We start from the raw sequence: 72,089 nt of genomic DNA, 5'->3' as shown, positions 1-72,089 counted from the left end.
CAATTTTCTTTCTTATATTGTTTAAAATATAATATATTTAGTATTTTATTTTAAACTAAATCAAACAATAGTATGAAGTTTTGTACATTAAAGTTTACTTGAAACATAAACCATTTATTACCACATCTTTATTCAGTCTCTACCAAATTTACTTTTAGTTACATTATAAGCGTATTTCAAAAAGCGGTATCCACTTAATTTTATTGATCTGTTTTTACCTATTTGGACCCATTCAGATATGGGTCTATTCTGACCCGTTTGGGCCCAGCCATATTTAAAAGTAATAGAGATAAAATAGGCAAGGGTTTTTAACTTTTAATGGTGGTCAATACTTAAAAAGTAGAGGCTAGGATTAAAAATAAATACAGTATAGGGCTATGGGTTTGCTCAATAGGGGGTAAATTCATGTTCTTGCTTAACAATGGAATAGGTAGGTTTTTGTCTTGAACATGGAAAAGTGACTTGAAATAGAAAATTAGGGAAATGATGCAATGGCCAAATAGGGGTGGGAGAATCATAACATCAAGTATAAGAAATTTATGAAATTGTGATGAAAATGGTTTACAGCCTGTTCGAAGATGGGAGCTAAATATTGGGTTGACATAAAATTGTGCTTTGAAAATACCACTGGCCATTATTAAAAAGAAACAAATATTGAATGAAATAACATAAGGAATATTTATCTACTAAAGCTGAAGATGAGATGGTTTAACTACAAGATTGAGTTGCTTTTCACGAAACATTAAATGGAACCATTATTATGCCTGGCCACCATTTAGTGTTATATTTATTTATTTTTTTATTAAATGTGTACTATTTTTTTAACGACCAACAATTATAGAATATCTAGATATTTCTTACGGGATGACCCAATAACTTAAAAAGGAAAATAATTACTCATGTTTGGACACAACATTACTTTGGCATTCTAAAAATTAATCGAATCATTCATTATGGGATGAAAACAGGTGATCATTCCAAATACTTAAAAGTTGTTTTGGGATGCTATAGATGGAATTAACATAGGGTGAACTGAACCACGATAATTTTTTTGCTCCACGCAATAAAATAGTTTTTATTTATATATAAATTTTGTCATGAGTGTGTGTAAGTGACTCCAAAACTTTTTTAAGTCTATCTACAACATGAACCAACAAGTTCATTATATACTTACACAAAATGAGAAATACTTTAACCAAATTAATATGTCATAAACAATAAAATTAATTTAGTCATAAACAAGATAATTAATCTTGTAATAAACTTGAAATTAATTATTGTAATTAGCATGGTTAAATACTTTAATTAGATTTAAGTGGTGAATCAAAACCATCATATTTATTCATGACATGAGTTGAAACAAACTATTTGACCAGGTCCAAACAAATGTTCGCAACAATCCGTTATGCAGGCGCGACACTCATGCGCTCCTACGTGGGACACAATGTCAAAGATAAATCAAATTTTCTCTTCTTTGGTTATTCCAATCATACAACTTCGAGCATTGATATTCATTCATCTAAGCTCTGTTTTGGACACTCAAATCAATATTTATACAACACATATATAAATATATTATTTATGTCCAAAGTTAGTGAAAAACCCATTTTCACTAATAAATTTTCCAACAATCCCCCTCATGAATGGAGATCAATCAAAACACATAAAATTTCCAATGAAAACCTCGACAGTTGAGTATTGCAGGATAGGTAGGTGTTACCCTTTGAACCTTCCTTTGTGAAGCATACTTAGCCTCCTAGCGGTTTGTAGACGCGATATCTTTGAACAGACCCCCATTTGTGTTAACGACAATATGCCTTCACACAATACTCTCCTTAGCTGGGCACATCCCCTCACTGTCGTGTCCGTTATGGTCATGGAACACTAGCCTGGTTCTGTGAAAGCTCTAGGAACTGCGCACCCCACAGTTTCATTCGAAGCGACCCCACTTCTCTTTCACATAGGTGATTTTATCTCAAATCATTAAAAACATTAAGGTTAACACGATTTACACAAACTCATCAACCATACATTATGCTTAACCTCACAACATGTCACCGTTGTTAATAGGAATGGACTACGAAGTAATTAAACTCCTTTTATTATTTTTTGGAGGATATATATATATATATATATATATATATATATATATATATATATAAACATATATATTAGCTTTTATGTAAGCATATACATTAGCGATGCCCCCACAGTGACTACCCTTCGGTTATATGATTAAGTTGTCTTATTGAACTTAGCTCTTGGGATCTTCAGTCTGCTAAGTTAGGTTTCCCTCATACTTCCTTTTCCCACGGGCTTTAGTCCCATTCCACAACTTCATCTCTCGTCAACCCTCGGGTTGTTGGATCCAAGATATTATCTATGACTTTGTCAAGCCATTTGTAGATAATTTCAGTTTGAGATGAGTTGTTATGATGTGTTCTTAACTTGTAAGTTAATTTGCCTATATTCAAGCTTCTATGACTATAACAACAGGTATCACCTTGAACCTTGTTATAATAAGTGTCTTATAAGAACATAAATATAATGTTTTAGGCGAACACGTGTTTGCAATATCTATTTGGATCACCAAATTCTTATTGCCAAACATTAGCAACCAAATATATGACTAATATTCAAATGCAAGTTACTCCCACATTTAAGTGTTGTTGGATAGCATCCAAATGGGGTAATGAAAGGTTCTCCCTTTCTATGTGTTTGAGAATCTTCTCATACAACCAATTTTACATACCCAAAGGGTCGGTTCTTAAATGTCTCATCCCCCCACATTTCTTGCCATTTGAACTACTATTTGTAGCCTTACTTATGACAACAGATGTTTATAACGACATTTAGATACCCGTGATTTGAACAAGAGTTGCCTCATTGTATCAGTGAGTTCATCAATGTTTATTTTGGTACTCAATAGCTTTTGAGTTGACCAACCAACATATGTCATTGTCATAAGTTTGCCATCAAACCACGTTTAATGCCCTTCCTTATAATGAATGAAAGTATCTTTCAACTTTCTCTACACGCTAATTCGTTGTGTGTCCATATATACATTTTGAATATATAAAGTTAATTAGTCTCCGGGGAGTATCATAATTAACTAAGTACTAGTCTAGCATGCTTTAGACTACAATACTTTAGCATGTGAATAGAAGATGCATCATTCTGATCCTTCACAGTCTCAAGGTATAACACCATATACTTTGTTCACATTCACTTAGACACACCACAAACTTCAATGTTTAGAAAAAATTTCTAGATTATTTCATGTTACAAAACATGACTTTATCATTCAGTTCAAGAACACAACTCTTTTTCCCTTGATCTTCAAGGCTTCAACATTTGACTTATGTGGACTTACACTTAAGTCTTAATCCAAGTCAATTTTGGTGAAGACCTTATTTTCTTGAAACCATGTATTAGGATACTCTCCCAAAATGAAGGACACGTCCTCCACATAGTTCAAACAAAATTGATGGTGGTAGAAGCATCTACGAGTCCATCATTAGTAAAACTCTTATAACAAATCTCGAACGATTTATTATAAATGTTAATAATAATAATAACATATATTTTTGCATATGTTGTAATCAAATTAGAATTCACACTTTGTGAAATTCTCATGTTGATACTCTCAACGTTTAATGATATATTTCATTCTTGTGTATATCCTTTCAATATACGTATAGTTTTTATCATGATACTCTCACGATTTAAACGTTTGATATCTTGTCTTTCAACATATCATGAGATACTCTCTCAGTAAATTGTCAAGTATTCATAAAGACAAGTTAGTTGTTTCATCTTGAAACTCCAAACTTGAACAATGACAAATCTAGTCCAAAACAATAAAGTTGTTTACATGACAAACTACTCACAAGTAGTTGAACAATTAATTATGTTCACAACAATAACAAGTTGTTTTAACAAAATAATTTACTCGAGACTAGCTAATATATGGTTCAAGATGTGCTAATTATCTTTCTAGTAACGAACCAATATTAATTGCAAAAGACGAGTTTTATTCGTTCAAGTCATATCTTAAGTTTGCAATTGTTTTAATAATAAACTTTATGAGTTTTATGTTTTGATAACCAATCAAGACCATAAACTCCAAAATATGTTTATTTAATAAAACATTATCTAACCCGCTCGTTAGAAAATTAAAACGATTACAAATCGTTTGTTCACCAAAATATAGTTTTATCACACTAAATCGATTCTAACACACTCGTTAGAAAAATAAACAATTGCACATCGTTGAAGTAGATGGTTTATAATACTAAACGATAAAATGTTGGTTCTTATTAACATAAGCCGTTCCTAACTTCTTGTTAGAAATAACCAATTTTACGTCTTTTTAAAACTTGCGATTCTTATGAACCACTTCTAAGACACTCCTTAGAAAATAAAAAGAATAGACTTGTTTATAAAGCTTATTAATTTATATGATTTAAAGTGGTTCTAGGACGCTCCTTAGAAAACCGTTTTAGAGGTTATGGTTTATAAATACAAAATCGGTTCTAAGACGCTCCTTAGAAATAAACGGTAAACACCGTTATAAAGCTTAGTAGTTTATACGAATAACACCATTTCTAGTACGCTCATTAGAAGGTATAAACCATCAATTCGCCAAAAAATCTTTTTTAACTTGTTCGTACATTGCGAAATACCTACTTCGCCAACAACAAAACCGTACCTCGCATCCCACCTTGGAAGTTTATAAATACATATGGTTTTACTAAACCAACATTTTCTAATACGCTCATTAGAAAATATAAATATTTCAAACCCAATAAGACCAGAATTATTATGCTAAATAATATATATTCTAACGCGCTCGTTAGATGAAGAATGATTATAAAAATCATTTTAAATTAAAAACCCAACGGTTTTTCAAATCATTTCAATATATTGTGATTCTCTTCACGCAAATATATATGCAACAAAATGAACACTTTTGTTCATCTCATCTATCACCCACTTGAAACTTATTTTCCATATTAAGTTTTGTACTAAACAAAATCAACATGGATTTTATGAGTCAAAATAAAACCGCCAATTTATTAATAACATGTTTAGTGTCAAGTTTAATAGCAAACTCCCATATTAATTCATGAGAATAAATTGTCAAAAACTGTTATACGATTTGTAACGGTATTCGGATTTAATATTGTACTCCAATATAAATAAATCCGATATGTTTTGTACTAATCAAGTTATTTCCCCAAATATTTATAAGATTTTATAGAAAAAATCCAATTAACATTTTAAACTTTCGTGAACCAAAAATCCTTATCAATAGGTTTTAAGATTGAACCGTCAATCTTCACGAAATTCTGTTTTAAGATTGTAGGAAAAGTAGTTCACTTTTAGTTAAAATAATAATAAAAAATATAATAACGATACTCTCGTTAATCCTGGGAAATTCACTTAGTACAATACCGTTTACAAAAGTACATAAAAAGAATATAAAATGCAATTTTATATACCGAAATGATTCAATACATATCTTACTAAGAGAGCTTCCATAAGCTTTATTCTAGCATCCATGTCACAAGTCTTCATCACTTGAGTCTCCAAAAAATGTTTCTTCAAAACAACAATTCGTTTATTGAAATTGGGTAACGGTTTTGGTTGAGGATCGTGTTAGACACAGGGCCCTTAAAACAGATTTCGTGCCTACTCTCAAGCGCGTCTGTTTCCCAGGGTACAACAACCGGAACAGTATGTGTACTGCTGGAGATGGCCACGAAACCGATGAAGTCACCGGCTATATTAGTGTTTAACAAGATGTAGGAAAATTTGTTGAAGTTGTTTGACATAATAGAGAGAGTGATCCTCTCTAAATTTTGTCATGAGTGTGTGTAAGTGACTCCAAAACTTTTTTAAGTCTATCTACAACATGAACCAACAAGTTCATTATATACTTACACAAAATGAGAAATACTTTAACCAAATTAATATGTCATAAACAATAAAATTAATTTAGTCATAAACAAGATAATTAATCTTGTAATAAACTTGAAATTAATTATTGTAATTAGCATGGTTAAATACTTTTAATTAGATTTAAGTTGTGAATCAAAACCATCATATTTATTCATGACATGAGTTGAAACAAACTATTTGACCAGGTCCAAACAAATGTTCGCAATAGTCCGTTATGCAGGCGCGACACTCATGCGCTCCTACGTGGGACACAATGTCAAAGATAAATCCAATTTTCTCTTCTTTGGTTATTCCAACCATACAACTTCGAGCATTGATATTCATTCATCTAAGCTCTGTTTTGGACACTCAAATCAATATTTATACAACACATATATAAATATATTATTTATGTCCAAAATTAGTGAAAAACCTATTTTCACTAATAAATTTTCTAACAAATAGTTAATATATTACAGTTGATTATGATGTTGATGTTGTCTATTGGCCACTATTAGATTACATATTTAATAGTCACTATTAGATAACATATTTAATAGTTACTTTTTATCATTAACTGTTTATTATGCTGTAGGCTGTTTGCAGGGTTATAAACTGTTTATTTTACTACTGATAGTTTTCTATGGATGCATTACTTGTTGGTGGCTGTTTAGTAGAGTTTACTGTTTACCATTCCCACGGTTCTGATTAATTTTGTTGAATGTTATACCACAAATATTTGCTTACAGATTTTCGGTTTATTACTTTACTGATAGCTATCTATGGATGCATTACTTCTTGGTGGTTGTTTAGTAATTAAAATGATTTTTGTTTATCTAGGATCATGGAAATCGAGACGTTTGATGTGACACTTTACACTGGAGGGTCTTGGCAACTCAAGTTTCCTGATGGCGACTCTATGGTTGTTGAGTACAGGGGAGACAACATAGTGCAACATGCTTTAACGCTGCCTTTAACTTTAACATGCTCAGTGTTAAAGGATCATGTGAGAACGAAGCTAGGTTTACCGATGGAGGCTGATTTGAAAATCACTTACCCGCTTCCTACGCAAGTTTACGAGGAGCCAGACATTGAGTTTTTACCCGTGAGTTTTTTTACCAACGTGGATGTTGACCAGACCTTTTTGCCGTGGGTGCATCGTTTTTTGGCAGCCAACAATCCTGTTGCATTGTATGTTGACCAACGCTTTCTGTAAGTTGGGTGAAGTATATCGTTCGGTTATTAGACTAATCTACTAGACTACTATGGTTTGTGTTTCTGGATTTGGTTTCCATTTTTAATTGACAGTGATGTTATATCTTCCTAAGTACTTCTTGATATTAATGCTTTTAGTTTAATCTGTTTGCTATCTATTTGTTACATAATAACCATATCAACTAGGTGTAAGACTAAATATATAATTATATATATTTACATATGGTTATTATAATCATTTATATTATAATAGATCAAAATATTAACTATACCTTATTATATATTAGTTTGATAATTGTTGATGGGCCATATACCTATAATTAGCTAATAAAGGGTTTCCCCTTGGGTGTATATACAGAAAGAATAAATTAACATCATAACCTAATCACACACACATAATAATTTTGTGTGTCTCCTCTCTCCTAAACCGGGTTCCTCTCAAGAACCCTAACACTATCCTTAACTATACATCCTAAAGGGGAACTCGATCAACCTGACAACTATGTCGTCTACATTCTTCTCCGATGCGGTTAGTACTCTCCATGCTATAACAGGTACACATATAATTATAGGTTTATCATATTATTCATGTTTTCCATTATCACCATGAGGAATTGATCAACATGTGGTATCAAGAGCGATGTTTAATCGGTTCTTCATGGTTTTCCATTAAATCTGGATTTAAACCGGAAAACTTGAATCTAAAGTCTTGATAAAACCTAATTTTGATTTTTTTATGCTTGTACTCATTGAAATCGATTTATAAATAAACTGTTTACAACTTTTAGAACCCGATTTCACATTAAAAACCTGTTAAAATTTATGGTTTTTCGGTGATGTTCTTCGTGTTCATCATGGGTTTTTTGAAAATAATACATATTTTGGTTAAAATTTAGATTATGATTGTGTTTTTCCTAAAATAATTGAAAAACACATCTCCAAAGATTTTTGAAATCTGAATAATTATTAAAAATATAAATTTCAAAATTAAACAAATCTTGGAGATAAAATTAATCTCTAACAATTTGAACCAAAATATATTACCTTAAAATATTTTTTGGATTTTAATACTTACTAAAATCTCGGTCAAACTGAGATTTCATCAAAACCGAAATCTCATTAAAACCGAGATCCCATTAAAAACCGAAAACTTATTAAAAACCGAAAACCTGATAAAAACCGAGAATTCATTACAAAACCGAAAACTAAAACTTTTCTAATCTAAACAGGTTATTATTAACTAATTAAATGTTTTGTAAATACTTATAACTTAAAAACCTTTTACAAAACATAAAAGCTTAACTTGAGTGAATTTTGATGTATCACTTCTGCCCAAAGGTGATGTGTTACATCTACCCTATCTTTCAAGTCTAATTAAAGCTTTTGTTAGTTTTGCCTAACATAATCAAAATGTCTCACTTCTACCCAAAGGTGATGTGTTACATTTTTATTTAGCAAAACTAGCCCGTGCATAATTAAAATAGTTGTCTCACTTCTGCCCAAAGGTGATGTAATACAATTGTTTTGCACACATACTTAAATAAATTTTAATTCTGCCCAAAGGTGATTTATTTATTTGTTTAAGTAGAACTTTTAACTATAGTCTATTAGTTTGATGTTAATAATAGACATGTCACATCTTCAATAAAACATAATTATCCTCACATTAATGATCCTTCATTAATCTAATGATCATAAATATTAATCTGTATTATTTTAATATTCCATGACATTACTCACTATAATTTTCTTCTATAAATAACTATCTCATTCAAATCATCCACTCTAATATTAAAGCATAATATAAGTTTTACATCACAAAGAGTTTCAATAATATTTAGCTCTTCTCAGTTTTAATTATCCATTAAGACATGATATGACTATCCTACTGCTCTTTCTAATAACAATCATTTTATTGAAAACTAGAGCATAACAAATAGGATGAGTCAATCATAATGTCTCTTATGATAATGATAATCAAGAATTTATTTATATAAATGTTATCGTTAGAGTTATTCTTGATTTAGTTTTTCCTAAGACTAATCAAAATAACTCATAAGATGCATGCATTCCTTCTAAATTCTAACTATAAGGTTAAATGGTATTCCTAAATACATCATAATGTACAATTCCATGACCCATAAAATTAAGGGTTCGCACATGAAAATAAGTACAATTTTATAGTACAGTACATACTAAAATTTTCAATAGTACAGTTTGGTGCATTACGAATCAACTATAACACTCAGAAGTACCAAAGGAAAATGAGTGTGTTGATCAGCAACATATGTACACGAAAATAAATGTCTGGTACTATAAATAAGATGTTATTGAACTCACTACCACTAAAACCTAAAAGAGGATAATTTTAAGGTTCATAGACAAAATACAAGTATTACTTCCAGCTTTAAGTTCTATAAGGATAAGTCTCATTGCAAAAATATGTCATTAGATTAGGCATAAGCAACAAGACTATCCATAATCCAAAAGAACATCTGGCTAAAACAGTAGTCGTATATTAATGATATTTAAGTCTGCTAATCCTAATATTCCAATTAACACGTGATAGGTTGAGTCTAGTTCTATGAGTTTCTTTACTGATATCAACAAATAACTAACATGAGTGTTGGTGACAAAATTTAAATGTTAAGGTTATTTGAACCATGATAAACTGTCTTCTAATTACGCTTTATGATACCTTAAATATTCTGGAGATTAATCAGAATTTAGTATCATACTTAAGCTACAATATGACAGTTATGAGATTTGCATAGCCAACATAAAGTCACTCTTATCTTAAACTCTCATATTATTTGTTATCAATATCTAGATTGAAACATTTATAAAATAGAACTAGATGATATTATATATTTCACAACTTTTGTTATCATGCAAATAAAAATTTAACAAAAGACAAATGAGACCTATAAAATTCATCAATTAAAACCAAATTTCATGAGAAATCATGACACTGTTGATGAGGGTGATTTTTCATAATCTCATTCTTAGTGATTTAAATCACGTGTTAGATGCCCTAAACATTATTTGGCTTAAGAAATAAGTATGGGTCCACCAGAAGTTATATTTCACTTACATTCGTGGAATTTATTCAGATGGAATATTCAGACATAATTCTTTATCATTTAAAAGGCTATTTACTTGTATCCAATCTGTCGTCTATGATCCACGGTTTTAAAGAGATCCATTCTTATATAATTAATACGATTTCTTCTAAATATGTCCCTAAGTTTACTATGACACCTGGACGTTAATGAAATCAAATCAAGTCTAACATATAAATAACAGATTCCCACGTCACGTACATCATTGAAACTTCTAATATTGTATTTTTTGTAGAGATATTAAATATCAGTGGGAGCCTTAAGTGTCTCAATCATAACTTACAAGATTTGCAAGAGGTGGGGGAGTGAAAACTTTATATTATCTCAATTACACCTCTTGTACAAGACACTGCTCCATCACAACACTATTCTAACAAAACTTATCTCTTTAGAATTTACAATCTTTTACAAAAGTTTCATTGTTGCTTAAAGTGGGCAAATTCGGATTTCTTACTAAACTAATCCTCAACAAGAGAAACTCCAATAACTTATATTATTAACTTGTTTCTTTGTTAGAATCTATTGGTCTATAAATATTGACCCTAAGCATACTAATTTCTTAAAGGTTTCTAAGGTCAGTGGGAACAGTAAAAGTCCTTATAATGACTTGGCAAAAGTACAAGAGGCAGGGGAAAAGAGTCATTAAATTTTACTCCAAATTTAACTCTAATTACACCTCTTGTACACCATATTGTATCCACTCTTACACACTTAGAATCCTGAAAATGATAGCAACCTAACTAAGAGCTAATTCATAAAACTGAAACTTCAAATAAACCCAATAATCAACTAAGGAGGTCATTAAGGTTTTAAAACCTACTAACTTTGATGATTATGTAAGCTCCATAACTAAAGTTGAAATGGATGTTGAAAGTTTAATGATCATACTCCTTCTAATTAAATCATTAGCATCAATCAATCTTTTGAATGGAATAAGCTATTATTAGCAAATTAAACTACACTTCATAAGTCTGAATAACGTTTGAGATTTTTTGAAACACCGAAGGGTATTCATAACTAAATTAAATCCTAACACAAACGTTAAGACACAAATAAGCATGATTGATTGTTAAAGGTTACATTCAAGGAGAAATCAATTATCAAAGAATCTTCTTACCTATATCACAAAAGATTTCTTTAAGTATCATTATTGTTCTAGTAGTTTATAATAATTAAGTGCTACATTAGATGAACATTAAAACAACTTTCCCTAACAATCGACTTACATATTTATATGTTCATAACACAACCTAAAAGTTATAAACTGAAGGTTAAAGAACATTTAGTTTATAAGTCAATAAAATTCATATATGGGTTAATGTAAACATCAAAATGTGATGAAATCTTTATACAATTATTTTCATCAAAAACCTAGTGGATTAATATACCTACCTCAAGATGAGTGGGAGCAACTAAAAACAAACTTGTCCTTATATAGATGACATTCTTCTGACAAGTATATGTTACATGAGTCAAAGCGCTTTCACATATACTTTGATATTATAGATCTCAGAGATATTCCTTACACATGTAACAAACAGTATTGCTCTACTTTAGAGGATAATAGGAACACATAGATTATTTCCTTATGCTTCATTAAGTATAAGCCTTATATAAGTTCAAGTCTATACTAGTTTAGATATTACTTAAAATTGCAACACACTAGAGATGTCTAGATTAATGTGAAGCATCTAAAAGAGTACTAAGATATCTTTAAAAGAAACGAAAGACTTAATTTAAAAGAAGAAGTGAGAATTCAAATCGGTAGATTACTCTAAACTTTGTCATATTCAAAGATAAGAAAATGTAATTTTCGGGATATATTCTTATGTCAGTAGACAAATCTATCTCATGGAGGAGTCATAATGAACTGATAACAACAACCTAAGTCATAACGACATAATATGTTGATTAATTACAACGTTGTTGTCAATAAATGTTGTTGAATATTTATTAGTGAACTCATAAGTTATATTAAACTCCAGATAAATTATAATATTATTTTATCGAATAATATTATAATTGTGATAAAGTCAGCTACCAAGTTTTCTCAAACAGTAACAGTTTGAGATGTGCTGCATTAAATTTTGATATGAAATAATTATTCGTTTATGAACGAATTGAGGAATCTAAATTTTCGTATCGAATACATTCATGATATGCTTAAGGATCCTATAACTAAAGGTCTATTACCCATAAGTATTATGAAAGCGTTTATAATCATGAGAGGTTTATTAATGACCGCGTACAACTGCATATCGTAGTATGAATGATTAAATATTAAATTTCCTCATCAGTTTTGATTTGTATGTCTCTTAATATGTTCTGCATGCATAATGACATATAGACAATTTATTATACAAATCAAACGTTTGAAGGGCTTACTTGAAAATTTTGATCATAACTACTTAGGTTTTAAATAAGGACTGCAGTATGATTAATGGGGGTCTTGAGCTGATGTTCAATTCAATGATTGTATTTCTCTGCTCCAGTTTGAGTTTAAATCTAAAATGAGTGTTAACTCCTGATCAGGCTTATCTAATACTCATAATAAATGATTACTCGGCCAAGTGGGAGAATGTAAGACTAAATATATATAATTATATATATTTATATATGGCCATTATAATCATTTATATTATAATAGATCAAAATATTAACTATACCTTATTATATATTAGTTTGGTAATTGTTGATGGGCCATATTACCTATAATTAGCTAATAAAAGGTTTCCCCTTGGGTGTATATATAGAGAGAATAAATTAACATCATAACCTAGTCACACACACATAATAATTTTGTGTGTCTCCTCTCTCCTAAACCGGGTTCCTCTCAAGAACCCTAACACCATCCTTAACTATACATCCTAAAGGGGAACTCGATCAACCTGACAACTATGTCGTCTACATTCTTCTCCGATGTGGTTAGTACTCTCCATGCTATAACAGGTACACGTATAATTATAGGTTTATCATATTATTCATGTTTTCCATTATCACCATGAGGAATTGATCAACACTAGGATTTAAAATTTGAATTGATTACTTGTTAAAATGAATAACCAAGAGATGAAAGGTTATTTGACTTGTATTTTAAAGTGTCCGACTTGTGTTGACCCAAGTTATTTAACTGTGAGAAATCCTGTGCTTATACGTGACATAGGCTCACGGCTATATAGTAACTCCAAATATGGAACACCTATAAAAATAGGTTTAATCGAGCCGACCTCTCTGTTAACGAGGTATTTCGTATTCGAGAACAGAGAACATTAAATTGACAAAAATGTTGAGTCGGGTTTACATAATAAAAGTTTACAAAACTAATACAACTCGAGACTCGAATTTGACAAATGTCACAGTAGGCATGATGAGTCACCCACTAGGGCTGTCACGTGGTGACGCATAATGCCACCAGGTGACACGTGTCGACACGTGTTACCTTATCATGGCTTTATGCCACGTGGCAGGACACGTGTCACCCTGTCAGACCTCGTCATAGCGATATGTGATGACGTTTGGTCTATGGCCGTCGCGTATCGCGATCAGGCCTGGTGACAGATTTTTCATTTTTGACTTTTAAGTTTAAAACTTGTTATTTTTGGTCATTTATCTTTTTGAACTTGGTATTTTTGACGCGATACTTTCGTGATGTTACAATCACTTTTATTAATTTAAAACACGATCTTGTGCGAAAGCTACATTCCAAACATTTATAACACGCACACGCACACGCACATCATATGTGAGCAAAGATAATCTTACCCATAGATTCTCAAAATCACATGCATTGTTAATTGTACTTAAGACAATCATATTTGTACATCTTAAATTTTAAGAGGTCCTTCCCGTTTGCTTTATCTCTATTATATATAAAGCATGAGTTAGAAACCTTTTATATTTTAGAGGTACCAAACTCATTGCTTTAGATACAACTCTTGAAGCACAAATTTTAAAATTTCTAGGTGTAAAGATGTCTTTTAAACATCAACCCTGTGCAGAACTTTGATTTTTTAATATGTATTACATCTTTTCACATCCATCTTTATCATTTATTAAGCAATAATTACTCTTTCAACTCCTCATGTTTCTCCACATATTCCTCAAACTTATTTTTTATATATATCCGACCTTATTAAACGAGAGCTTTTAAATAACTCAATGGAAAAAAATCATAGATCCGTCACTAGATTTATGTGATTTAATTTAAACTTTGCATTTTAAACAAAAAAACAGAAAAAAAAAAAAAAGAAAGAAACAGAAAATATCCTTATATGCTTCTCCAATAAATATAACTTGACGATCCTTCTCCAATATCCTTTTATTCGTTTAACATCACTTTTATTCGTTTAAATCATTGTTTCTTGTCACAGAGTCATCATACCACATGCTTCTTCACCAATTATCTCCTCCAAATACCTGTCATTATTTCATCTTGTAAGTCCTTCAATCAATCAATCAATCAATCAATCAATCTTTCTTTCAATTTGCCCAAACCCCACTTCGAAAGACAAGTTGAATAATTCATGTTTAGACTTGACAAAAATTGGATACAAGAATTCAGAAGGTAAAACTTCTTAATCATGATAATAATAGTAGTTTATTACACCCAAAGTTAACCCAATTTTACTTATTATTGAATATATAATAAATTCATGGCCTGGAGTGCTACACGGGTCGTGTTCATATGTTGGTTGGTCCAACCCAAATATTATGTCAGACACATGAACTCAAACATGACAAGACTATTCGCGGGTCGTGACAAACATGACTTGTTTAACCCGAATTTATTATATTATACTATAATACATATATCAATTCATTCTGCAAGTCAACATTGTAATCTCTATGTATATATGTATGTATATGTATAATTATAATTATATGAGTGACATGTTCGTTAAGGCTTGCGAGCCGACTAGAGCTCGATAAGTGAAGCTCGGGCTCAGGCTCGTTTATTAATCGAGCTTATTTTTAAGCTTGAGCTCGGGCTCATTTAATCTCGATCGATAGATCTTTTTCACGAGTAGCTCGGCTTGTTTGTACCCCTAATTATAATGTGTGTTGAATTCTGTGATCTGTGATTATATGAAGTGTTTGTTTGTGTATTTTATGAATTTGTTTGATTTTATAGGTTGTCTTAAGTTTATAAACTGATATGTGTTACATTTGTCTAGTGTTAGATGAGTTTTGGTTACTGTGTGTGTTGAATAATGTGATTTATGATGAAATGAAGTGTTTGTTTGTGTGTTTAAGAATTTGATTAATTTTGTTGCATGTTTATAAGCTGTTTTAGGTTTAGGAACTGATGATATTTGTTGGCTTGTTGCATTTGTGTAAGGTTAGATGATATATTGTTATAATGTATGCTGAGTTTTGTGATTTATGATGAAATGAAATGAAGTGTTTGTTTGTGTGTTTAGGAATTTAGTAATTTGATTGATTTTGTTGTATGTTTATGGGTTGATTTAGGTTTATAAACTACTCGTACTTTTTTTTACATTTGTGTAGTGTTAGATGAGATCTCGTTTTAGGGGTGTGCAAAAACCCGAAAAAACCGAACCGAAACAAAAACTGACGGTTTGGTTTCATGTTTTTGTAAAAACCGAACTAAAGGTTTGGTTTTGGTTTTGCGTGTAATAAAAACTAAAAAAACGAACCAAACCGAATTTCTAGAATTTTATGTTTTATTTTTAGTAATTTTTAAGAATTTATTAAATATGTAACTTAAATAATTTTGGCCAAACGTATAATAGTGAATTAGCTAACAATTAACAAAATTATTTATACCTAAATTCATTATCTTCGGCCAACTTTCTTCTCGGACTAAAATTTTCAAGCTAAAATGGCAAACACGGGGAAAACCGAAACCGAACCAAAACCGAAACCGAAAGGTTTCAAAAAACTAAAAACCAAAGTTTTGGTTTTCGGTTGGTTTTAGCCCAAACCGCACCACGTGCACCCCTATCTTGTTTTGATGTGTGTTGAATTTGATTTATGTATGTGTGATGAAATGCGGTGTTTATTTCTGTACTGATGAATATTAATTATGTTAGTGTAGGTTGTTTGTAGAGCTGTAATAGTTTATATATTACAGTTGATTATGATGTTGATGTTGTCTATTGGCCACTATTAGATTGCATATTTAATAGTTACTTTTTTATCATTGATAATGAAACTGTTGGAGCTGGTTTAACATGTGTTTTAACTGTTTATTATGCTGTAGGCTGTTTGCAGGGTCATGAACTGTTTATTTTATTACTGATAGTTTTCTATGGATGCATTACTTGTTGGTGGCTGTTAAGTAAATGAAATTATTTTTGTTTATCTAGGAACGTGGAAACGAGACGTTTGTGAAACTTTACACGGGAGGTTTTGGCAACTCAGGTTTCCTGATGGCGACTCTATTGCTCAGGAGTACAGGGCAGACGACATACTGCAACATGCTTTAACTCTGCATTTTGCTTTAACATGCTCGGTTTTGAAGGATCATGTGAGAACGAAGCTAGGTTTACCGTTGGAGGCTGATTTGAAAATCACTTACCCGCTTCCTAAGCAAGTTTACGGGGAGCCAGACATTGAGTTTTTGCCCATGAGTTTTGTGACCAACGTGGATGTTTACCAGACCTGTTGAATTGTATGTTGACCGACGTTTTCTGATGTAAGTTGGGTGAAAAATATCGTTTGGTTATTAGACTAATCTACTAGACTACTATGGTTTGTGTTTCTGGATTCGGTTTCCGTTTGTAATTGACACTTTGACAGTGATGTTATATCTACCTAAGTACTCTTGATATTAATGCTTTTAGTTTAATCTGTTTGCTATCTATTTGTTACATAATAATCATATCAACTAGGATTTGAGATTTGAATATGTTACTTGTTAGAAAGAATAACCAAGAGATGAAAGGTTATTTGACTTGTATTTTAAAGTGTTTCACTTGTGTTGACCTAAATTGTTTTAACTGTGAGAAATCCTGTGTTTATAAGCGACATGGGCACACGGCTGCATGGCCGTCTCCAAGAATTAAAATACCTCGGCCGAGCCAAAATAAAAAAGGCTCGTAGGCTTTAATGAAAACTTTTTATTCTCTAATGTACATGGATAAAACTTTTATTGATCGATTTATTATAAGCATAAACCATTTTAAGCATGTAATTATCTCATAAACCATTGCAAATAACCTTATTTTTAACATCAATAAACATATATATGTAATACGTACAAAAAAGTTTGTGCCCCCGAAACTTATGTGCCCCGGCCGATGGTGCGGCTCGCACACCCTCCGAGCCTCCCCTGCACGGCTGTATAGTAACTCCAAATGTCGCACGCGTTTATTTATGAGCGTTCTCGTAAATACTGGTATTCTAAATGTATTGCTCAAGATTAAGTTATTCAAAATTTTTCTCGTATAAAAATAGGTTTAATCGAGCCGACCTGTTTGTTAACGAGGTATTTCGTATTCGAGAACAGAGAACATTAAATTGAAAAATAATAATAATAATAATAATAATAATAATAATAATAATAATAATAATAATAATTGCCAATTTAACAGTTTTTGTCTAGCTGTCTCTGAATTTCTATAAATGGCAAATATTAATCTTGGTTTTCTGTTAATCCCTCCACATGTCATTTCATATGTCCAATTATGTTCCATGAACAAGTCAACTAATTAACTGCTTCATTCATGTTTTCCTCTAAAAATTCAACATGCTTTTATTAATCATTAGACTTAATATTTAATTAATTTCCCTCTTTACATACCTATTTTATTTTTCTTTATTTACATGCCAAATCAGGATACATTGGTTCCCTTTTATTTGTTTAGCAGAAACATAGGAAAACAAAATACAAAAAACAAAAAAACAAAGATTGCCAATCTTGCATGCTGTTTTGAAGGATAACAACAAACATGTCCATTTAATCTTTATTACTTTCATCATATTTATGATGACATCATGTTCTTTTTCATGGAATTCATGATATTTTGTTTCAACAAAAGACAATTAGGAACAAGATTCATGAACACTTTATAAAATCCGAGGTTATGAAGGCATGGGAAGCAACGATTCGAAAAACTCAACACGCGAAAAAACAAGCCACCAACATATTCGGGTCAGCCCATGTGGCCCACGTGGACGATGAAGACGCTGACCAAGACGAGATTCATGCAGCCGGTGAGGTCTACAATGCAGAAAGATATTTATCAAATGGCGACTATTACACGGGCCATTGGTGCGATAATTTCCCACATGGGTTCGGTAAATATTGGTGGACCGATGGGTGCATGTATGTCGGTGATTGGTTTAAAGGCAAGACCATGGGCCGAGGGACGTTTAGTTGGCCCTCGGGTGCCACTTATGATGGAGAATTCAAAAGTGGTTACATGGATGGTGAGGGCACGTATACCGGCCCTAACGGTGACACGTATAGAGGTCAATGGATTATGAATTTAAAACATGGAAATGGTGTTAAAGAATATACAAATGGTGATATTTATGATGGTGAATGGTGTAGAGGGTTACAAGAAGGTAATGGTATGTATAAATGGAAAGATGGTAGTTATTATGTTGGAGAATGGAAGAATGGGAAAATGTGTGACAAGGGTAAAATCGTCTTTTCGGACGGGAGCATGTATGAAGGTGAATGGGATGAAGGTTTACCGAAGGGAAACGGGTCGTTTAAGTTTGCAGAAGATTGTGAATACAATGGTGTTTGGGGTAAAGATCCTGAAGAACAAGATTTAACATTGTCACAAAGTGATGATTGTGGTGTTGAACATGATCCACAACAAGTTTATGAATTTTATCTAAAAGATTGTGAGATTTCACCTCAAGATAAAGTTCCCATTTTGCCCTCACAAAAGAAACTCGCGATTTGGAGGTCGTCTAAAGGAAACGAGCCTGCAGTTAGACCACGAAGGTTGTCGGTTGATGGAAGATTGGATGGAAATGTTGATAAGGAGTTCAGTAAAATGAGTATGTTGGATGATAATGATAAAAGCATGAAATCTATAGATGATACATCATTAATAACATTATCTGATGGAAGCCCAATTAGGATTCCGAATGTTGTCAAGAAACAAGGTGAAACAATCGCAAAAGGGCATAAGAATTATGAACTTATGCTTAATTTGCAACTGGGAATCAGGTTATTGTTTCAAGTTTTAATCTTTATTGTTTTAACTTAAATAATTTCTTTTTCTTGATGGAATATTGTAGGATTGCGAATGAACCGAACAAACATGAATAGATCATGTTTGTGTTTGTTTGTTTAACTTTAACCGACAAACGATCGAACATGAATAATGAAACGAATGGACTTTTCTACTTTATGCCTGTATGCTCGTTCGTTAACTAGCTAAAAGTAATGTGTTGGTCCTAAAAAGTTATAAAACTAGACTGAATTGTAACGGGCCAAAAACTTTAAATGAGTACATTAATGATCGTAGACAGAAAAACAAATTTAAACTAACAAACGTGAATGAACGAACGAGACACGTGTTCATGTTATTTCATAAATGAACATATACGAACTTCTAAGGACTGTTCACTAAACGTTCTATTCATTTATATGTCCAAATTTTTTAAATGATATTGTGTTATTTGTAGGCATTCTGTTGGAAGACCGGGCCCCACGCCATCTTTAGACTTAAAGTCATCTGCTTTTAATCCAAAAGAAAAGGTTTGGACAAGATTCCCACCAGAGGGATCTAAATACACTCCTCCACATCAATCTTCTGAATTTAGATGGAAAGATTATTGCCCCTTAGTTTTCAGGTAAGACGGCTTAATATTTATATGTGGCAATTTTGGCCCGTTTTCTTAAACGGGTCGACTTGGGTGTGCTTTGTTAGTTTGTTACAAACAGGTTGGAAGTTGCCCAAAGTTTTAATTAATGGGTTATATAGTATCTCTAATGGGCCAAATGGGCAAAAGTCATTTTATTTCATGACTTAGTTATAGTAATCATGATTAATACTTTTGTTATTATCAAGGACAAAAAAGTAATTTTTGGGCCAACTAACACGGCCCGATCCGTTTATGCCCGAACAAAAAGTAACCCCCTCGAGTTTTTATAAAATACAGACGATAAATGTTTGATGATATCATGAACAATGTGTAGGACATTAAGGATGTTATTCAAGGTTGATGCAGCTGATTACATGTTATCCATATGTGGAAATAACGCTCTTCGCGAGCTATCTTCTCCTGGAAAGAGTGGAAGTTTCTTTTACTTGACTCACGATGACCGTTACATGATCAAAACCATTAAAAAAACTGAAGTAAAAGTGAGACATAAATCCTAGTTATATATACCAATTTATATATGTATATAGTTAATTTGTTTTATTGATGTTATGGTTGATGATTTTAGGCCATATTAAGGATGTTGTCTGCGTACTACAACCATTTTCGGTCCTTTGAACATACTTTACTCACCAAATTCTATGGGCTACATTGTGTCAAGCTAACTGGAGCTGCACAAAAGAAGGTTTATTGTACATGATACTTGAAATCACAACCTGCCCATTACTAAAGCATTATTATTATTATTATTGTTATTATTATTATTATTATTTCTTGTTATTTGTGGGATTTATGAGGTGCGGTTGTTGTTTTTTGAGCTATTGATGAATTTTGTTGAATAGGTACGATTTATTATCATGGGCAACCTTTTCTGCACGGATCATTTAATTCATAGGCGATTTGACTTAAAAGGGTCTTCACTTGGTCGGCTGACCGATAAGCCCGAATCAGAAATCCAGACCACCACTATTCTTAAAGATCTTGATCTCAAATTCATGTTTAGACTTGACAAAAACTGGATACAAGAATTCAGAAGGTAAAACTTCTTAATCATGATAATAGTTGTTTATTACACCCAAAGTTAACCCAATTTTACTTATTATTGTATATAAAATAAATTCATATCATGTAAGTAAACTTCTATAGAACATATAATGATGTCATGGCTTGGAGTGCCACACAAGTCGTGTTCATAGGTTGGTGGGTCCAACCCAAATATTGTGTCAGACACATGAACTTGAACACGAAAAGACTATTCGCGGGTCATGACGAACATGACCCGTTTAACCCGAATTTTTTTATATTATATTTTTTTTTACATTTAAATGCTTTAAAACTATATATTTATAACTAAGATTATAATTGTGTTTTAAGTTATAAAATTTAATGTCGGTTATCTTTTAACTTTCAAATTTGAGCATAAAACACCTAACAAAGACAAACGACAGATTTCAAAATAAATTAAAAAATAAACGGGTCAACCGGCGAACCTATGAAGTTGACCCTATCCCAACCTGTTTAGCTAAGCATGTTCGTGGTCCAACCCAAAACTGACCAAACCCATTTAGACTGAACCCAAACCCGTGAATTTCGTGTTTGGTTTGTGTCATGTTTTGTGTCGAGTCAAATATTCACACTCTTTGTCATGTTACATTGCCATGTCATAGAAAGAGGTAAAAGTTACATTTTGTGTAATTAACCCTTATTTCTAAAGAACTTTGTATAATATATTATCAGGCAAATCGACAAGGATTCCGATTTTCTTGAGCAGGAAAGAATCATGGATTACAGTCTGTTGGTTGGTCTTCATTTCAAAGAAACCAGTGCTAATGAATTAGGTAATGTGTCCATTTTTTTATATAAATGTGTCATAAAACATCCATATTTGTTATTATTTATAAAATTTGCAAATGATTGTGGTGCAGGTGCTTCTACATATAAAGCTCCAGATCCTGCAGGGTAATACCGTAATTCTACCATTTTTGTAACCGACCATGGGTGGGTTAAGACGGGTTGGGTAACGGGTCAAGCGTGTACCTTTTAATGTGGGTCAAAACGGGCCGGGCCTACTTGCACACGTATAAAATTGATAAAAATGTAGTTTTTTGGCATTACTAACTCTAGGTCTGATAAACGGGCTGTGTTCGTTGGTTGTTGGGTTGAACTCGAAAATCGTGTTACACATGACACGAGTATTCACAGGTTGACACGAACACGACCCGTTTAAGTTAACGTGTTTGCAGGTTCAGTCCGAAACTGGCCCGAACCTGTTTAGACTAAACCCCAAACCGACATTATTTAGCATGGTACCATTGCAGGGCTAAACTGGGAATTAACATGCATGCACGAGTCGAAAAGATGGAAAGAAAGAATGAAATGGAACTAATTGGTGAACCAACCGGAGTATGTTATGATGTTGTAATGTTTTTTGGCATCATAGACATACTTCAAGATTATGACATCACCAAAAAACTCGAGCACGCGTATAAATCCTTCCAATACGACCCCACATCAATATCTGCAGTTGATCCTCGACAATACTCTAAACGTTTTCGTGATTTCATCCTCAAAATATTCATAGAAGACGACGCTTAGATTATGGTAATTATATTAACTTGGCAAATATGTGTTTGTTTCATACTAAAATTTTTCCATAATTGTACCAATGTTTCTTGATTGTTGATGTTTCTTGAATATTTTGTTTTATAAATGTATGGATGTTGTATATTGCTTGCATTGTTGTGTGTGTGATCAAGGGGGTCTTATGTTTTTACCAAGAATTGGACACTGAAATGTAAATGCATGGTTATTGGAGTTTAGACATTAACAGATGTCATGGTTTAAAATAATGGTTGGTAATTTTAGTTTGTTCATGTTCATCTATCTTTCAAGTAAAAGAGAATTGTCGTAGTTTAACATTTAAAACAAAACAAATTCCCATCTCTAAGTGTTAAATATGTTTGGTTATGTGGGGTGTAACCCGCCAGAACCGGATAATTACCGAAGCACCGGTGGACAACTCACCAACTCTATTTGAACCTATCGGAACCCGCATCCACATCCACTGGCGACGGTGTTCCCATGAACCCACGCCCCCCTGCACCGTCTTCCAACCTCAACATGCTACTATCTTTCAACACATGCTCAAAAGTCAAACCCGCTTCTCTTACCCCAGTTGGAGTAACCAAGGGCCGACGGCGGTGAACCCACATTACTCGTGATACCCAAATGGGGAACCCTATTAAAGAGTAGAATTTGACAAAACAAATGACTAATAGTAAAATTTAAAGATTACTATTTAAAGAATTATATGTTTTATTTACGCTATTTTAAATAATATCATTTCTAAAGCCACCTAGAAAAACAAAACCAAAAGTAAACATTTTGCGACTTTATGATGAGCCTTACAAAAGAACTTTTAATTTGCTCATTTGGTGATAAATACGTATTACGTTATCCGGTCATCAAGCCCAGTCAGATCACGCGACCTAATACAATCGAACTAGTCGGCTTTTAAAAACGAGACCTAATACAATCGAACTAGTCGGCTTTTAAAAACGAGAACATTGGTAAGAAACTAAAAATCAAGTGGGTTAAGCCAGTTGGACCACTGGCTTATTTTACGAGATACGAAAATTTATGGGTTAAAATGTGTAGCCCCAAATACAACTGGCTCTAAAAAGCAAGGAGTGAACAAAACCAATGGGTTCAAAACCAAAGCGCAAAGCAAGAGACGAACAACGTCCATAGTTAATAAGAGATCCAAACTGGACACCATACAAGACTTGAATTGAATATTATAACAATAATAATAACACAAACAAACATCAACTTTAACAATCAAAAGCAAACGTTTATAGTCAGTCACTTATTCCCATCAACTTCAAAATAAAAACAGCAATTCTTGCAACAAAACAAAAACATTAAAAAACAAGGCAACATATAAAAGACAGACCCACACACGATTGGTTGGTTCGTTTGTTTTTTAACATCGTTACCATCGATTACAAATATACCATAAAACCAGCAGGATTAAGCTTGGTAAGTATTGTTTAATATTTTCAAACTTCAATCCATATTTTCCCACAAAAGCCCTGCTCACCAACAAGTTAATTCACCCAATATGGAAAACTCGGCACCTGCATAAACAAGTTATTAAAGCCGATAAAAAAAGGGTATTTTCGTCTTTTTAAAGTTACAACAAAGAGTAAAAGAGATACCTGTAGAGAAATGAGGTGCCTGCAACAATCCAAAAACCATATCCATGTATGCTCCATATTAAACACCAGCCATATGTTGGCTTATCTGATTGATGGCTGAACTGGTCGTACCAGGTCACACTCCACGTCATCCACCTTAGTAGATTTGTTCAAAACCTACCACAGTGTTTTTGTTAAACATATAAACAAACCAACTATTACTCAAAATCAAAATTATAACCCAAAACTAGATAGCTGTTCAAAGTTTCTCATATTTACCCGCTCCATAGCACATAAAATAAAAAATCATTAGCTTATAACATGTTTCATCATGCAACTGAATATAAAATTAGGGGGTACATGAAACCAAAAAAAAGTAATATGTAACCATAAAAACAAACCAAAATAACCAAAAACCCAAACAAAAACCAATACTTTGTTTCAGTGTTTTCAAAAAAACCGAATTTTTGGTTCGGTATTGGTTTTGCATGTAACTATTTTCATTTTCTATTTTGAATGTTAAACTGTTAAGTAATTCATAAAATTTTAATAAATAATCCAAACCAGATATTTTAGCCCAAATTCACTATTTTGAGCGATTTTTTTAACCCAAAAATATTAAGCTTAAATGATAAAACTGACAAACTGAACCGAATGAATAAATTTTCATTTTTTAATGTGAAGTAATTATAAGAATTTGATCACTAGTGTAGCCGAAATATTTTAGTCCAAATTAATTACTTTGGGACAAACTTTTTTTCCGATCGAAAAATTTTAAGCTTATATGGTAACACTGATAAAACTAAAACCGAAATAAACCAAAACTAAAACCGAAATAAACCAGAACCAAACCATTTTCAGAAACTCAAAACCAAACTTTAGGTTTGGGTTCGGTTTGAAACAAAACCGGCCTTAACCGACCCAATGTAAAAATTATATAAACTTGGAAGGGTGACTAAGAAACCTGAACTTTTATAAAAAGCAAATGTGTAAAAAGAAGCAACATCTTACCATCTATGCTCCAAAAGCATCTCACACAAAGAAACGACCATCCCACATCGATTGTCCTTGATATTGTTGAGGCACTGCAAGAAACTGTTCATTATTACCCATTTTAACTGGTTCTTGGTAAACACTAGAATGTTCCGGAAGTTGATAATCAACCCATCCATTTCCGTTTCCAACTCCGATGTTGGCGGGCCCGGTAGTGGAAACCTGTTTACCCGGGAACGGAAAGCAATCCATTCCCAAAGAAGTCTTGCTTGTGTTCAAAAGCTTGGTTGGTTGTGGCAGACAATCAAAAGAATTACCAAATTCATTGTTGATATATGATCCTGCATAAGGTAACTGATACCCGTCTAGCCAACTGTAATCATCCAAAACCGGATTTTCATTTGTGGGTTTTGGAGTGTTGAAGCCAGGTGGCGGACCAAAGTGCCTCATGGGTCGACCCACTGGACTCTTATTAAACTTTGTCTTTGAAGGAATGCTGTCTAAACCAGATGCTGATGTCATCACTGAGTCAAACTTTGATGGTATCATAGTATCATGATCTTGTTCGTTAAATAAGTCAAGATTTGAAAAACCATTGTTGATATCTTCCATTCCCACTGTTGGCTTTGATGTGTTTGGTTGTGCAAATTGGTCTGAAGGAAAACCATAACCAAAACCACCATATGAGGTTAAAGAACTGGTGGAACTGGAGACAATACCCTTTGATGTTTCATCGATTTGCTTCTTGGGTACGGAAGGTTTGAAGACGATAATCTCATCTTCATCTTCAAGTTCTTCACTAATTTCAGCACGTGGCTTGAAAGCATAGAAAAACTTATTTGACTTGGAGTCAAAATAGATTCCTTGTTGACCAAGTTTGACTTTTGTAGCAATAGCCTTCGCTGTGGCCACAATCCGCTGCACTCGCGCGTTCTTTTCTTTATTTCCATCATTTGTTCTAGAAAAATCTAAAATGAGTTGACCGGGGACGAGAGGAAGAAACCCTCTTAACTCGATATCTTCAGGCAATGGAAAACATATTTCATTGTGGTGGGACCCACTCGATGATAACATCTTGTTAAGAAACAAAACGAGGTTGTTCCAAAAGAGGGATCTAGCTGCTGCTTGCTTTTCATCCGCTTCTTTAATGACAACAACATTGTCCTCAGAATAAGCTAGCCATTGAATGAAAACCATGATGCCGGGAAGTAAGAAGCTTCCGAAAGGATCTTTTAGTTGGAAGCATCTGTCAACTATGAGTGCCATGAGATCAAATACGGCAGTGAATGCATTTTGAAGCACAACAGAACGTTGTAGAATCTCTGTGTATGACTGGTTTACGGTTTCTTTATTTGCATTGTAGACTGTGAATATCATGATTGATATGACCCGGGTTATGAAGAGTTTACACTCATTTAAATCTGACCCAAAGTTGACCACCTCGTCTGGCCCGGAAGATAGTAGGCGAATGAAATCAGTCTGTGTTTTAGAAAACACTTCCTCAAAAGTCTCTAAGCTATAGTAGTAAACATGAAACTGAGTTAACATTGAACCTGATCCGCTTTAACCTGTATAAAAAATAGCCAAAATAATATGTATACCTTGTGCGAGTAAAAAGAATGCCATTTAATCTGACAAAGCGGATGCTGAAAGCTTTAAGAGTTTCAGGGACAGTAATGTCTTTTTCCAGAGGTAGACGTGGTTCAGTTTTTCTATCCTTCATAGAAACCCGTGTTTCACCTCTGTTTCTGCCTTTCCCGTTCATTCGTGCAGGTAACTTTTTGGTGGGAATAGGTTTTGAATCCCCAAGCAGCTGACAGTAACTTTGACGATTCTGTCCAAATTATAAATTTCAAAAAACTTCTCAAATCATTTTATAAACAATACATCCCAATTCCTTGCTACCAACTTACCATACCCTGAAGTACAAGGTTCTTTTTTTAAGCTTTAGGGCCAGATTTTACATTATTTATTATAAGTTTAACTTGCACACTGATCCTTAGACGTTATCATTAAATGATTAATAATAAAGTCCAAAGTTATTTTTTTTATTTACATTATTTATTTCAAGCAAAGTTATTATTCTAAATAATGAAATATTATACTCTATAGATTCATGAAAGTACAAATCTAACAGTTATATTAGCAAAAGTAGATACCTTCTCAAACGCAATGATCAAATTGTCTCTCGCAGTAATGAACGGAGTTTCAATTGCTAAACTTCGAAAATAACGGTAAACAGCCAAAAGTTCATCTCCAGAATATGAAGCCAGGATAGCAAGCTGGAACTATAAAACATTAGTCAGTAAAAAAAGTTAAAAACAAGTACAAGAAAAAATATATAAAAGAATAGATAGTGGACTGTCACTGATTATAAACAGACCTGATGATGTGGATTCCCACTGGAAGGCCAAAGAGTAGCAGCTTGCATATAGTAACTTGATGCTGCAGCAAAATCCCTAGCTTTTGAGTCTCCTTCAACATACAACCCTTTATAACGAGCAAGATCCCCCAAGTATATAAGACATCGATGGCATGATAATAGACCTTTTTTAACATCAATAGATTTACTTCCGTCTTTATCATTTTGTGAATCATCTGACACGTAACCTAGAGATAACCCATATTTTGCCCTAATGTTCTCCATCAAATCATGATAAAATCCAGTAGCTTCCGATAAAAAGGTCTTAAATTGGGAACGTATTTTGGTGATTCGGTCGGGCCCAGGTCGGGAAGGGCCTTTAGCATTTTGTGGTGCAGAAGCTTGAGCAGAGTTGTAGTGTGCCCGTAACTCTTCGATACGTTTGTAATGTAACTGCCATAAAGCATACTCGATGTCATTTCTTTCAGAGAAAGCATGGTCTTCTAGAAGAATTGACTCATAATTCTCTCGCATTTGTTGCCATGCTTTTGGGTCTGATGTGACTTTGGCTTGTGCTGCTTTTCGACGATTAATTTCCAGCTCAGCATTCTGGAAAATAAAGATATATGAGATGGCAAGTCAAAATTCATGATCGAAAATGAAGTTACTATGTATAAATAGCTTATAATTTACCAGATTAATCCACGAGCAAGCAGATTATTGAAAGTAATGTTTCAAGTTTACAATCTTTGGCAATTATTTTATAGCCATCTAACAATTGCAAATAATAACTATCCTTGTAATAGTTATACACCAAACCTCCAAATTGTGTCTTCATATCAAACCTCATAAATTTGTGTCTTCATATCATGATATAATTGTTTGTTGGTTTCATACTATCTACGGATCTACCATTACTCCTCCTTTCCATGATTATTCATGTTACTATTTTAGTTTGTCCCTATCTCCATAAATAATTCACTGATTTTTAAATAGAGAATTATAAATTACTATTTTCTCCATTTTACAGATTACTCCTTCAGTGCAAGTTTCTAAGTCAACAATGCCTTAAATGCAAGAGTAAAATCGACACTCTATTAATTATAGTTTGTAGTAAATGCATTTGAAAATATTTTTTGCTTGTAGGCAATAATTTTGAGATAAAGAGGCTTACTAATTATACGTTATTTAACATCTGTCGCGTAGTGTATTATTGAACATATTATAAAATAGTTTATATGGTAAAAGTGATTTGCCATTGTTACTCAGGTATATCAAAAAGGCCAGTCACCAAATATGTTTTTAACTGAATACTAGTTGTATAAAAATTCAATAACCAATAACAAACCTACCTATTCATCCAGTTTCATTAGACACGTGCGTCACACATTCAGTGCGCCATAAAAACTATGTTTAGTAAGCATCCCTCTAAAACTGAAATATTATACTTATCATAGTTACCTTGTTGTAAAGAAGTTGAGCACGCCCCCTTGATGAATTGCTTAAAGTGTTATTCATTGGAATGGTCATTGTCCATCAAGCGTGACAAAATTTGGCTCCAAAAGATCTGATCCAAACAGCACTAACACCTAGCAATCAACTGCATCACACAAAATACTTTGATTAAGCAAAAAATGCAAATTGGACTCAATATGCCAAACATAAAATTGGATCAACATAATACAATTTTGTTTACTTTCATATAGAACAGAAACATAAGAATTAGTGCAAATTGGTTTTTGTTTGCCTAAATGCAGTTCTGCAATAGCCACTTCTTATGCCTCTTTTGGCTGTAAAAATTTGCATAATAACCCTAACACGGAAAAAGATTTACACGTGAAATAAACAGCTGTACTTTGCATTTGATTCATCTATGGTTGAATTAAAACCATGAACCATAACAAGCCATATATGTGACATGCTCCGTATAGTTTTTAAACTCCTATCTATATATTGCATATTAAAGTTTCTCAGCCTCATAAAGCGCACCACTTAGTACATGCAACCACCAACTTCAAAAGGCCAGTCCTTATATTTTATAGATGTGTCAAATACAATTAATCACATGCAAATACTGCTTATAACCGAAAAAAAAAGCTGCCGTCTAATGGCAAATAGAATCTTAGTCACGCTTAAAGTGATCATAAACGTGTCTTCCTAATTGCCACAATAAAAAAATCATTCCAAATACAAATCAAAACTCAATAATTAAAATCTCTCTGTCCAGATACTCCAACAAAACTGAACAGGAAAATCAACAAAAAGAAAAAAAAAACCTAAATGTACGAAAACAAAGAACAAATTAAATGATAACTTAATCACATGTAAACTATCAAAAGCCTAATGAAAACTACTCCAAACACAAATCAAAACTCAATAACACTGATACACACATAGACATCCAACAACTAACACACAAAAGTCTCTATCATCTCATACACCGCCAAATATAATCAGAAACAAATAAAACTATAAAAACAACAAACGAATCGCATGATCACATGTAAACTACCAAAAACCTAAATACACGATCCACCGATTCATCAAAATTGCTAATATATAAAACCGATAATGCAAGGATTGAAACTATACCTATTCCACGTCATCTCATGCTCCGCCATAATTTACATCAACAAAAAACACAAACGAAACCTAACTTAACCGCACGGTGACACGCAACCTACCGAAAACCTAATCGAGATTGCTAATATATCAAACCGATCACGCAAGAATTAAAATTATCGCCTAAAATAATAATAACCTAAAAGTACGGAAAACCTAATTTAAGCGCACGAGACATGCAAAGTATCTAAAACCTAGATAGGCGATGAAACGAGATTGATAAATATGAAATTGATGATGGAAGAATTGATATGATTATTATTATACCTATTCGGAATCAGATCTGGACTAGTACGGCGTGAAACGTTGACCGGCGTTAGGAGATCTGCGAAGGTTTGAATTGGTTTAACGGCGAAAGACACGCGGCGGAGGTGCAAAGGAAGAGAAGAAGAAAGATGATCATATTATTATTATTGTTATTGGTGGTGGTGGTTGATATTATTTTGGTTTTGGGTTGGGTTTTTGGGTCTAGTCGGCAGCAATGAATCCATTTTATTATTATTTAAAAATAAATAAATAAATTAAATGCATTGTTTTTAACCTTTTTTTTATCTAAAACATCCTTTTAATTTTCAAAAACTAAATAAATAAGGTTTTTACAACCGTTTTAGTGCTATCAGAATATTTTCAAGATTAAGCAGTGAACACGACATGAAAATAATTATAAACTCAGATCTTTAGTCACGTAGAGAGTGGAGAGACAATGTTTTACATATACTGATTTTGATTATTTGCAATTATCAAATGTTTTGTGGTATATCAATATAGGTAAAACAGTGTTTCTCTACGTGACTAAAGGTTTGAGTTTCATTATTTTCATTTTATCAAATGTTTTGTGGCCTATCGATATATGTAAAACAATGGCTTTCCACATGACTAAATATTTGAATTCCATGATTTGCCTCCATATATTTAATGGTTATAGCAAACATTTTTTGTGTGGGAGTTAAGCTTGGTTTTCTATACAAATAAATATGATTGTATTAGGTTGAACAATTCAAACCATCAACTTAAAGCATGTAAAACAACTATAATCGACGTTCGTAGTTTTATTTCATAATTTGTAGTGGTTTTTGTTTTAGGGGGGGTGTCTTTTACAATAGTTTTATGAGATTTATGTTGATAATAAGAAAGAAATGTATCAACTAATATAACATAAGGTTTTTGTACAATTGTTCTACGAGTTGACTTTCTTTAACTTTAAAATTCACTCGTGTTTTAATATCATCCAATTGTTGTGGAAATTTTCATAACTAGTAATTTATAAAACTTGATTAATATTAATGACTTATTTTTCGTTGTTAATAGTTACAATGTAAATGAACATTTAACTAAATTTTGACAGTGTTGAATAAGCATTAAATGTTGAAATTAATTACCAAAGCGTTCGTTAATTATATGTGGCTTGCGGTACAATAAATGAGTATTTGAATGCAAGTAAAGTTAATTAAAGGGTTAGAGATAATTATCAAGTTTTTATTAATTATCCAAATTGCTTTATTATTTTATTTGCATATAGTCTAATGAGTATAGGTTAGGTTATAAATACCAAGTTATGATATGAATTTGTACTTCAGGTTTTTTAGTCCGCTTTTGAATTAATAAATATTTAAGAGTTTATTCCAAACACCACGATCGTTTATTCAGTTATATCAATCCACCTACGTGATTAACTTTTTGAATCTTTTTTGACATTTTCATATTATAACTACCCATTTTTACTCTTTTCAAGTGGTAATATTTCTCATAACATGTATCAAGCGGATGTATCTCTTCCTTCTCTTCGAGATAGGACATCAATTGCATAGATTCAATAGACGACCAGATTATATCTAGATGAGCATATAAGCGTCCTCCAAAAGCAAGTAAATAGATTTGACACAAAAAATTACAGTTAAGAGTAAACCAGGCTATTATTGCACACACTTTACCTATTTATTATATTCTAATATAATCAAACCTATACATTAACAACCATAATAACCGATTTCATTACAAATATAAAGGTTTATAGAGTTCCTATCCTTGCACAAAAGTCCATTTATTCAAATATTGTACCCCAAGAATTTACATTTACATTTCTTGAACCACCTCTAAGACCTATACATTTTCACACCTTCAAAAGGCTATGTTTTTCAATCAACCAAACAAACCAGACCGAACCAAACCAAACTAAACCATGACTTTTTCCAACATAATCTTCTGACGCCTTTGACCATTACTCGAGTCAAATCTTAATGAATCTACTTGGTCAACACTCGAGTCAAAAAGAATCGTTTTCAACTAAACAAGGGTTTTAGAGATGATAAAAATTGGCGGTTTTAGGTAGATTGCACGGTCACCTGCCCAGCAGCTGTTGGTTCATATTCATCACATGCCTCGGGGGTGTCTTCCTCACTTGGTGGGACCAACTGCCAAAATAGAGGTAAATATTTGTCCCATTCTTTCAAGATAGTGGAACCTTTCGTGCTCCCAGTTTTTTCCTACACGCACGTAAAGAATTTGTGAGCTTACAAACCGGTTATGTGATATAATATATGTGTGTGTGTGTGCGCGCGCGTGTATGGATTTTGTACTTACAACATGTGCTTCGATAAGGCTCTTTAGCTGCATCTGCCCCACAGGCGCAACCACTCTCTGGATTTTCACAATCTCTTTGTTTATCTGTCATGGTTATAAAAAAAGCATTTAATTATTTAAAAACCAAAAATTAGCATAATAAATAAACTAAGGATTTGGATCTCTAGCTCCCGAGGCGGTTCGCTTCTTGGAACGGGTGCAGAAGGTGGTCCACAGTGACTCGCAGAGCCCGAGGAACCAAGGATTTATATTTAGTAGAATAGGCTTTGCGATCCAAAAGGGGATAGCGGCGCAGCTTGTTGCTCGCTTACCCATTATCCAGATGTAGTTTGGTTGGTGTTAAATGTTAATAAAGCTTTATTTTAATAAACTAATAAAATAACTATAATAATATGTATAATATGAACCTTGGGAATGAGAGTATCGTCATCATCAAGTATATATGCCAAACCTCCCGTCATACCAGCTGCCACATTACGGCCAACCCTGAAAAATATAATAAAAATAGTCGTTAATGAAAATAATTAAAGGTGACCATTTTGATCCGTTTATCCGTAAATGAGACAATTTGGGTTATATTCATCTAATCGTCTCTAACGAGATAGAAAAATGAGTCGGAGGCAGTCCAAAGTGTAGTTAATGTAGAAATCTCACAAATCATTTTATTCAAAATATCAGATTATAATAATATAATATATATGTAATTATATTTTGGCGATTTAATATTCAACAAAAACCATTTAGACCCATTACCTGTCACTAGCATTTAAAACATGTTTTTTTCTGTTTAAACTTGTAATAAACAAATAACAGATTATTAATCATTAGCGGTTTGACAAATTCTGATTATTTAAAAACCAATACATGAAATTAAAAGGGGTGATTAGGTAATTTTGGTTTAGATACTTACTTTCCTAGAACGACGACACAACCGCCAGTCATGTACTCACAACAATGATCCCCAGTGCCCTCCACAACCGCTTGAGCCAGAGAGTTTCTGACAGCAAAACGCTCCCCGGTTTTGCCTCTGACAAAAAGTTGACCACCTGTTGCTCCATATAAACAGGTGTTTCCAACAATTGCAGCTTCTTCAGGGACAAAACCGGTTTTTTCAACAGGTGTCACAACTAATTCACCACCAGCCATACCCTAACAACATAACCAACGGCATAAAAATCTAGAAAACATTGCAGAATAGTAGAATACTAAAAGTGGGACCCAATTTTTATAAATTTAGTGCTTAAAACAGCGTAATTTATTTTATTCAAGAAAATAAATTATTCTTTTATGAATATGATTTTTTAATCATATCCGACACTCTAATTATTATATTCAAAAATGGGTAAATGTTGAAGAAACCCTACTGAATGGCACCTGCATGTTTAAACCCATGCAACAAACTAATTTTGAGCTGAGCTCATTTTGACCATTAGCCAACCCGCATGACTAACTCACTTTGCAACATCAGACATTAAATGATAAAAAAAAGGACTAAATTCTAATGCAAATTTGTAACAAACCTTTCCAACATAATCATTGGATTCTCCTACTAGTCGTATGTTCATTCCGGGTGTAAGGAAGCACGCAAATGATTGTCCTGCACTCCCTTCAAATCTGGAAAAATAAAAAAACAATTTTTATATATATTATTGTTACCTTATAATTTTATAATACTTGTAAGTTTTAACTAAAATAAGTGTCTTACGTTATGTTTAGCTGGCCAGCAAAACCAGTATCTCCATACTTCTTTGCAACAACACCTGCTACCCGACCACAAACAGCACGGTCCACATTGTATATCTTGAATGTTTTATTTACCACTTTCTCATTTTCAATTGCTTCTGATATCTGTAAAAAAGGAATTTCAGACATCCATAACCAAGATTCAAATAAAAGTAATTTCGTACGGGTTGGATTGACCCGAGACACTTTTTGTACAAAATTTTAGCTTTTTTAAAGAGAATTACTATTTCAAATATGGCTTTCAAAATTATATTACTTCAACAATGATCACAAGTTTTAATAAAATGATTTATGGGATTTTATTCTCTAAAATACAGTTTAAAGAACTTTCAGCCCATTTTTAGAGATATAACTATACCCATATCGACACATTCATAGATAGGAGTTGGGTAACAATCAAGATAGGTTGCATTGACTGGCAATCACTTATGTATCCCTTTTTAATATCGTAAATATTTTAAAATAATAAATATGACCTAAAAACTACCCATTTGACCCCTTAGAACCCAAATTGGCCCATTTCTTAAAAAACTGATAAAACTCAGACATTTGGCAATATTAACCCATTTGACCTGCTTAAACAACTATATTATCTAGAATCCTTTTAACTTTTTTTTATATATAATTTAAGTAAAAAGTAAGAAAATTCTAGAACTGAGTTATACAAATCCAAAAGCGGTTAAAAACCTACTGTCAGCCAAACCCAACTTGGCCTGGCCTGTTTGAACCAATTTCAAATGACCTGTTTCAAACCAAATCTACTTTTACCTATTACGAACACGACCCAACCTGGTTTTTAAATTTTAACATGACTCATTTAAAAGTGCTATTATTTGACCCTGACCCGTTAACGACCCGCCCATTTAAGCCACTTCTAAATATTACCTCGGGGTCTGAAAGTAAAATGTCATCCAAGACCGGACCGTTACTATGAACCTCCTGCTTCCTAATAGTTGTGCTACTCCATTTTGGGAAGCCAACATTCTGAAAAATAAAAATAGAAATAAAATATTATATTTTGACACAATTGCAATATAAAAATTCATAACAAATCCATATATTACATACCGAAAGAACATAGCCGAGATCAAGATGCTGAGTTTTTACTAATGAAATGTCTCGAGGTCTTAATAACTCTGTATGTCCAATAATATCATCAAGCTTTTCATATCCCAGTTGAGCCAACGTGCTTCTAACCTGTTTATAAAATAACTTTTTATCTTGTTTCTTTTCTATAAAAATAATGATAGTTCTTATCTAGCACGATAATACATTAAAACTGATTATTTAAAAGAAAAAAATTACCTCTTCAGCAACATACAGAAAGTAGTTCACAAGATCACCAGGTACACCGGGAAAACGAGCTCTTAGTTCTTCTCGCTGAGAAATAGAATTAAATAAAGTATATTAAAACCCAATTGTTTAGTGAAATATAAAACACATAATTTTTTAGTATAGGGAAATTTCAACTAGGCCTGTAAGCGAACCGAACAAACACAAACGAAGCATGTTCATTTAACCAAACAAACACTCGAACATAAACAATTAGATAAACGGGAATTTCTTGTTCGTATTCGTTAGTTATGAAAATGAGTGTGTACTTTTATGTTTGTTAGTTAATGGTATAAACAAACGGTCCACAAAAGTAATCGAACGAACATAATTGAACATAGATGAACATACATAACTGATTTAAACTCAATTAAAACCAAATGTGAACAATATAACATGCCTAAAAAATTATATGAATATATCAACAAGAGTATACAAATGAAACGGTAAACTAACAAACGTAAATGAACGCAAACGAACGAACATAAACAAATTTAAATAAACAAACATAAATGAACATTCACGAGCATTAATGAAAAGCATGTGTTCATGCTCTTAATAAACAAACTTCTCGCTGAACGGTTCATTGAATGTTTGGTTCTTTTACAAGCCTAATTTTCAACAAGTTTATTGATAAACACAAAAAGCCTAATAGACCAGTTACCCAACCAGACAGACCCGCCCATTTCCGAACCCGTACCTGACTCGCGACACCAACGGGGCAGTTATTTGTGTGACAAATACGGGCCATAACACATCCGGTAGCAATCATAGCAATTGAACCAAAACCATATTCATCAGCACCCATTGCAGCACCCATAAGAACATCAAATCCACTTTTGAAGCCACCATCAACTCTTAGAATAACCCGTTCCCTAAGCCCGTTTGTAATTAGAGTCTGCAAAAGATCATTTAGATCAATCAAATTACTAAATTTTTAAAATAAAATAATATAAACTAATATACCTGGTGTGTTTCAGTTAGACCAAGTTCCCAAGGACCACCAGCATGCTTAATTGAACTTATGGGACTTGCCCCGGTCCCCCCATCATGCCCTGATATCTGCAAACAAGGTGAGACTGTAAGCATAGCCAGCCATACAGGCATAAATTTGAATTATTTTTTATAGACTTTAATTACCTGTATGATATCAGCATTACCCTTTGCAACTCCAGAAGCCACAGTGCCAATTCCAGCTTCCGCCACAAGCTTGACCGATACTTTAGCCTTAGGATTTATCTGCTCACATAATATTTGTTACAATCAAATTTTATATAGTTTGCATATTCTTAACTTATTTAAAAATTTATATAATTAATGAGTTACGAATTACTTGTTAACCTGATGAAGGTCGTATATTAATTGAGCAAGATCTTCAATGGAGTAAATGTCATGATGTGGCGGTGGAGAAATAAGAGGGACTCCGGGTTTTGAATTCCTTAATCTTGCAATATATGCACTGACTTTTTTCCCGGGCAGTTGACCACCTTCACCTGGCTTTGCACCTTGAGCAATTTTGATTTCTATTTGGTCAGCATTGACCAAAAACATTGGAGTCACACCAAACCGCCCTGATGCAACCTTGAAACATACAAATATTTAAATAGTCATTTTATTGTTTCTAGGCTTTTAAAAGGCATTCCGGGAACCATTCGTGATCCATTCGCTGGGAAATGATTTTATGTTCGTTAATTTAATAAGTGAACATGAATACATGTCACGTTTGTTCATTTACGATTGATTGTTTATGCTCGTTAGTTTACGTTTGTTTTAAGTTCGTTGGTAATATACTTATTAAAATTCTTTTGACCCGTTACCCTATGGTCTAGTTTTGATGGCTTTCTAAACCCAACACATTGTTCTTCACATTTGCTTTTAATTGGTTTAGCTTCACTTATGCTCATTCATCTATGTTCAGTTATTATTGCGAACCATTCGTTTATACAATTTAATGAACGAACATAAATGAATACAAACACGTTCATTTTATAAATGGACAAATACGAAAAAGAAAAATCACTCGTTTATTTTTTGTGTTCGACCGTTTGTTTGGTTCAATTTAAACGAACACGAACAAATTTGTTTCATAATACAAGAGGAAAAAATTATTATCATTTTCGTATCAAATATCAATAATATTAAAATTTGCCATTTCCCTTTTATATGTAGTCAAATTAAAACAAGATGCCGCACTTAAGACAACTGTTAGAAGAGTAAAAACGTCAAAAATAAAATATATTCTTTTTACCTGCTTGATGGCACTTGTAGCAAGATCTCCATTTTGAAGACCTTTAAGATGTGGGAGTGTAGGAGAGTATCCGTCCACAACATCAGAAAGTGGGGTCCACCGAATGGGGTCCTGTAATAAGAAACAAGGTGGCGATTTTGAGTTAATTTGTTTCACTGCAAATGGGTCATTGGGTCATGAGTCATATATAATATATAAAAAGATAATGATAATTACCTCACCACCTTCTCCAGAATTAGATTTCCCGCCAATTCTATTCATCGCAATGGCAATTGCTTCATGGGTTTCCCGGGAAATAGCCCCTAGAGACATGCCACCTGTACAAAACCGCTCAACAATCGATGCTGCAGGTTCCACCTTTCCAACTGGAATCGGGGCCCGCTCGCTCTTAAACTCAAAAAGATCACGAATAACCTGTGGTAAAGAATTTGCACGATAACATTAGAAGAAAATGATGATGAACAATTAATAAAAATATAAAAATTCGAAAAAGGATATAATAATATTATTACTTACATTGATAGGTCGGTTTGCTAGATGTTGCTGGTAAATTGAATACGCACTTTCACGTTTTTCACGAACGGCTTTATGAAGCAGTTTTGACATCTCAGGGTTGTTTCCATGATATTCACCTTTAAATTATGTCGTATTTGTTAAGTATGCATTTATGAAAACAAACCGTAAGAAATATTATAATGTGTAATTAAATACCTCCAGATCTCATTTGTATAAATCCAAAATTTTCAAGTCTTTTAGCAGTTTCCTCAGAAAACGCCTTAACCCAAAATGATAAACTCTCCCTTGCAAGCTGCAAAATAAATAGCCAATTAGATAAATTTACATATCAATGAACCGATTTTAGTATATGTTATCTTTTACGGTCAAATCGACTGATCAAAAAATTGAGCCAAAATGATATTAACTTGCTTTTGGGTATCATTAAGGGTGTAAAACAAGCCAAGCCACTCGTTATCTACTCGAGCTCAGCTCATTAAAAGCTCAAATCAAGCCAAGCTTAAATGAGCTCGAGCCTAAAAAAGCTTGTTTAATAAACGAGCCCAAGCAACACTTATCAAGCTCAACCTTGCTCACGAGTTCTTATTTAATATATTAAATATATAGTCGCATAATGATTGTTATTATATATATACTTATAATAAAATAACAAAATAATATATATTACGTTATATATAAAAAATTAGTTAATAATAAAGTATATAAAATTCAATAAAAACAATAAACGAGCCTGTCTCGAGTCTAGCACGAGCTCGAGCCTGAAAAATTACTTGGGAGCTGAGCTCTCACTCTCGTAAACTAAACGAGCCAAGCCCGAGCCTAGTTGAGCTCCGGCTCGGCTCATGTTAAGCATCATGCAATAATATTAATATATACCTCATCAAGAGTCAATCCACCAATATTTGACACGCTCCCAGTAAATGCAATATCTACAACTTCTTGTCCCAAACCATAAATCTCAAATATTTGCGCACCACAATAACTATATACAAAATTTCAATACTAGTAAATTAAACGTATAAACAAGAGAAACAAGTAAAACAATTTAGGGAGTGAGAAAATATACCTTGACAGCAATGATATTCCCATTTTGGATAAAATTTTCATCAAACCAGCATTAACTGCCTGAACATCATAAAGAGAATAAAATGAAATTTCCGATTCATGATTGACTAGTATATTTGGTAAAAATATTACTAAATACAAACTTTTTTAAAGTTGTTTTGAGCCTTTTCAATTGTGACCATTTGCATTTTCCCATTTCGCATGAGGTTTAAAGTTTTCTTGCTCAAACGCCATTGTCGACATGTCTCAAATGCCAAGTAAGGACATACAGCACTATACAGTAAACAAAAAAATGCATAAATATTAATGTATCAAAATACGGCTATTTATTGATTTAATATCCAATTGTTCAAATACGGCTATTTACTAAACCTTTTAAGCACACTTTGGGTGACTTTTATAAATGAATAAAAATTGTAACTTTAAAGTATACCTTGCACCAAATCCAATCAAACAAGCAAAGTGATGTGTGCTAAAACATTGAGCAGTGTCAGCAACAATTGAGGCAGACATTCGCAACCCATTTTGTATTAAATGCTGGTGAACCGCACCTACAGCAAGTAGTATCGGGACAGCCGGACATGTGGCTTCCTGCCAATCACACACACATATAAACAATATGCATATGTATATAAATGTTTGTGCGTATGTATATACACATGATGCTTACTAGTTCATCAGCTCTGTCAGAGAGAACAAGCAGCTGGCAACCATTTCTAACAGCTTCATCAGCAGCTTCACAGATCTTATTCAGTGTTTTCTCCAACGAACCATCAAGCCCCTTTCTTATGTCGAAAAATGTTGGTACAGTTTGAGCTTTTAAAATAGGATCCTTGAATAATGATTCAAGCTCACTCTCATTAAGTACCGGGCTGGACAAAGTCACCTACCCAAAAAATTACCGTACGCATAAACTTTTAGGAAAATGATAATAAAGAAAATAACTTTAAGAAAATAATTTTGCAGATTTACCTGAGAGGCATTCTCAGGTCCAACTTCTAATATGTTTCCACGCTTACCAAGATTGACTTCTAGTGACATCACTAATCCTTCTCTAAGTGGATCAATTGCGGGATTTGTGACCTGTTGATGACTTATGATACTTAATATTATAAATCGTTAGAAAAAGTGTGGAATAAGATAGATGAAATAAAGATATTGTTAGAAACCTGAGCAAACCGTTGTTTGAAATAATCATAAAGCATATGTGATCTTTGAGATAAGACGGCTAATGGGATATCATCTCCCATGCAAAATGTAGGTTCTTTCCCTTCTGAAGCCATGCTTTCAATAACCATTTGGACATCCTCACTAGAGTAACCGAATGCCCTAATCATATCAAAGTCATAGAAATTTTTTAAGAAGCTGACTTTTAAAACCTTAACGAAAAGTTGCATTTTTTAAAAAGTCTAGACTTCATGCAAAAAAGAAGCTAGAAATTTTAATCAAGGCAAGATCGATTTATTTAGGTCATAATTATGATTACAAAAAGCAATAATGTTACAGTAATATTATAAATTCTTACTGTTGATGACGTAATATTGTTTCATTCTCCATAGTTGGGGATGAGAGGAAATTTGCAGGCTCCAAATTTCTCGTGTTTTCTGCTATCCACTTTCCATAAGGACTTGATAAAGCAACTCTTTTCTTAACCTCAGTATTCTCATAAACCTGTTCAATGGTCAACAAATGTTCACTTTTTATGACCAGTTTTAAATAAAATTAAAGGCCAAATCAGCCCATTCAAAGATAAACTGGTTAAAACGGCATCTACTAAATGATATAATGCTAACAAATAGTTCCAATTGAGACACGGGTTAAAGGTATAATATTGATACAAACCTGGCCATTGATTAGATCAACAGTAATCATCATCCCTGGACCTAAACGCCCTTTCATTGTAACTTTTGAATCATCAATTGGTACAACTCCCACCTACGTTAATATAAGGGGTTAGCAGGTAACTAAAATTCAGCCTTAAAAAGTTAAAATTTTACCTCTGATGCAACATAGACAACATTGTCAGAAGTCCTCCAATATCTAGCAGGACGAAGTCCGTTTCGGTCAAGACACGCACCAACTGTCTTCCCGTCACTGTTTTGAAACACAAGTTTTTGTTTTGAGTTTTATAAAATAAACAAACCATATATAAAATTTATGTCTAAACAGTGATATTCACGCAGACAATTGAGAGAATCGTTAAACAAGTTACAAATCCAGAAAAGCTTTTTATAACTAGAATCTTTTATCATGTCTCATACCTACAGTTTGATACAATAAATAAATGTAAACCATGCTTATCATGAAATGTGGATTACATTTATAATCCTGAAGTCAAAATCACCTGTCGTGTAATGCATTAAATATGGCCAACATATTTCAAATTGATGCTGAACAGTAAACAAGATTTTTTACCTAAATAAGAGTAAAGCAGGTCCGTCCCAAGCCTCCATTTGACCCTTGTAATAGTTGTAGAAGTCAACAACCTAAAAAAATTTTTAAGGTGTAAGTTTACTACTCAATTAACTGATTAAAAAAAATAAAAGCCCTGAAAAAAGCTAACAATTTAGCATCAACCAAAACTTGGAGTTCCAATTTCAAGTTTCCCAAAATTTCAAGATATTTAATTTTCTCCGGCCTACCCGTGAATCACATAAAATAGGGGATTTCCGTTAATCTGGTGATGAAACTTAATAATGGATTTTTGTATTTCAGGCAAGTTATATTTTGAATTTTTTAACCGAACTTTCATATTTAGAAACAATTATTAAACATAATATTTTCCTAAAGAACCAACTAAACACAAACCGAAATTACTGAACCCAAACACAAACAACGGTTTTGTCTTATATTTGCATGTAATAAAACCAAAGAAACCGAACTGGACCGAATTTGTAAATTTTCATGTTTAATTTGAGAGTTAAGAATTTAATAAACGGCGGAACCTATATAATTTGGCCCGTATGGTAAAACCCAAACCGAAACCCCAAAAAAACAAGGCATGAGTTTCAAAATATATACCTCAGGATATTTACTTGACAAAGTTGGATGATTTTTATACGCCTCAGGGACAAGAATCATCATAGATTCCTCAGGAGTACGACCACTTCGTATAAACAACTAAAGAAAAGAAGACTTTATCAGTTAAAGAATATTAATAATAAAATAGAAAAGAATAAAAGGCATGTTGTGTCTTACTTCTGCTGCACTGTCAAGATTTGCTGAGTCAGACGCCTTGGGATTTCCAAAAGGTCGAATTTCATTTTCACGACCACGCCATACGGGTGACTTAATCGAATTTTCTCGAGATTGCATCCAGTTTAAGTTTCCCTGCATTAAGTTTTAAAATAAATAAATTCTTTGAATCTCATGAAAATAATCACGACCAACTGCAATATAAGAATAAAGCTGAGGTGGCAATTTTGACCCATTACTAACGAGCGTGTAACTCCTCAAATGGGTTGGAAGTTGCCCAAGGTAAATTTTAATAAATAAAACCTCCTAACCAAATTAGATTATTATGAACAGAACGTAATTACTCTAATTGCATTTGACAAACTAATTATTTTGAAAAGTGCTTCAGGTCAATCCAACCTGACCGAGTGCAGGTACCAAAAAAATTACAAGTTTTGATCCGAACCCACGTTTACTAATGATGTGTTTTAGGTCAATCAAACAGTTAGCCCATAGTGCATCTTTAATACATAAAACCTCATAATCATTTTATTCAAAAATGAAACTTTGATTCAAATTATAATCATATGTGACAATTATATTATAGATCATAAGAAAGGCACTCACAAGAAAGTAATTCTGGTCAATCACATCGGACCCATACTATAAATGACCGATTTTGACCCCAACCCATTTTGACCCTACCTCTTGACTAAAGAAAAGTCAATGTATTCAAACCTGTATGGTATTAATCTCTCCATTATGACCCAAAAGCCTCATTGGTTGAGCAAGTGGCCACCTAGGACTCGTGTTTGTACTATACCTCCGGTGATATATTGCAAAAGGCGATTTATAATCATCACTTTGCAGATCATAGTAAAACTTTCCAAGAACCTCCGATCGAAGCATGCCTTTATAAACTATAGTTCGGTTTGATAACGAACAGAAATAAAGTTCAGTTCCCCATGTTTCTGAACTCGCCTTTTTTTCAATCAATTTTCTACATATATATAATTCCCGTTCAATATCATCAATATCATCTTCTTTAGCAATTTTAACAAAAACTTGTTGTATATTTGGCATTGTTTGTCTTGCATAGTAACCAACGATAGGCTCGTTAACGGGTACAGATCTCCATGCAAGCACCTCAAGACCCTCTTGATTGAATATAGTTTCAATAACTATATAAACATCACCAAAAAAATTAAAAAATCAGTTACATGTAGTGAATGATAAAGATTAGATGGGAGAAGAAAGTTAAAAAAACGTATTTACATTTTTCACAAAAATAATATTATTCTCAGATTTCATATTTAACAGATTATTAAAACCACATCAAATGTCACGTGGTACATTCATATACACTATATTTTGGCTTGTAAATGAACTGAAAGTTCATTGAACCGCATGTGAACCGGTCAGCGAAAAGTTCATAGATTTAATAAATGAATGAACATGAACAAAAGGTGTGTTCATTTAGTTAAGCGAACGAACATGAATACATGTCTTGTTAGTTCATTTATGTTCGTGAACATTCGTTTACGTTCGTTCATTTGTATTCGTTTATGTCCGTTCGTTTGTGTCCACTAATGTTCATTACTTTACGTTTGTTTAAGCTAGTCCATTTACGTGCGTTGATATACTCATTTAAACCTTTTAGGCCGATTATAATATAATCTAATTTTAATAACTTTTTAGGCCATGCACATTGCCGTTCGCATTTACTTTAATTGGTTTTAGCTTATTATGTGCATTCGTCTATGTTCAGTTATGTTCGTTTGTTTACTTTCAGGAACTGTTTGTTTATACTGTTGAACACAAACAAACACAAAGACGTTCATCTTCTTAATGAACAAACTTGGAACAAAAAAACCCTTTTTGTTTATTTGTTATTGTTCAATCGTTTATTCGCGTTCGATCGTTTCTTTGGTTAAAGTTAAGCAACCAAACATGAACATGCTTCATAGGTGTTCGTTCAGTTCCTTTGCAAGCCTAAAATTGCTGATGTGGCGCTGCTTATGCCATGACAACTGCCACATGAGCAAAGAAACTTACAAGAATACCATGAAAAGTTGAGGAAAAAAATTACAAGAATATCATAACTAAAATTTAAAAAGATCATTAATAACTAACAATTACAAGAATATCATAACTAACCAGATTTGGCTTGTTGCAAAAGTTTTTCATCTTGTGGAAGAAATACCATTCCTACCCCTGTATGCAACTGATCAAAGGGAGCAATCCCTTGTTTTTCAGCCCAGTTATTGAAAAATTCCCATGGAATTGAAGTCATCAAACCTGACCCATCGCCCGAGTTATTATCGGCCCCACACCCACCCCGATGTTCCATGCACCCAAGAGCCGTGAGTGCATCTTGTACTATTTCGTGAGACCCCTTGTTGTCCAAATTAGCAATAAACCCAACCCCACATGCCCCTCGTTCGGCTAATATGTCTTTTAAATTTGCAACCTAAAGGGTAAAACACATTGGTCAACACATCATTTAAAGAGATGCCAATCAAAATGAAAATGTCAAAGAACTGAGTGACTTATGTGTATGTGTTTGGTAAAAGTAGCTACAGCTAAAAAGTATATGATGATATAAAAGGGCATACACATGATTATTTATTAGACACGTGATATTTGTTAAGGGGTATTTAGGTAATTTTATCTTTAAAAGCTCGAAGCTTTTTTAACTTTTATCATTCAAACAGGTTTTTTTTCCAGTAAGAACTTATTATTCAAAATATAAAAGATTATGACATGTGCTAAACTAGCACATTAAGATTATAATTTATAAACAATGCTAATTTTTAATATGGTCAACAAACATATAAACTAATATGTAAGAATACTTGGGCCCATAGGAGCTTATGTAGATTAAGTGATCTCATCAAGTTAAAAACCAGTTGATCATAAGCATTGACAAGTTAGGTCTTGTACTTTGATGCTAAGTATGTCATATGCATGGATTAGTTAGATTAATTTAGTGCTAAATTATCAATCATATGCATTCATAAGTTAGGTCTTACATTTTAGTGCTTATTATCAGGCACATGAAATATACAAGTTCAGTAGTTAACATCATCCATTAAAAGGAAAAAAGCTTATAACCATGATTCCATATGTTTGTGACTTATAACAGTAATTTGACTATCAAGTGTATATCATAACTTCATAAGTGACTTTAATAGTCCATCATCATAGTTAGTCAACTATAATAACTTATACAAACAACTTATAGTCAAAGCAAACAAATCAATCCATCAGTACACTGATAAGTTAGGTCTAACAGTAATTTGATCATAAAGTGTACATAATTAATTTTTTATTAGTTAGTCTAACAATAACTTACATACACGGCTTATATACTTATTCAATCCTAGTTTAGTCAACTCTCAATTTTGAAAAAGCAAACAAATCAATACATCAATACATAATATAATCAATAAAATAAATCACACAAAAAAATCATCAATCATAACAACTAATATGTTTATTCATATATTCAAAACCAGATAACCACTTTTGAGTGTTTGGATAAAAAAAACTGTTTACAGTCAATTTAGTCAACTCATACGAATCAATCCAACAATACATAAGATAATCAACAAAATCATTCATCAGTTACTCAATATTATCATTCAAAACAATCAATAAATATCAATTACTGTACATGAATAGCATGAATATGCAAGTACAGTAAATAGTTCACATCATCCTACTAAAAGAAAAAAGTATATAAACACGAATCACATGTTGTGACTTAAAACAGTAATTTGACTAAAAAGTGTAAAAAATAATTTATTTTAATATCTCATCCCTATTATAAATTTATAATAACTTATATACTTATTAAGTTTTTTAAAAGCATATAACTACTTTTTTAGCATCTAGATGCAGTAGCATACACATGCTCAATTAAGTCAACTCTCAATTTAGTCAAAATCAATCTATCAGTGAACTGATAAGTTAGGTTTTAGCAGTTAATAATAATATGAGGCAAATGAATCACATGAGTTATCCAATATCAAATTAGTCAACTCTCAATTTTGACCAGCAGTTACATTACATACTCAATTCAGTCAACTCTCAATCAGTGCATAACACAATCAATATAATCAATCAATCATCAATCAAAGCAATCAAACCTTAGGTTTCGACTCAGCCGAGTGTTCGGAGCCAACGCGATCGAAGTCAAGGACCGATTTGATCTCGGACGACCAAAGCCTCTTGTTCCGAAACCCTAAGCCTTTAGAAACCCTAGCACCGGCACCAATTAACCTGTGATTACTCCGTTTGGCGCCCAAATTAACAAAATCAGCGAACAAAACGTCAGGTTTGGACGTGAAAACAGACGTAGGGTTTAGGTAACAGCCATTAACATGCGCTAGAGACTGAAGAGACATGCTAGTTACAGATTACACGATCAATTGAGTGAGCAAAACGAGCATGTGGTGTAGTGGAGTTTAGAGAGAGAGAGTGGTGTTTAGAGAGAGAAAAGGGGGGAAATGAAATGTGATAATAATAATCGTGTGGAAGGAATGAAGGATGTGAAGATAATAAAACGGGAAATTGGGAACCACTCGAGGGTTTATCTAACCATCTTTCACACAAATGAATGAATGAAAGCTAGAAGTGTATAGTATAGTATAGTATTGTATTGTATTGTATGATGATGAGTTGATGGTTGCTTTCATGGAGTGACACATAATATTATAATCTGACCTTATGTTACACCAAAGGACGTCATCAATCCTCATAATTGCTTTTTATTCCATATGAAAATTAGGAGAGAATATTATAATAGTAATTAGTAATATACGTTGTAAGATTTTATAGATACCTAAACTAATTAGACACGGTTACATTATATTTCATCTGTCTCATTAAAAATGTTTATTTTTTTTTATTTGTTTCACTATAAATGTTTACTTTCAAAATATATTAGTCAGTTTCCAAATTTAACCTTAAACGCATACAACTATCATTAATTAACAATATATATGGACTCAATTCCAAGGGCATTATTATCATTTGATTAAAAAAAATAATTATTTAATCTACTTTAAACTTTGTGTTTTCAAACCATGACACCTAAAGATGGACGGGGGAGTAAAAGGATCGGTGTTTGGTCTTGGGATTACCTTTAACAGGGTTTGGGTCGGATAAGACTCATTTGCTTCTATATGGGTGAGCATCAACCGGGTAAGACCTGAACCAATCAGACCTGGTTATATTACAATAGGATTGTGCTTGATCCTGATAATACCTTTTAATCGGGTCGAGTTGGATAAGACCTTTTTGCTCCTATATGGGTGAGCATAAACCCGATAAGACTTGAACCAATCAACCTGGTTATATTAAATTAGGATGGGCTCTTGATTTTGAGACTACCTTTAGTTGGGTGGGTATTTATAACACCCCAAAATATTATATTAATCGAGTCGAGTATTGAAGAAGCGTGGATCGACTCACTGGTAGACGATCTACTTTCCTCGGGTGTGATTATACTATTTCACCGATGGTTTCTCTTGGATCTGTGTTCTTCCACCTACAAAATGAACAGCACCGTTAACTTACCCCTCAGAAAGAGACAGAGGGGTCCTCTTTGGGGTAACCCTCCGGTGTGAGCATAAGTATTTGTGGAGAAGATAATAATATGTGAGAGCAAGGAATTCTGGAGAGTATTGCTTAATAGCTGAATACTCTGTGTGATTGTGTTACTGGATGTAACTGTCTGATTGAATGTAATTAAATATGATTGAATGTGAAATGAATGTATGTTACTGGCTGTAACTGTGAATGATTGAGTGTCTTCTCCCTGTGGAGTTGATGTTGTATTTATAGTGCTAGGGTTTCCACTGATTGGGCTCAGCCTTGTTGGCCTCCTCCAATCGCTCTGCGCCACGTGTCCTCTGGGACACCTGGCGCTTTCTCATTGGTTGTAATCACGTGGTAGCACATGTGTCATGCTGAGTTGTCGACCTTTCATTTGGCAGCTGTCAACATCAGCATATTCTTATTCCTTAAAAAGATACCTTCTGGAAGGTTGTCTGACGTGCACAATCAGGGTTGCCCTAATCCTGATTTGGACAAGGATGAGGTTGATTATGTGCATGTGTGATACGCGCCAATCCTGAGGATGCGCGAGGTCTTCTCTTTATTCTCACGCGCAGATGTTTCATGCGCAGATGTGATATGCGCCGCGCGCTGATGCGCCGCGCGCATATGTGACGCCTGGGCATATGATGCCTGAGCATATGTGGTGCCTGGGCATATGATGCCTGAGCATGTGTGGTATGCGCCATGCGCATAGGTTTTGGCTTAGTGCCTTCATAATGTCTTGATTTCAAGCTTCTTGTCTTTATCTTGTCCGTGTTGAGGCGGGTACATACCTCTTCAAGCCCCCCCAGTCTAATGTGTGTCTTGTCTCGCGCGAGCGAGGTAAGATAGATGTTAGACTAAATAGTTTGCTCTGTTAATAGGTGTTTTGTCTTTTTCTTCTTAGTATTCACCGTTGCGCGAAATTCTATCCTCTTGGTTGGAAACGAATCGTCCCTGGACGTGGTTGGTTGTTGCTGACGTGGTTCTGTGATGGAGACGTGTCAGGCCTTTCGTGTGCTCGAGGTGCTACAGTTGCCTTTCGTGTCCCCTCACATGCTGTCAGGGACACGTGTCGCGCTCGCGTTGGTCCGTTCCTGCGAGTGGTGGCGCGTGAACTCTGGCAGCAGCCGTATAGTTTCCTTTCATGTCCCCTCACACAGTGTCAGGGACACGTGTCGCGCTCGCATTGGCCAAGACCTGCGAGTGGGGGCGCGTGAAGTCCGTTCAGCACCAAAATTTCTCTCTCCTGGGCCTATAAAAGCCAGCCCTTAGAGTTTTTTTATCCTTCATCTTCTTGTTCATTCTTCTGAGCTTTTCTTTCTTTGTCTTCTGATTATCATTGTTCTGCTTCCCAAATATCTGTTGTTCAGAAGCATCGTTTGTTATTTGTCACCGTTGTATGTCTGATAGCTCAGACAACACAATCACCCCCATACGTTGCCGTAGAAAATCGTTAGTAATGTCTACGTTGAAGAAGACCGGCAAGGGGAAGAAGGCTGCTGAGGGCTCATCGGAGGAGGTAGGGAGGACCAAGGCGGTGAAGAGGTGGAATGAAATCCCCTGCAAATTGAGGCAGGCTGATCTTGACAGCCTTATCGCCTCTCAGGGTTTTCCCACCCTGTTTGGCTGCATGTTGCCTGTGGCCGGGCAAACGGCGGCGAACCCGCCTACTGGCTATATATCCCTATATAGCCACTTTTTCACCCACTGCAACCTTCGTCTCCCGATGACAAGGTTTGTGGGTGCACTGCTTCAGTTCTATGGGATTCATATATCCCAAGTCCATCCGTTTGGACTTGTGCGCATGACTCACTTTGAGTTCATGTGCAAATCCCAGCGCGAGGAGCCCACCCCTCGGCGCTTTCAGTTTTTTTACAAGCCCAAGATCCAAGACAGTTGGTTCTCTTTTGTTCCTCGCAGTCAGAAGGTGAAGTGCTCCACTGTTTCATTCAAGAGCCTTCATGACTGGTCTGAGAGGTTCTTTTACATAAGGGCTGGTGTGATCCCCATCCGTATGACCATGCGCTCGATTTCTTCTGCGCCTGCGGATGTTGGTGTCCTCAAGAACCCAACTGGCGCCTGGGTTAATAAGCTGACCGCTGAACCATCCCCCGCCAAGAACATTTGTGAGGAGGCGCTGGTGGGGGTTGGTATGAGCAAAAGGTGGGCGGACAGCGCGCTTGAGCCCGTTATCCAAGTCGACGGGTTATGTAAGTTTTATCTCATTGCTTTACCTCTGCGCGAATATAATTCTTTTTACTGAACTCATTTGACTTGTTTTGTGCAGTCACCAAGGAGTATATCCATGCTGCCTATGATGAGCACATGGAGGGTGGGTCTGTCGCGCTTGGCGCTGGGGAGGTTGGTTTCCCGGATCGCTTTGATGACATGTTCATCCCTGTTGATCTGGGATTTGACTTCGACAGCGATGCGCCTGGTAAGCCTTTGTACTTATGCATTTTCCTTTATAGTACCAAATTTTGCTAACACTTCTGTTGCATGTATTGTAGATGCGCTCGAAAACTACGAGCTGGAGCTCGCGGAAGAGGAGGAGGAGGAGGAGGCGCCCCAACTAAAGCGTAAAGCTAAGGGGAAAACTGGCGCAGGGGCCAGTAAGAAACAGAAAAAAGATGTTGCCCCTGTTGTTCAGGACCCTCCTACTCAGGCGGGGGGATTTGGGAAAACCCAAGAGTTTACCACCAAGGTTTCCTTATCTTCCCTGCCTATAAAAGTGGGCAGACCTCCTGTCCACCTGAGGCATGGTGCCGCTACCTCTTCCCTTCGCGCGGCGGAAACGCCCGCGACAGGTAAACTTTGCTTATCCTTTATGTTTCTATGAGCGCGATCCTTATAGTATGACTAATGAATCCTGTCTTACTCAACGTTTGTAGAGCCGGTGACAGCGCAACAAGATGCCGAGGCTGCGCCGGAGGTCGCTTCGAAGTCCCCCGTTTTACCCTCAAAGAAGGGTAGAATGGACTTCATGGCGATGTTTGCTGCGCGAACGGAGTTGCGCCAAGGTACGTATTGCGCTCTTATTTTCTGACTCTTTTAGATCAAGTCCTGAACCATTTCTTGTTGTTGATTTTTTCATAGAAGCCGTAGCTGGTGTACAAGCTTCTGGCGGCACTCCTGGCACCGTTCCCAGCGCCGTTGGCTCTGCTCCTGCTCCTGCAAGCGATGAATCTCCCCTCATCGGCATTACTAAGGAGCAGGAGGCCGTCTTGCGCGCTGACTTGGCGGCGTCGAGACCTCCCTCACCTCCTCCTGCGCACAGCCCTCCCCGCGAGACCGTTTTGGATTCTAGGTCGCAGGAGAAGAGGCCTATTTCAGAGGAGGGTGAGGAGTTTGAAGTTGAAGACTCCGCGGGCGCCCGCGCCAGCCCTGCTGCGCCACGAGGCTTCGCGGCGGAGCTTTCTCGTAGGGCTGGCGACGACTTTTCTGCTTCATCTCCGCAGGTATAGGTTATTTTTTGTTTCGCTGCGCGGACTTCCATCTTAGTGTTTTGATAACTTAGATAATTTCTTTGTTTTTGCAGGAAGCCGATCACACTTACCGCCCGAGATGGAATATTACTGAAGATAGCACATTTCAGTCCATGGGGTGTGTGCGGAATTCTGGGCTCATGCTGTGCCTCCATCTGAAAGGAGGTTACAGGAGGACCGCGCTCGCGACGACCTGCTCAACGATCACATGTTTGCTGGGTCGGCCTTCTTTGCTGCCTCCCAAGAGCTTCGCTCTGATTACGTAAAAGTACGTGATGCTCTTGCGGAAGCGAAGCAAGAGGCTAAGGTGTCTGCTTGGCATCTTTCTGATGCTCGCGAGAGAGCTGAGAAGCTCCAAGCCGAGCTCAGTGAGAACAGAGCCAGTGCCAACAGCGCCTTCGTGAAGCGCGGGCATGAGCTTCAGGCGGCGCGGGAGAAGCTGCTGGCGGCTGAGGCGGATGCTGCCAAGTACGCGCGCAGAGCGCGCGACTTGGAGCTCGAGGCGGAGGCGCGTGACCAGGCTCTTGTCCAGTCTGTCACTGAAAAATCTTCACTGGAGAGTGAGGTTGCGCGTCTGAAGAAGGAGTTGGCGGCCGCGCATGCCGATAAAGATGAAGCCCTGGCGACGGCAGCGTCTAGCCAGGAAGCCCTTGATGCTGCGCGGGCGGAAAAAGAAGAAATCTTGGCGGCAGCAGCGTCCGACAAAGAGGAGCTAAAAAAGACTAAGGAAACTGTTGAGTTATTAAACTCTCAGGTTCCTGCCCTCGAGACGTCTGTTGCTGGCCTCGCGCAGGATCGCCACTGGCTGATCTCACAGGGCATGACTCGTTGCGCTTACGCGATGAAATACTCAAACGAGTTTCAGGCCCTGGTGATGGATTGCAACGCTGCCGCGCGCTTGGTGGGCCGAGCTGAAGGGTTCACGGATGGTTATGAATATGGCATATTGAAGAAGAACCCATCGGAGTACCCTTATCAGAGCAACGCTGCCTGCGCGGAAATGACCGCGATGGGGGAGAAGTACATGAACACTCCCATTCACATCCTTGCGCAGGTATTTTAACCTTAATGAGATTGCCTTGACTTATTTTCTAAGTCTTTTTGTACTCATATTTTTGCTTATGATTTGCAGATATCCGCGCTTGCTGACCAGCTCAACCTCGGCGCGCTAAAGAAATTACTTGACGAGTGCGAAGTGGCTGGCGGCGACGATGGCGCGGAGAATGCTGGCGTTGCTAGCGGCTCTGGCGTGGCCAAAGGATCCGCTCCTGACACTGTCATGGTAGAAGACTCCCTTCAAGATGAAGAACTTGACTATGGTCAGTTTGGAGATGAAGAGGAGCAGGCTGCGCCAGATGCTGAGGGCGATGATGAGGATGATGAAGAGGCTGATGTCAACGTGGAGACTTGAGAAGCCCTTCATGTTTTTTTTTTTTTTTTTTTTTTTTTGTAGTTTGTATCTCATCTTGTAAACTTGTAAATTTCAATACTTTGGAATGAAATATTGTTTTTCCCTTCTTCACATCTTGCGCATTCGCATTTATCTCTTTATATCGCATGTTTGCTTGTTGAATATAAGATAGGCTTGCACGTTGGAATAAGAACAAGGTTGTAAGGAATTTATTATACTTAACCCTTGTCATATTGTAAGTGATTTTGCCATATCTTGATTATGTTGACACGTGTCTTGGCGCTTTCATTATTCCTCTTTTGCGCGACGTTATCGCGCGTTTATGGAATTATGAGTTTTTTAACCTTACGCGTCAGTATGTTGCTCAGATATCCATTACAGTTTTCTGCGCGACCCCAACCTGAGACCTTAACAACTATGTTTTGGCATTTGCTTTGCCTTAGTTGTGTTTAGGTGTTTTATGGTCAGGCTGCGCAGTATGTAGGATGGATGTTGTGACTGATTTGAGCTAAGGCTCACATTATTGGGCTAAGGCCCTGACGTTTTAGAGTTAAGACTCTTTAACGCGTTTGCGCATGTATGTTTTACTTCGTTTTATTTTGTTTTGATGTCAATATAATGTTATCATATTGCTCAAAATTAATAAAGGGAAGTGTGAAACATGTATGCGAAAGGTAATAGAATTGGGCTAAGGCCCTGACGCTTTAGAGTTAAGACTCCTTAACGCGTTTGAGCTTGAAGCTCGCGCATGTATGTTTGTACCTCGTTTTATTTCGTGTTGATGTCAATACAATGTTGTCATATTGCTCAAAACTAATAAAGGGAGGTGTGAAACATGTATGCAAAAGGTAATAGAATCCACATTAATAGAAGATAGCGCGCATCAATATTCATAATGGCTTAAAAAGCCTTGATTACAAACTTGACATTTACATGAAACATTTTCTAAGCTGTGCCGCGTTCCATGCTCGCGGGATCTTCTTTCCATTCAAATCTTTTAAAGCATATGCGCCTTTCCCCAATTCTTCTGAGATTTGATAAGGTCCCTCCCAATTGGGGGACATTTTTCCCGGGGGTATCGCGCGGCTAGCTTCATTGTTTCGAAGGACAAATTCATTTTTCTTGAAGTGGCATTCTTTCACGCGCTGGTTGTAATATTTTTCCAGCTTTTTCTTGTACTTGGCTTCACTGATGATAGCCGCCTCTCTGCGCCCTTCAAGTAAGTTGAGATCCAACCTCCTTTCGCGCTCGTTATCAGTCTTGTTCATCATGAGCACTCTATGGGATGGGCATCCAATCTCTGCTGGAATCATTGCCTCTGTTCCATAGGTTAGGCTGAACGGGGATTCGCCATTGCTGGTTTTGCTTAATGTCCTGTGTGCCCACAGGAAATTAGGTAGCTCTTCAACCCACGAATGTGATTCTCCCTCCAACCTTTTCTTCAGCCCATTTAACAAACTTTGATTCGCGCGCTCCACTTGGCCATTCCCCTGAGGGTGATATACCGAAGTGAAGATTTGGTTGATGCGCAATTCCTTGAGCCAGCTGGATATCTTCTTGTCAGTGAATTGCTTGCCATTATCGCTCACAATTTCCATGGGCAAGCCAAAACGGCATATGATGTGGCTCCAGATAAACTGCTTCATCGCTTCGGCTGTGATTTTTGCTAGTGGCTTGGCTTCAACCCATTTCGTGAAATAGTCTACTGCCACCACCAAAAATTTTACTCGGCCTGGCGCTTGCGGTAGGGGACCCACAATGTCGATTGCCCATTTGTGGAAAGGCCATGCGGAGGTCACCGGAATCAAGTTGTTTTTTGGCCGCATGGTGTTTGGCGCATAGCTCTGACATGCTTTGCATTTTTGGATCTCTTTTAGAGCGTCCAAGTACATGCCAGGCCAATAGTAACCTGCGCTCATTGCCTTGGCAACCACCATGCGCGGGCCAGCATGTATTCCACAGATTCCTTCATGTATCTCTCTGATCACATAGCTTGCTTCCTCAGCATCTAGGCATTTCATGAGCGGCCCAAGATAAGAGCGTCGATACAATGTACCATCAAGCAGTTCATAGTTCTGCGCCTTGTGTCTTATCTTCCTCGCTTGCGCGCGATCATCTGGTACCTTTCCCTCCTTCAAGAATTCCATTATTGGAGTTATCCATGATGAAGGGGTTGTATGAGTTAGCAGGACAGACTTTGCTACCACCGACGGGTTGCTCATTACTTCTACCCTGACATCTTTGCCAAAGTGATCAAAACTGGTTGATGCCATCTTACTCAGCGCGTCTGCAGATTTGTTTTCACTGCGCGGAATATGAATAATTCTGAAGGAGTCAAATTGCTCGATGAGCTTTTTCGCCTGCTCTAGATATAGAGGCATGGTGTTCTCCTTGGCATCATAAAGGCCATTGACTTGTGCTGCTACCAAGTATGAATCAACATGGGCCTCTAGCTTTTTTACTCCGAATTTTTGCGCGATGCGCAAGCCAGCCAGCAAGGCTTCATACTCAGCCTCATTGTTGGTGCTTTTGAAGTCCAACCTGATGGCGTAAGTATATTCATGATTCTCTGGATCCACCAGTTTTAAGCCTGCGCCGGACCCTTCGTTGTTTGAGGCTCCGTCAGTGAACAATCTCCAAACATTTTCTTCATCATTGGGTCGCGGAGGGTCTACCTCGCGCTGAGCCTCTTCAACTCTTCCTTCGGGGACCTCGGCTATGAAATCAGCCAAGACTTGTCCCTTTATTGCTGGACGGGGCTTATAGGCGATCGTGTGCTCGCCTAATTCCAGCGCCCACTTTGTAAGCCTTCCCGAGAGCGCAGGGCGCCGCAAAACTTGCTGGATGTTGTAACCCGTAAGAACTTCAATGGGATGACCATTGAAATATCTATGAAGCTTGCGCGACGCGTGTATTAGTGATAAAACTAACTTTTCCATGATGGAGTAGCGCGTCTCAGGATCTGTCAGCACCCGACTCACATAGTATATTGGCGTTTGGATTCCCTTGCGATCCACCAATAATACTGCGCCGATGGCGCGCTCTCCTGCTGATAGGTATAATGTCAAAGTTTCACCAGGAAGTGGAGCTGTGAGCGCGGGCAGATTTATCAAACACTCTTTTATCTCCCTGAAAGCTTGCTCTGCCTCAGGAGTCCATTTGAATTGGCTTTTCTTTAAGCAATTCCTCAATGTGTTGACAAATGGGGTAGATTTGCTTGCATGGTTCGCTAGGAACCTGTTGATTGAAACTAATCTACCATTCAGCTTCTGGACTTCTTTCATGGTGGATGGCGAGGGCATGTCAAGGATGGCCTCCACCTTCTCAGGGTTCACCTTGAAACCATCCTTGGTGACCATTATACCTAGAAATTTTCCCTCTAGTACGCCGAAAGTACATTTGCTCGGATTGAGCTTCATGTTGACTTCCTTTAGGCGCCCAAGGGTTTCTTCGATGTCTTTGAGCATTTGCTTTTCCTCCCTGCTCTTGATCACCAGATCATCCACATAGACTTCTAGGTTTCTCCCGATTTGCTCGCTGAAAACGGCATCCATAAGTCTTTGGTAGGTGGCGCCCGCATTCTTCAAACCAAAGGGCATTTTTGTGTAGCAAAAAACACCCTTGTCGGTTCTGAAGGCGGTCTTGTCCTCATCTTGTGGTGCCATTTGAATCTGGTGATAGCCTTTGTAGGCATCCAGGAAACATTTTAGCTTGAATGGCGCCACGGAGTCCACCTTTGCGTCGATGTTCGGGAGGGGGTAACAATCCTTTGGGCACGCTTTGTTGAGGTCCTTGAAGTCAATGCACATCCTCCACGACCCGTTACTTTTCTTTACCATCACAGGGTTAGCTACCCACGTCTGGTATCGTATCGGGCGGATGATGTTTGCGCGCAGTAAATCCTCAACCTGCTCATTCATGGCCTTCGCCTTTTCATCCCCCATGATTCTCTTCTTTTGCGCAATTGGCTCAACAGACTTGAAGGTGTTGAGAGAATGTTGTGCCAGGTCTCGCGGAACCCCAGTCATATCAGAGTGTTGCCACGCGAAGACCGACATATATGCTGTGAGCAATCTTTTCATTCTCACCCTTGTGTCGTCTGATATCGTTGCGCCAATTGTGATCTTCTGCTCCGGGAATTTTGGGTTGAGAATCCATTCCTCTGGCGCGTTTTCTGCCATTGAAGTTTTCATTCTCCCCTCCCGCGGAGTACTTGTCACTGCGCACAAATGATCCCGGTATACAAAAGTTACACCTGTTGGTGTTGGGAACCACAACGCGCCGTGCGCTGGCGACGGTATGGCGTTGAATTGGGCAATCGTTCCCCTACCCAAGATCATATTGTGGCAAGAAGTGGTGGGCAGGACCAAGAAGTTGACAACTTCGGCTCGCTTGTGTTTCTCATCCCCCATAGTTAGCTCAAATTGTATTTGACCTAGGGGATGAATGATTTCATTTGAAACACCAGAGATTGGTGCATTCACAATTTCAAGCATCGCTTGGTCTGCCGGATCCAGTTTTCTGAAACATTGCTCATACATGATGTCTGATTCGCTGCCAGTGTCCACCAGGACTTTTGACACTTCGTAATGAGCAATGTGTGTAGTGATAACAAGAGGACTGCTGATGGAAGGGCCTCCCCTGATTCTTGGGAAAATGACTTGCTGCTCGCGCCAATCTCCTTGGATTTGCGCGCTTCTCTTTCTTGATGTCTGCCCTTGCCTTCCTCCCTCGGCTACACAGATTCTTTTGTACTTTTTGCTGGCTGAGGCTCCTGATTGTTCATCGTCTGGTCTTGAGTTTTTCACCAGGTGAGCCAGCTTGCCTGATTTCACGTCCTTTTCAATCGCATCCTTCAAGTGGTGGCATGCATCAGTGTTGTGCCCTGTGGACTTGTGAAATTCACAATACTTGCCACTGTCTGATGGTCCCTTGTAGTGTAGTGGCTTAGGGCTTTTGAATTGGACATTCTCAGTGTTTAACACCTGTGAAGGCGTTTTGGTGAGGGGTGTCCATATTCTTGGCAGAGGTCTGCTAGGATCTCTGCCGCCTTCCCTTTTGTCACCCTCCCCGCGATTACGGACGTCTTTTTGGGGCTGGGGTGAGCTTGGTTGCGCCTGCTTTTCTGCGGAAGAAAAACTGGTTGGTTGCAACCTGGACCATACAGAGTTCTGCTTGCCCCTTTTTTCTTTGCTGCGCGGTGACTCAGCTTGATGCGCTCTTTCTCTTGCCCTATCTTGGGCAATTTGTTTTTCATTTCTCGCGAAGACTCGCGAGGCTTCCATAACTTGGCCCACGTGGTGGGCATGCCATCTCTGCTTACGAGAGCTCGACGGAGTTGATCGCTGCGCGCGCCTTGTATAAAGGCTACGCGCAGGAGTTGCTCAGTTATACCTCCGATTGCCAGAGACTCCTGATTGAAACGAGTTATGTAGTCTTCAATCGTTTCATCATTCCTGCGCACGCAGTGCATGATGTCATCAGGGTCGCGCGTGTGTCTGCGCTGCTGTACGAAGTGGGCTTGGAACTTTTCCAATAGTTCCTCGAACCCATCAATTTGCCCAGTCGGCAAGCTCTCGAACCAGACACGCGCCGCGCCCGTGAGGCAGCGAGCAAACATGTGACACCATGTTGGCATCGTCCAGCTCTCTAGGTTTCCCGTGTTGTAAAAACCTTGCAAGAAATCGTCTGGATCTGTTGTGCCGTCATATTTACCCAAACCACTTGGCATCTTGGTTTTGTGCTGGATGGGAGCCTGCGCCATGCGCGCAGTGAACTTTGAATGCTTTACCAAGATGGCTGGTCTGTACGGTGTGGTTACGTCCACTTACCCTCTAACTGGTGGGCTGTACGGCATGTGCAGATCCAGATCGGCTCTGGCTCTAGGCGCCATGTTCACAGGCGCGCGGAGCTGTGAGCCTCCTGCATGAGTATCTCGTGTCTTCCTCATGCTGTGCACTTCTTCATCACTGAACTCATTATGTGCAGTGTGAACAGAATGTCCTTCTTCCGGCGCGCGCGGCCTTTTTGTTCCATGAACAGTTTGCTTATCAAGCGCTTGCCTTTGTGTTAAGTCGGCTAGCTTTTTCTGCTTGACCATCTCATTATACTTGTCCATTAGACGCCGCTGCTCGTTTATGAGCCATTCTTTAGGATCATTAGTTTCATCTTCTGGACCCATTGGTCCTTTTTGTTTCGCGCCGGCAAGATTTTGTAACGTAAGATCGTCTGGAGGAGTTTCAGTCTGGTCATGAGGAGTTGTGATGAAAGGACGGTTACTGGTGGCGCGCGTAGAATCACGCGGCGCCCTCAGAAACTGTTGTCCCTCATTAACATCCTCACGTTCAATATCCTCCAGAACTTGATCAACGTTATGAACGCCAGAAACCATGGTGATTTTTTTTTTAAATATAGATCAACGTTAAGATCTGATTGCCGTTGTAACAGTGGATGGCGCCAATGAAGAAGCGTGGATCGACTCACTGGTAGACGATCTACTTTCCTCGGGTGTGATTATACTATTTCACCGATGGTTTCTCTTGGATCTGTGTTCTTCCACCTACAAAATGAACAGCACCGTTAACTTACCCCTCAGAAAGGGACAGAGGGGTCCTCTTTGGGGTAACCCTCCGGTGTGAGCATAAGTATTTGTGGAGAAGATAATAATATGTGAGAGCAAGGAATTCTGGAGAGTATTGCTTAATAGCTGAATACTCTGTGTGATTGTGTTACTGGATGTAACTGTCTGATTGAATGTAATTAAATATGATTGAATGTGAAATGAATGTATGTTACTGGCTGTAACTGTGAATGATTGAGTGTCTTCTCCCTGTGGAGTTGATGCTGTATTTATAGTGCTAGGGTTTCCACTGATTGGGCTCAGCCTTGTTGGCCTCCTCCAATCGTTCTGCGCCACGTGTCCTCTGGGACACCTGGCGCTTTCTCATTGGTTGTAATCACGTGGTAGCACATGTGTCATGCTGAGTTTTCGACCTTTCATTTGGCAGCTGTCAACATCAGCATATTCTTATTCCTTAAAAAGATACCTTATGGAAGGTTGTCTGACGTGCACAATCAGGGTTGCCCTAATCCTGATTTGGATAAGGATGAGGTTGATTATGTGCATGTGTGATACGCGCCAATCCTGAGGATGCGCGAGGTCTTCTCTTTATTCTCACGCGCAGATGTTTCATGCGCAGATGTGATATGCGCCGCGCGCATATGTGACGCCTGGGCATATGATGCCTGAGCATATGTGGTGCCTGGGCATATGATGCCTGAGCATGTGTGGTATGCGCCATGCGCATAGGTTTTGGCTTAGTGCCTTCATAATGTCTTGATTTCAAGCTTCTTGTCTTTATCTTGTCCGTGTTGAGGCGGGTACATACCTCTTCAAGTATGAAACATGAAAAGTTTGAAACACGTAACTAGGATAATATTCAACCTAGCTGTACTTAAGTTAATAATGATGAAATATTTATATATTTCAAAAAGTCTTAAACTAAATAACTTATTAATCATGAGGGGTTAAAGTTGTCAAGTTGGAAAGTATAAACATTAAAATAGAAAATACATTAAAATACACACTAGGTGTGTGTATGTGTATCGATGATGATCAGGGGGGAAGAATATAAAGGATTAGTCGATTATGGTCTAGATGGCCATGATTGACAAGAAGGCACGTAAAACCAAAGTATTAATGACCCGTGGGGTCATAGACACCAAGGTATTGTCAGATAAAAAAAAGGAAAAAAAAAAGAACGACGGACATGGGCCGTGGTGAATCAATGGGTTAAGTTGGGTATTTACCCTAAACGAAACCAAAAAGGTAAAAAAAATAAAATAAAATAAAATCCTACCTTAACTTAGGTTGAGGTCGGGAGAAATGGGAGAGTAACCTCTAAAGTTAAAATAGCCGAAAAGGGAATTTGGTGGTGTGAGTCGAGTAATACTCAACGTTTGAAATGGTCCGGTTTGGTCGTAATGACAAATCGACACCACTTTCATATAAAAAAAAGAAGTGAGTATGTTTCGTTATATATTTCAATTAGCTAATCGTGTTAATTCAAAAGGATTTGTCGTGAAAATGTTTATAATTGAGAATGGTTTGCTAATAAGTGATAGTATTCACAAAAGCAAACCAAACGGGTCAAAGAGTTGAACACGCAAACCGGGTAACAGAAGCGTGATTAATAAGGACGATGAACCCGAATAATGGGTTGCAATTAATATAAACGCAAACCGGGTAACGGAAGCGTGATTAATAAGGACGATTAACCCGAATAATGGGTTGCAATTAATATAAACGCAAACCGGGCAACGGAAGAGTGATTAATAAGGACGATGAACCCGTATAATGGGTTGTAATTAATATAAACGCAAACCGGGTAACGAAAGCGTGATCAATAAGGACGATGAACCAGGATAATGGGTTGTAAATAATATAAACGTGAACCGGGTAACGGGAGCGTGGGTCATAAAATAATAAACCCGGATTATGGGTTATAAATGAAAAAGAATAGTTTCTTGAAAAAAAATTATGAATGAATCAAGTTTAAGTACTTGAACATAAACCGAGTCAAATTAGTGTAAACGCAAACCGGATAACAGAAGCGTGGAACACGAGATTAATGAGCCCGAGTAATGGGTTGTAAATGTAGAGAAATAAACCTATAAAAAGATTGCAAACGATTTAAGTTATAATGCTTAAATGTCAAAACGGGTTAAATAAACGAAAACGCAAACCGAGTAACGGGAGCGTAAAACTAAGAAATTTGAATCCGGTTAACGGATTATGGTTTATATATGTTAGACACGATTTTCTAGTGATTAAATTGAGTTTGGGTGAGTTTTGGATAGATTTGGATGCAAATGGGGTGAAAAGAAAGCATGCCCAGGTGACCCGGCCGGGTTGAAAACTGACACGGCCGGGTAAAGGTTCTGAGAGAAATCATGCCCAGGTGACACGGCCGGGTTGATAATTGACACGACCGGGTAAAGGTTCTAAAAGAAAACATATCCTGGTGACCCGGGCGGGTTGAATTCTGACACGGCCGGGTCAAGAAGTAAAAGAAAAGTAAATAAATAAATAAAATAACAAATATATATATATATATATATACATATATTTGTTCAAATGTTTTGATTTCTAATCGTTTGAATGAAAGAGCATGATAGAAAGGATCATTGATCAACATATTATTCGGGATAAAAGTGGACAGAGAATGGTCTACCAAAAAAAAAGCAGTGACGGGAGGTCAATAAGAGGGGGGTATAACCCTTACGACTAATAAACCTTCAGAAAATACGTAGTTAGAATATCTGCTATGGGTATAGTAGCAGATGCTATATAACAATATATCATTTATTTAATGGTAAGGTGATAAAATGATTAAAGGTTGACCGGTGCTCAATTGAGTATGGAAAACTAAAGTTCTTCCGGCTTCACCCAAAGAACTACCTAATCTAGGTTTCGGGGACGAAACCTCATTAAGGGGGGTAGACTTGTAACACCCCAAAATATTATATTAATCGAGTCGAGTTGAAACATGAAAAGTTTGAAACACGTAACTAGGATAATATTCAACCTAGTCAGTACTTAAGTTAATAATTATGAAATATTTATATATTTCAAAAAGTCTTAAACTAAATAACTTATTAATCATGAGGGGTTAAAATTGTCAAGTTGGAAAGTATAAACATTAAAATAGAAAATACATTAAAACACACACTAGGTGTGTGTATGTGTATCGATGATGATCAGGGGGAAGAACAAGAGGGGGGAACCCTTGTTCTTCAAATTGTTCAAATTGGAAGGCAAATCGGGTGATAAAACCGTGCATGTGAGCAAGGTTGTGCTCATCTTAACTTGGTGAACATAAGTTTGATCTTGTCAAGCTACGTGGAGGCTTGGATGAAACGGGTCAAACAAGCTAATGGAGTGCATGGGAGTTCTGTTAGCAAAGAAAGGTAAGTGACTTTGTTCACTTCAATTTATAAGCTAAAGTTTCTTGTCAAATTGTAATATTGCTTAAATGACTAACAATAGATTGAAATGTTAAGAAAACTAAAGAATGGTAGTTTGGGGGTATTAAGGTACAACCCGGGATTGGGTTGTAATCTTTAATGTTCGAGACTTGGTTCAAATTGGCCCAAAAGGGTCAAATGAGAATTGAAAACTAATAATCCTAGTATATGGGACAAGGATTTTAATGGTTATCGGGTGTGGTTTATAGACCAAGTCGTAAACGGGTACTATGGATAAATTGGTGTTAAATCACTATTTTGGTAATAACCCGTTGTAAGATTAAGATATAAAAAAAGAGTGACCCAGAATGGGTATATGCGTGAACGGGTCATACATGTCAAATGGTGAAACTATCACCATTTGAAGTTGACATATAACGCTTGTCCTGTTGAGAATTGTCTTACAGGTAAGCATGATGGTAATAGAATGCGTTGTCGAGTTCTCTAAAAGGAGTTACAAGGTATTGGTAATGGGTCACAACTTTAGCCCTGCCAGGTACGTGAATTAAATCATGATATCGGTAAATGTTAACATGACAAAAACGCCCGTCGGGCAGTGGTATGGGTGCATTTGATATTACCTAGTCGTCTGAGGCATAAAGAGTCAAATGAAAAGGTTAGTGTAAAAATTGTCTTAAAATTGAATAACGGGATCGTGATGATTAGATTTACGAACCATGAAGTTACCGGCTACAATATGGTTGTAGTGGAAAAAGGGTAACGGGATAACAGGGAAACGGGAAATGGGTGTAAATGGGCTGCTGGTGCCAGTGCACAGTTACTGAGTTCGTGCTTGTTGGGTTTAATCTGTAATTTTAAAACCGTTTAACTCTTACGATTAATCCGAATAAATAAATTGTTGTATAAACGACTCATGGGGTCGTAGAGGCTAGGCTTTTGTGCATGAACGTGCAAATCCTAATTTTTGGTTGTAAATACTAAAATGGCATATATAAAAGGACAAAAGGGGGGGGGGGGGGGGGTTACACTAAGTGAGGACACTTAGACCCTCTTAATGTTTTAAAAGAAAAAATGTATAAAGACGTTGATAGTGAAAATATTATGGAATGGGTTAAGGATACTTGAATTTATTTCAAGTAGATATAAAGTATGTATGACTAATTGTTATGGTGAATTTCCATTACAGGATATAACTTAATTGAAGGACGTGGATTGATGGTCAAGCTGTTGAAGAACTGAACACAACCGAACCGAACAAGCTTCCGCTATAATGATTCATTTTAGAATATAAAGTCTAATATAGTTTTCGTATCACATAAATATAAAATTTGTATAAATTTTTATTACTAGTTATGCATGTCGTGCCATGTTATCACGTCATCCGCAAAAGTTTTAATTAGACCTGGTTTTTAAGTCCTAACGAGCGTATGGTTACGCCTAAAATTGTTATAAACGGGTTAGGGTCTTACAAGTGGTATTCAGAGCTAAAGGTTAACAGTTTGATGTTCAGTTTGAGGCTTGATCATGGAATCCAGTAAGTATTATTCTTAAAAAACAATCCAAATTAATATGTGATTGTTGTAATCAATAATTTGGGCTATCATGGGAACACACGTTGCTCAAATAAATCGGTAAAAGATGGTTATGGTAGCCTAAGGCTTAACCAAAGACGTGTTTAGAAAAGGAATAACTTGTGTTAACAAGTGTTATATAATTCCTTGTATTATAATACAAACTAATATTATATTGAATCGTTATTAATCAATTGTGAATGTTTCAGTGATACCATGACCACATCTAAGATGATGGGAATTAGATGACCCACCTAATATGATGTTGGAGGATTCAAAAACATGACAGAGAGCATGCTTGCTAAAGACCTAAGTCAAGTGATGGTTCAATATGTTGGCAAAACAACAATGAAGATTCATCAGGGCGGGTATCAATCAGGTACACGCTCCAAATTATGATATGCTTATCAGTATGCGACATTAATGTGGTGAATAGTAGTTGCATATGAACGAGTAATGCTTGGGAAACCTGAATGAGATATTTATCTAGTATGATATTCCCATGAGAAAATAAGTTGGTAAGGTGCATTATTCATAATAGTGAATAGAAAATGCACAAATACAAATTAGACTCAGAAATTAGGACGGGGGTAATCATCCAATGAAACGTCCTAAAACAAAAGAATGCAAAAGATAAAATGATCACATCAGCGAATGTGATTGCATAAAGAGTTTTATGAAACGAAAACGTCTAGTTCGTTTTGAATGATTGAAGGTAAAACCTAATAATGCTAAATGTAACAAGATAAGGTCTTTACCAGATAAAACAATGGACACGAACTGAAAATCTGTTTACATGGGAGGTAGTGTAGTATTTATAATAAGTCCATGTGTACCATATGCGGATTACTTACCCTAGCCAGGTAAGTGTTAAACGCATGATACGATGGGTTTCTTATAACTAGTACATATATATCTCATGTAGCAAGGAGTAGGTAAGTGGGAGTGTCGAATGGATCTTTGGGGTCATAAGCCTTATGGGCACACTCGGATAAATGGCTCTTGTGGGAGCCATAGAAATGGCGTGTGACACGCGTAGGGATAAATGATTCAAGAATATAAAGGATTAGTCGATTATGGTCTAGATGGCCATGATTGACAAGAAGGCACGTAAAACCAAAGTATTAATGACCCGTGGGGTCATAGACACCAAGGTATTGTCAGATAAAAAAAAAGGAAAAAAAAAAAAGAACGACGGATATGGGCCGTGGTGAATCAATGGGTTAAGTTGGGTATTTACCCTAAACGACACCAAAAAGGTAAAAAAATAAAATAAAATAAAATCCAACCTTAACTTAGGCTGAGGTCGGGAGAAATGGGAGAGTAACCTCTAAAGTTAAAATAGCCGAAAAGGGAATTTGGTGGTGTGAGTCGAGTAATACTCAACGTTTGAAATGGTCCGGTTTGGTCGTAATGACAAATCGAGACCACTTTCATATAAAAAAAAGAAGTGAGTATGTTTCGTTATATATTTCAATTAGCTAATCGTGTTATATGTTTACGCCTAAAATTGTTATAAACGGGTTAGGGTCTTACAGCATGAGTCGGATAACACTCGCTTCTATTAAACCTAGTAAAACCTGAACAACTCATACTTGATTATTTACAATAGGGTCGGTTTCCCGCTCCTGAGATTACCGTTAACCTGGTCCGGGTCGGACAAGACTTGTTTGCTCCTATAAGTGTGATCATAAACCCAACAAGACCCGATTCGATTTCCCGGTCTTGATAATACCATTAACTGGGTCCGGGTCGGGTATTGCTTGTAAGACTCACTTGCTCACCCATGATATTGTGATTAAAAAAATGTTAGTGATTAAGACTTAACTGATGAGCCTTGGTTATATTATCTTTCTGATATATGAGTTTAGTTTAAATTAGTTTGTTATGATGCTATCGATAGTGTATATAATGTGACATAATGGTTGCATACATGCATCAAAAGACGTCGTCAATAATCATAATTGGTTTAATATTCTCTTTTTGATAGAGAATATTATAATTGTAATATGCGGTGTAATATATGGCCGGTATTGATTGATTTTGTGACTAAAGAGTATTCGATATTGTTTAGTTTAGAAATTTTCATGCCTAGTTCTAATCTATTGTTGAATGTTGACTTGCCTCTATTCTGTTATCTTTTTTGTGATGCTAATGGTGTCTTAAACGCTCATTTATGAAGAATATGTAGTCTTTTGTGTGAACACAACGTGGAGGAGAGAGAATAAGAAGTGTGTGGCAAAATAGTCATTAATCCTCATAATTGCTTTATTCTATTTCGATATAATTTGGGCAAGAATGTTATAATCAATTAATCATAATATGCGATAAATATCATACCATAATTAATTGATCTTGTAATTGAAAAAATATTCGATGTTGTTTAGCCTTTTATTTCTCGACTGTCGCCTTAGCTGACTGAAGAAACGTGGATCTACTCACTGGTAGCAGATCTACTTTCCTCGGGTGTGATTATACTATTTCACCGACGGTTCTTCTGGATCAGTGTTCTTCCACCTACAAAATGAACAGCGCCGTTACTTACCCCTCAGAAAGGGACAGAGGGGTCCTCTTTGGGGTAACCCTCCGGCGTGAGAATCAGTATATTTGTGGAGAAGATAATAATGTGTCAGAGAATCTCAAGAGTATTTGCTTAATTGCTCAATACCCTTTGGTTGTGAGACTGTGTGATTGTATGTAACTGACTGTGAATGAATGTGATTCAATATGATTGAATGTGTGATCACTGCTTGTAACTGTTAATGATTGAGTATGAATGTCCCATCAAAGTGGAGTTGATGCTGTATTTATAGTGCTAGGGTTACCACCGGTTGGGCTCAACCTCGTTGGCTTCCTCCAATCGCACTGCGCCACGTGTCCTCTGGGACACCTGGCGCTTTCTCGTTGGTTGTAATCACGTGGTAACACATGTGTCATGCTGAGTTGTCGACCTTTCATTTGGCAGCTATCAACATCAGCATATTCTTTCTCCTTAAAAAGATGCCTTCTGGAAGGTTGTCTGACGTGCACAATCAAGGTTGCCCTAATCCTGATTGGGATAAGGACGAGGTTGATTATGCGCACGTGTGATATGCGCCCATCCTGAGGATGCGCGAGGTCTTCTCTTTATTCTCACGCGCAGATATTTCATGCGCAGATGTGATATGCATGAGCATGTGATATGCGCCGCGCGCTGATGCGCTGCGCGCATATGTGATGCGCGAGCATGTGTGTCTGGGCAGATGTGATATGCACGAGCATGTGATATGCGCCGCGCGCTGATGCGCCGCGCGCATATGTGATGCGCGAGCATATGTGTGCCTGGGCATATGATGCCTGAGGATGTTTTGTATGCGCCATGCGCATAGGTTTTGGCTTTGTGTCTTCATAATGTCTTTATCTTGTGGGTTGACCCGCCTTGCTCGGTGTTGAGGCGGGTACATACCTCTTCAAGCCCCCCCAGTCTAATGTGTGTCTTATCTCGCGCGAGCGCGGTAAGATGGATATTAGACTTACTGATTTTTGTCTTTAAACGGGGTTTTGTCGTTTTCCTGGTTGCTTCCATCGTTGCGCGAATTTCTATCCATTTGGTTGAAAACGAAGGGTTGAAAACGACGGGTCGAACACGTGGTTAGTTGGTGGTGACGTGCGCCGTAAACATGTCAGACGTTTCGTGTGCTCGAGGTGCTACAGTTGCCTTTCACGTCCCCTCACACAGCTGTCTTGAACACGTGTCGCGCTCGCATTGGTTAGCACCTGCGAGTGGGGGCGCGTCTCTGCTCCGTGGCAGGTCGGTTACAATTTTATGTCCCCTCAACAGTGTTAGGGACACGTGTCGCGCCCTCGTTGGCTTGCACCCGCGAGTGGGGGCGCGTGAAATCCGATCAGCTGCCACATTTCTCTCTCCTGGGCCTATAAAAGGAGGCCCTTAGGAAATTTTTTATCTTCATCTTCATTGTTGATAATTTTCGAGTTTCTGCCCTTCATATTCTGAATTGAGTGTTTTCATCTTTTCGATTTCTCGATTATCTGCTGCTGCAGTTGTATGTCTGATAGTTCAGACTCGTCTAGCCCCTCAATCACCTCTGTTGCCTCTCGAAGACGCCGTGTGAAATCTGTGGTGATGTCGACATTGAAGCAAAAGGGGAAAGGGAAGAGGGTTGTTGAGACCACATCGGAGGAAGTAGGGAGGACCAAGGCCACCAAAAGGTGGAATGAAATCCTCTGCAAATTGAAGCAGGCCGATCTCGACAACCTCATCGCCTCTCAGGGCTTTCCCACCCTGTTTGGCTGCATGTTGCCTAGGTCCGGGCAAACGGCGGCGGACCCGCCTGCCGGCTATATTTCCCTATATAGCCACTTTTTCACCCACTGCAACCTTCGTCTCCCGATGACAAGGTTTGTGGGTGCACTGCTGAAGTTCTATGGGATTCATATATCCCAAGTCCATCCGTTTGGACTCGTGCGCGTGACTCACTTTGAGTTCATGTGCAAATCCCAGCGCGAGGAACCCACTCCTCGGCGCTTTCAATATTTTTACAAGCCCAAGATCCAGGACAATTGGATCTCTTTCATTCCTCGCAGTCAGAAGGTGAAGTGCTCCACTGTTTCATTCAAGAGCCTTCATGACTGGTCTGAGAGGTTCTTTTACATAAGGGCTGGTGTGATCCCCATCCGTATGACCATGCGCTCTATCTCTTCTGCGCCTGCGGATGAGGGTGTCCTCAAGAACCCAACTGGCGCCTGGGTTAAGAAACTGACCGCCGAACCATCCCCCGCGAAGAAAATTTGCGAGGAGGCGCTGGTTGGGGTCGGCATGAGTAAGCTTTGGGCCGATAGCGCGCTTGAGCCCGTTATCCAAGTCGACGGGTTGTGTAAGTTTATTTCATTGGTTTATTTATTTTTTCTGCGCGAACATAATTCTTTTGCTGATATCACTTGATTTGTTTTTGCGCAGTCACCAAGGATTATGTCCTTGCCGCTTATGATGAACAAGTGGAGGGTGGCTCCGTCGCGCTTGGCGCTGGGGAAGTTGGTTTCCCAGATCGCTTCGATGACATGTTCATCCCAGTGGATCTGGAATTTGACTTTGACAGTGACGCGCCTGGTAAGCCTTCGCACTTATGCTCATTCCTTTAGAATACCCAAGTTTATTAACAGTTCTGTTGGTTGTTTTTGTAGATGCGCTTGAAAACTACGAGCTAGAGCTCGCGGAAGAGGAGGAGGAGGAAGAGGAGGCGCCCCTACTAAAGCGCAAAGCTAAGGGGAAATCTGGCGCAGGGGCCAGTAAGAAACAGAAGAAAGATGACACCCCTGTCGCTCATCCCCATGCTCAAACGAAGGGACCTAAGGAAACCCAAGTGTTTACCACAAAGGTTTCTTTAGCTTCCCTGCCTGTGAGAGTGGGCAGACCTCCTGTCCACTTGAGGTATGGTGGCGTCGCCTCCTCCTTTCGCGCGGCTGAAGAGAGAAGCAGTGCCGCGCCTGCAACAGGTATACTTTATTTATCTTCATCTGGCTGAATTGTTATTAAACCTTTCCTCCTTGAATGTTTGCAGAACCGGCGACGGTTGCAGATGAGCCACAGGCGCCACAAGGTGCTGAGGCTGCGCCGGGGGCTGCTTCGGAGTCCCCTGTTCTACCCTCTGAAAAGGGTAGAATGAATTTTATGGCGATGTTCGCCGCGCGAACAGAATTGCGTCAAGGTATGTTTTGCACACTTGTCTTCTTTATTTTTCTTTTGGATTCAGTCATAAACCATTTTTCCTTGTTGATTTGTTCATAGGAGTTGTAGCTGGCGTACAAGTTGCTGGCGACACTCCTGGCGCCGTTGGCGGCGCCGCTGGTTCTGGTCCTGCTTCTGCTAGTGCTGATTCTCCCCTTATTGGGGTTACCAAAGAGCAGGAAGCCGTATTGCGCGCCGAACTGGCGGCGTCGAGACCTCCCTCGCCTCCTCCTACGCGCAGCCCTCTCCGCGAGGCTGGTTTGGAGCCCCCCAGGTCGCAGGAGAAAAGGCCTATTCAAGAAGATGAGGAGGATGAGGGGGCTCAAGCTGAGGGCTCCTTGGGAGACCGCGCCAGCCCTGCGATGCCACAAGGCTTCGCAGCGCATACTTCTGGTGGGGCTGGCGCTGACTTTTCTGCTTCATCCCCGCAGGTATGTTTTAATTTGTTGCTCCGCTGCGCGTACCTCCATATAAGTATGTTTTATGACTTAGAACATTTCTTGTGTTTTGTAGGAAGGTGACCACGTTTATCGCCCGAGATGGAATATTAATGAAGAAAGTTCCTTCCAATCCATGGGCGTATGCGAGGACTTCTGGGATCATGCCGTGCCTCCTACTGAAAGGAGGTATCAGGAGGAGCGCACTCGTGCTGACTTGCTCAACGATCACATTTTCGCTGGGTCAGCTTTCTTTGCTGCCTCCCAAGAGCTTCATCGCGATTATATTAAAGTACGCGATGCTCTTGTGGCAGCCCAGCAAGAGGCTAAGGTGGCTGCCTGGAACCTTTCTGATGCTCGCGCACGAGCTGAGAAACTCCAGGCGGAGCTCAGCGAAAATAGAGCAAGTGCCAACACCGCCTATATTAAGCGCGGGCATGAGCTCCAAGCTGCGCGGGAGAAGCAGCAGTTTGCGGAGGCCGAAGTTGCCAAGTACGCGCGTAGAGTGCGTGTCTTGGAACAGCAGGCTGAGGCGCGTGACCAAGCTATCGTCCAGAGTATCACTGAAAAATCATCACTGGAGAGCGAGGTTGCGCGCCTGAAGAGGGAGTTGGCGGCCGCGCAGGCCGATAGAGATGAGGCCTTGGCGACGGCGGCGTCCAGCCAGGAAGCACTTGGTGCTGCGCAGGCGGAGAAAGAAAAAATCTTGGCGGCAGCAGCGTCTGATAAGGAGGAGCTACAAAAGACTAAGGAAACTGTTGAGTTATTAAACTCCCAGGTTCCTGTCCTCGAGACGTCTGTTGCTGGCCTAGCGCAGGATCGCCAATGGCTGGTGTCACAGGGCATAACTCGCTGCGCTTTGGCGATGAAATATTCCGCCGAGTTTCAGGCCCTTGTGATGGACTTCAATGCCGCTGCGCGCTTGGTGGGCCGAGCTGAAGG

General features: G+C 37.0%; 3 protein-coding genes across 4 annotated transcripts; 1 reads left to right on the top strand and 2 right to left on the bottom strand.

Annotated features, from left to right (window-relative positions):
• Window positions 1-18,235: 18,235 nt before the first annotated feature.
• On the top strand, window positions 18,236-23,029 carry LOC143545751 (phosphatidylinositol 4-phosphate 5-kinase 4-like). Its single transcript, XM_077037579.1, has 7 exons — window positions 18,236-19,431; window positions 19,893-20,060; window positions 20,407-20,572; window positions 20,659-20,775; window positions 20,933-21,126; window positions 21,828-22,049; window positions 22,409-23,029. The coding sequence occupies exons 1-7, from the start codon at window positions 18,329-18,331 to the stop codon at window positions 22,683-22,685; spliced, it is 2,247 nt and encodes a 748-aa protein (XP_076893694.1). The 5' UTR covers window positions 18,236-18,328; the 3' UTR covers window positions 22,686-23,029.
• An 873-nt stretch (window positions 23,030-23,902) lies between these two features.
• On the bottom strand, window positions 23,903-30,741 carry LOC143545750 (nonsense-mediated mRNA decay factor SMG7-like). Of its 2 annotated transcripts, XM_077037578.1 has the most exons (9): window positions 30,534-30,741; window positions 29,106-29,244; window positions 27,666-28,253; window positions 27,442-27,564; window positions 26,884-27,116; window positions 25,600-26,798; window positions 25,301-25,374; window positions 24,311-24,466; window positions 23,903-24,229 (listed from the first exon to the last, which is right to left on the bottom strand). In XM_077037578.1, exons 2-7 carry the CDS (start codon window positions 29,172-29,174, stop codon window positions 25,322-25,324), a joined length of 2,265 nt encoding a protein of 754 aa, XP_076893693.1. In that variant the 5' UTR covers window positions 29,175-29,244; window positions 30,534-30,741; the 3' UTR covers window positions 23,903-24,229; window positions 24,311-24,466; window positions 25,301-25,321. The 2 variants fall into 2 exon arrangements, with proteins under 2 accessions (XP_076893693.1, XP_076893692.1); XM_077037577.1 differs by having other exon boundaries at window positions 25,301-26,798.
• Window positions 30,742-32,291: 1,550 nt separating this feature from the next.
• Window positions 32,292-47,536, bottom strand: LOC143545749 (ferredoxin-dependent glutamate synthase 1, chloroplastic/mitochondrial-like). Its single transcript, XM_077037576.1, has 33 exons — window positions 47,076-47,536; window positions 45,082-45,394; window positions 43,663-44,105; window positions 42,949-43,080; window positions 42,772-42,870; window positions 42,166-42,236; window positions 41,748-41,844; window positions 41,593-41,685; window positions 41,276-41,421; window positions 40,920-41,079; window positions 40,723-40,833; window positions 40,421-40,636; window positions 40,184-40,341; window positions 39,894-40,023; window positions 39,752-39,810; window positions 39,562-39,667; window positions 38,881-38,977; window positions 38,686-38,801; window positions 38,386-38,583; window positions 38,170-38,280; window positions 37,263-37,502; window positions 37,062-37,160; window positions 36,888-36,983; window positions 36,622-36,819; window positions 35,895-35,969; window positions 35,658-35,786; window positions 35,475-35,573; window positions 34,552-34,694; window positions 34,367-34,460; window positions 33,757-33,995; window positions 33,254-33,332; window positions 32,847-32,930; window positions 32,292-32,749 (listed from the first exon to the last, which is right to left on the bottom strand). The coding sequence occupies exons 1-33, from the start codon at window positions 47,331-47,333 to the stop codon at window positions 32,588-32,590; spliced, it is 4,851 nt and encodes a 1,616-aa protein (XP_076893691.1). The 5' UTR covers window positions 47,334-47,536; the 3' UTR covers window positions 32,292-32,587.
• Window positions 47,537-72,089: the final 24,553 nt, after the last annotated feature.

The sequence above is a fragment of the Bidens hawaiensis genome, unplaced genomic scaffold, assembly GCF_021521415.1.
Source record: "Bidens hawaiensis isolate Kalapana, Puna unplaced genomic scaffold, B.hawaiensis_p1.1 tig00014033_1, whole genome shotgun sequence".
Classification (NCBI taxonomy): Eukaryota; Viridiplantae; Streptophyta; class Magnoliopsida; order Asterales; family Asteraceae; genus Bidens; species Bidens hawaiensis.
This window is presented reverse-complemented; position numbering and strand designations above follow the sequence as displayed.

Excerpts from the sequence above, each read along its gene's own strand:
- LOC143545751 (XM_077037579.1), top strand. The coding sequence starts at position 18,329 with ATGAAGGCATGGGAAGCAACGATTCGAAAAACTCAACACGCGAAAAAA. Across the intron at positions 20,061-20,406 it reads TATTGCCCCTTAGTTTTCAG|GACATTAAGGATGTTATTCA; the intron begins GTAAGACGGCTT and ends AACAATGTGTAG. Across the intron at positions 21,127-21,827 it reads TGGATACAAGAATTCAGAAG|GCAAATCGACAAGGATTCCG; the intron begins GTAAAACTTCTT and ends ATATATTATCAG.
- LOC143545750 (XM_077037577.1), bottom strand. The coding sequence starts at position 29,174 with ATGACCATTCCAATGAATAACACTTTAAGCAATTCATCAAGGGGGCGT. Across the intron at positions 27,565-27,665 it reads GTGGGAATCCACATCATCAG|CTTGCTATCCTGGCTTCATA; the intron begins GTCTGTTTATAA and ends TTATAGTTCCAG. Across the intron at positions 27,117-27,441 it reads TGATCATTGCGTTTGAGAAG|AATCGTCAAAGTTACTGTCA; the intron begins GTATCTACTTTT and ends TAATTTGGACAG.
- LOC143545749 (XM_077037576.1), bottom strand. The coding sequence starts at position 47,333 with ATGTCTCTTCAGTCTCTAGCGCATGTTAATGGCTGTTACCTAAACCCT. Across the intron at positions 41,845-42,165 it reads CCTGCTTTACTCTTATTTAG|TGACGGGAAGACAGTTGGTG; the intron begins GTAAAAAATCTT and ends GTTTCAAAACAG. Across the intron at positions 38,584-38,685 it reads TAGCAAACCGACCTATCAAT|GTTATTCGTGATCTTTTTGA; the intron begins GTAAGTAATAAT and ends TCTTTACCACAG.